The sequence below is a fragment of the Schistocerca cancellata genome, chromosome 8 (assembly GCF_023864275.1).
Source record: "Schistocerca cancellata isolate TAMUIC-IGC-003103 chromosome 8, iqSchCanc2.1, whole genome shotgun sequence".
NCBI classification, from domain to species: Eukaryota; Metazoa; Arthropoda; class Insecta; order Orthoptera; family Acrididae; genus Schistocerca; species Schistocerca cancellata.
The window spans coordinates 561,217,581-561,289,669 of record NC_064633.1 but is presented as its reverse complement, the minus strand read 5'-3'; positions in this window follow the sequence as shown (position 1 = coordinate 561,289,669).

Genomic DNA, 72,089 nt, shown 5'->3' with positions numbered 1-72,089 from the left:
TTAATACGACCTGTTCTTGAGTACTGTTCGAGCGTTTGGGATCCCTATCAGGTCGGATTGAGGGAGGACATAGAAGCAATTCAGAGGCGGGCTGCTAGATTTGTGACTGTTAGGTTTGATCATCACTAGAGTGTTACGGAAATGCTTCAGCAACTCGGGTGGGAGTCTCTAGAGGAAAGGAGGCGCTCTTTTCGTCATTTTTCCCTCGTTCTGTTTGGGAGTGGAACAAGGAGAGAAGATGCTAGTTCTGGTACGAGGTACCCCCCGCCACGCACCGTATGGTGGATTGCAGAGTATGTATGTAGATGTAGATGTGTGACCTAGTGACTGGGAAACCTTTTCATATTGATGACCTGAGTACAAATGACAGGTCCACCAATGCACTGCCCTTTTAAACCTTATGTACGAGATACTACTGCGATCTGTACATGTGCATATCACTATCCCATGTCATTTATCGCTTCGGCGTAGGTTCTGTAAGGAGGCACGGATACGTACTTCGCCATGTACGCTCTGTTGTAGTCTGTGGTTGGTTCACTACGGAGGAAACACTGTCGCTTAAGCGTAGCCCGCCTCCTGTCTGCGCCATTACACCGGAACCGTTTCCCTGGAGACAGAGTCGCGGGGCGGGCGCCGAGATTCGGGCGGCGCGGCGCAGCGACAAACAATTAAGTGTTTATCCGTGTAGTTAGCGGCGCAAGTTCTGGCGTGGCGTAGCGTGCTGAGTGCTGCGGGACGGACATTAGGGGCTCTTCTCCGGGGCGATTAGGCGGTCGCTTAACGGCGATAGTCCGCGGGCAGAGGCGGCGTGAGAGCGCAGCTACCGTGGCAGCCCTGGAAGGCTCACTCTCCACAGCCGGTGCACGTCACTGGTGGGAGCTAAGGGTACGGCGATGGTCTCATGCGTGTGGTGAACTCTTCTACGCTATACGAGGTGCATTCAAGTTCTAAGGCCTCCGACTTTTTTTCTCCAGACTGGAAAGAGATAGAAACATGCTCATTGTTTTGAAAATGAGACCGCGTTCATTGTCAATACGTCCCAGAGATGGCAGCACCGTACGGCAGATGGAATTTTACCGCCAGCGGCGAGAATGAGAACTGTTTTAAATACTTAAAATGGCGACGTTTTCCTTACTTGAAAAGCGTGCAATCATTCGTTTTCTGAATTTGTGTGGTGTGAAACCAATTGAAATTCATCGACAGTTGAAGGAGACATGTGGTGATGGAGTTATGGATGTGTCGAAAGTGCGTTCGTGGGTGCGACAGTTTAATGAAGGCAGAACATCGTGTGACAACAAACCGAAACAACCTCGAGAAAATGGAGAGAATTATTTTGGGGGATCACCGAATGACTGTTGAACTGATCGCCTCCAGAGTTGTCATTTCTGTGGGTTCTGTGCACACAATCCTGCATGACGACCTGAAAATGCGAAAAGTGTCATCCAGGTGGGTGCCACAAATGCTGACGGACGACCACATGGCTGCCTGTGTGGCATGTTGCCAAGCAATGTTGACGCACAACGACAGCACGAATGGGACTTTCTTTTCGTCGGTTGTGAGAATGGATGAGACGTGGATGCCATTTTTCAATCCAGAAACAAAGCGCCAGTCAGCTCAATGGAAGCACACAGATTCACCGCCACCAAAAAAATTTCGGGTAATCGCCAGTGCTGAAAACATGATGGTGTCCATGTTCTGGGACAGCGAGGGCGTAATCCCTACCCATTGCGTTCCAAAGGGCACTACGGTAACAGGTGCATCCTACGAAAATGTTTTGAAGAACAAATTCCTTCCTGCACTGCAACAAAAACGTCCGGGAAGGGCTGCGCGTGTGCTGTTTCACCAAGACAACGCACCCGCACATCGAGCTAACGTTACGCAACAGTTTCTTCGTGATAACAACTTTGAAATGATTCCGCATGCTCCCTACTCACCTGACCTGCCTCCTAGTGACTTTTGGCTTTTTCCAACAATGAAAGGCACTCTCCGTGGCCGCACATTCACCAGCCGTGCTGCTATTGCCTCAGCGATATTCCAGTGGTCAAAACAGACTCCTAAAGAAGCCTTCGCCGCTGCCATGGAATCATGGCGTCAGCGTTGTGAAAAATGTGTACGTCTGCAGGGCAATTACGTCGAAAAATTACGCCAGTTTCATCGATTTCGGGTGAGTAGTTAATTAGAAAAAAAATCGCAGGCCTTAGAACTTGAATCCACCTCGTACTGCTGGTGCTTTTTGTGTTCCATCGTTGTTGATTTCGGAGATTTCCTGTACACAAAAGTTTGTTATCTGTCAAATCCGAGGCTCGTTTGATTGTAGAAAGTGGAGGATCAGCAACTACTGGCTTGCTGGATCTTTCGCAGCGTCACCAGAGCCCCATTGGCCTCCACTTTTCAGGATTTATGTAGGCCCTTCATAGCTACCGTAGTGGTCTCGGGGCACACACGGTCCCCACTGTACTTCAAGCACACGGGCGCTCCACTAGTTCACGCCGTTGCCAGTTTCCCACACGCGGACGGGGGACTCGTGTTGTGATAGACAGCGAAAAATCAGAGTGGTTTATAACGAACTGAGCGGTTCGGCAAGGAGGTTTGCTCTCACCAGTGTCTTGAATGTAGTCATGGACAACACCATACGGGAGGTTCGCCGTGGGTGAACAACTGATGATGTGAATTTCATAGCATATGCAAATGATGTGATGATTTGGGAAGAAAATGAGCACATATTCGAAGAACAACTAAATACCCATCAGACAGTGATTGAAGAAGCAGGATTAGAAATAAGCTTAACAAAAAGCGAAGTAATGAAAATTAGCAAGTAAAACGAATAAATGATGTAGCTTGGAATGGAAAAATTGCTTGTAAGTACCTAGGAAGTAATTTAGCCAAGAAAGGAAACATTAAAGATGATATTTCGGAGAGAATATAAAACTGTTCAACTTCATTATTGTGCATGGGACACAATTAGGAAATACCTGGAAAAACAAAGATCGTCATATACAAGTTGTATTATCTGCCAGTTTGGCCTGTGGATCAGAATGTCGGACTTGAACAACAAAAGATCTCACCGGAATACAAACAATAGGGATGCGCTTACTGCGAGTGATCCTTGTTAAGACGAAACAGTAAGAAACACTCTGCAGATCAAGCAGAGAATGTGGCTGAAATGATTTGGCCACATTAAAGGAATAGTACCAGAAAGACTCTCAAGAACAGCTCTAGAATGGACGAAATCTGGACGAAGACCAATCTGAAGACCACGAACGTGATGCAGAGAGCAGAGACCAGGTGAAGGATGATGTGAACCGAAGAGGACTGCAATATGAGGAGATGCTGAATGATTGACTTTAGGAGAAAAGAGAAGTTTCGAAGAGATTCTGTGAATGGCCTGCATTAGCAGAAACATTTAATGAAGAAGAAGATTTGTCAAAATTTTTAACGGAGCGAAAACAAGACCCTATAAATCACGCAATCATAACATTCTAATTTACTGCTTCTTTAACGCTAACTCTACTCGCAGAACATTTTTCCAGACGCTGAATGTACCTGCAGAGCTATACCGTTTTACGACACGTAGTTCAGAATATATGGCTCATAAACACTGAGATGCATGAAAAACTAAATATTCTTAAAACGTAGTTCAGTTTTACCCAGACTATCGTCAAAGTGTGTTTGATAATGAGAGCGACTTTCTACAAAATTCAAACAATACTGAAGAACTTACTCTAGGTTTCAGCTCGACAGAATAACGACAGGAAAATAATTTATCCATTGTTAAATGTTTCTTGTTCTTGTGGGAAAACTTCATCAGCAAGCTTCGCGTTTTAATTTATTATTTATTTACTACTAACTCTATTCGCTACCAACTGTTCTTTTATAACGCCTTTGCTATACTCAAATCTAAAATAAACTTTTTGGAAGTATCCATTATTTTTCTGTTATGTACATTTGAATGGACTATCACTTTTTCGATTACAAGTTTTGAGTCTGATTAGTCTTTAGGTCAATAATGCGATACCAATAAAATCAGCATAATTAGGAATCTGCATCTTTAGCCATGAAGATGTAATTTGCTTGAAGTAAAATATTTAACACGTTATCATGTTTGTGAAATAATAATTCGTTTGCTGCTGTTTTGTACGTGGGAGTTCGATTCTTTAAAGAATTGGGGGTGTACCGGTTATTGATTTATATATGAAGTATATTTACTTCAAAAAACCAAGCAATACATTACATGTGCAGTCACGTGGAAGAGTACACCCAAATGTATTCAGATAAAATTACGCAACAACACAGCTCTTTCTTAGCTGTAGCCTGTCTCTATCAGTCAGTATTAACCAGAGCTGAAAGCATGACCCTGTAATTGAAAAGAGTACGACACAAAGCTGCCAACACTCACATGTGGCTGCCTAAGTCCAATCTGGGATCCAATGGAAATTTGCTTGATCTATACGCATTTCCTATTTGTTCCTCTGGCTTCCGCATCTTGGTGCGGAGATATATACATGAACCTTTTGTGCCAGATATCATATAAAATCCTCCCTTCACGTTATTGAGTTGAACGAGTCTATGGCCTGGCGTTGAATGGTGTTTACATAAACAGAAATAGAACCAAACCACCGGAGACCACTTGTTCCATATATCAGACTACTCATAAAATATCTCCGAACCCCTTCGAAGTTTTGTCGCTACATTTGGGGTTCTCCCTATGTATTCGGTAATGATGCTATACCTACCTTCACTTAAGGTTATATTAATCGCACAGACGATTGGAATTAAAATTAAGGGTGAAAGGATATTATCAAAATATTGTCTAATGACTTTGCTATCCTCTGTATGTCGACGTATCATCAACATATCGCGTGTTTAAGGTGCGAGCACCATCGATGACCAATATTTGTAGATACTACCAAAAATGTCGCCGACTATGAAACATGAATACGCGATAAAGAACCTAAATAATGGTAAGTAAACGCTATAAACATCAGAAGTAGGTTACGTTGATATTCCACTAGATACTTGCAAACTCAGAGCGCTGTGATGATAGCTCCCTGGTGTGATCAAACTATCCAGCAGTGAGATCAGAAGGTAGACTGTGGTTCAATGGCCCAGCCATATTTCACTACAGACGGACCCTCGGTCCGGGTCCAGGAAACAGCAAAACGCACCTAGCCCACGTCCGTCTCCCACACTCCTGCAAAGGTGAAAAGAAGACCTTGTCCCAGAGTGACTACCGATCGATCATAGAGTTTACCGTGAGTGCAATTGATAGTAGGGGGAGAAACAGAGACCTTCAGCATTTCATGAACCAGGTTACGTTGTATGATTTCTGCTGTATGAAGAAGTGATGGTTTTGTTTGTAATGATTGTCACAGAGAGAGTCTTTGGATACCTGAAGACATTTTTGATATGTAGCTATTTGCTCACCAGAGGTGACTGTTAACAGCGCGTAGCGTTGTGTTAGGGGCAGATGATGTCACTGTCGTTCTGCCGCGAATTATTGTCTGTTGTTGGTGGTTGATGAGAGACCAGCGCGGATGTTGGTGGATAGCAGTTGACTTCTTTGAGACGCTTTCTGGTATGACTTTTTATCTCGAATGAGGTAATTTGGACAAAGTTCTTATTTGCTGCGATGCTAATTGTAAAACAAATGCAAGGTGTCTCGGCTCACATTCAACTTTAGGCGATCTATCGTAATTCAAAAGCTGTGACTTCGATTAACAATCTACACTTTTGTATGCATTCCAGAATTATCAGTCATGTAATCAAGATTCTGGCAACTAGTTTTCACCCTCCTCTTCCGGTTAAAAATACTCCAAAAGAAAAGTTCTTTAGAATCCATGTCAATGACATTCATAGCTTGTGGCAAAGTCATGATGATTACAGTCCTCATCCTAATGCACGCCAAATTTTATGTAGTTAAGATATGCAATATAGCTTCAGTCCGAAACAAGTTTTCTTTAATTTTTTTTTGCCATCAGTTCGTGAAGCTTTCTTTTTACTGTTTAAAGGGAAACATAAAATAGCTTTGCTGTCATGCCATGCATTATTGCAAGGTCAGCAAGAAGCTTTTTTGCGAAGAGCTCTAAAAAGCAATTGCCTTTATTTTAAGCATACTTGCTGAGGCGTGATATCTTACAGGACTATTTAGCTCGAAGTTTTCATTCAGACGTTAAAGCAGAGCACAGCATTGTTTTCCATTGCGCAAGTGCGAAACAAGTGTAGGATCAAGATAAACTTTGTGAGCAGTTTCTGTACACTTGACTCTCTTGTTTCATCTACTGTCGGATTCAATTTCATTTATCGAATTTCCAAATGTACTGCGTGATGATTACGTAAAAGTCCAGTTGGTAGCATGTACCACTGTAGGTTACATACCTAACTCTAAAAGTGCGGCTCTCCCCGTCGGAGGTTCGAGTTTTCCGTTGGGCATGGGTGTTTGTGTTGTCCATAGCGTAAGTTAGTTGAAGTTAGATTAAGTAGTGTGTAGGCTTAGGGACCAATGAGCTCAGCAGTTTGGTCCCATAAGACCTTACCAATAAAATTCCAAATTTTCTAATTTTAAAATTACGTTTCTGGTATAGTTTATTCCATTAACTGCATCTGGTCTTGAAGAAGGGAACTCCTTTTGGGTGGGAGAAAAGAGTAGGAACTTCCGCACGTTCTCGAAGAGCTGTCGGTCACTTGGAATGCAGGGTCTCGCTCTACTGGGTCGCATGGGAGGAGATTTTCCAGGGATTATTTCGTGACTCAGCTTGCGTATACAGTGAGTGGCGGAAAGGAAGACTGGTGTCCTCAACAGCAGAACGAGAAATCACTGGTGGAAGGGATGAGAACTCTGCCTTGTTAGTAAACTTCGGGGGGAGTGCTCAGCTGTCCAGTTTCCGCTACGCTGCTCAATGTTGTCTCCAGAGAAGCTGTAAGTTCTTATATTGGTATTTCTTATATATATATATATATATATATATATATATATATATATATATATATATATTGGTAACGCCACCGCCACGTAGCGCTCTGTATGAAAATCACTGGCTGTGCTGTGTGCAGCCTGTGGGTAGTAGGCATTGTTGTAATACTCGCTATTGTAGTGTTACGCAGTTGGCTGTTAACAGCGCGTAGCGTTCTGCAGTTGGAGGTGAGCCGCCAGCATTGGTGGATGTGGGGAAGTGAGATGGCGGATTTTTGAGAGCGGATGATCTGGACGTGCGTCCATCAGAAACAGTACATTTCTAAGAATGGATGTCATAAACTGCTTATATATTATGACTTTTGAACTCTATTAAGGTAAATACATTGTTTGTTCTCTATCAAAATCTTTCATTTGATAACTGTGCCTATCAGTAGTTAGTGCATTCAGTAGTTTGAATTTTTTTATTTAGCTGGCAGTAGTGGGGCTCGCTGTATTGCAGTAGTTCGAGTAACGAAGATTTTTGTGAGGTAAGTGATTTGTGAAAGGTATAGGTTAATGTCAGTCAGGTCCATTCTTTTGCAGGGATTATTGAAAGTCAGATTGCGTTGCGCTAAAAAAATATTGTGTGTCAGTTTTATCACAGTCATGTATAATTTTTCTAGGGGGACGTTTCATATGGAATCTTCTGATTTTTTCTTGTAGTTTGTGTAATTAGTGTAGCTATTGTTTATTGCTAGCGTGTAATCATAGAGAGAATTTCCTTTGTACTTGTAGTTTTTCAGTGTTGTACAGTAAAACAGTTGTGGCATGCATGTAGATATACACCAAGTATTTCGCAGCTGCGCTTGCAATTAACTAGATATTATTTTCAGTGCTATGTTAATGTGTTTTCTTATTTTTCTCTTCAAATTGTGCTTTTCTGTGTTATCGTGTGAAATATTGTGACAATAATGGCGTGTGAAAAACGTAACACTAGGCTCTAAAGTAAACTGAGAAATAATAGTGACGACGAGCGTAGCTCATCAGCACCACTGTGTAATGAATTAACTGACATTCAAAGTGGTAATTTGGTAATTGTGCATAGGGAAATGGAGCGGGCGGCAAATAATGGTGTAGACAGTGAAACAGGAAAGTATGGAACTAAAGAATATTCCATGTATAATTTTTCTAAGGGGACGTTTCATATGGAATCTTCTGATTTTTTCTTGTAGTTTGTGTAATTAGTGTAGCTATTGTTTATTGCTAGCGTGTAATCATAGAGAGAATTTCCTTTGTACTTGTAGTTTTTCAGTGTTGTACAGTAAAACAGTTGTGGCATGCATGTAGATATACACCAAGTATTTCGCAGCTGCGCTTGCAATTAACTAGATATTATTTTCAGTGCTATGTTAATGTGTTTTCTTATTTTTCTCTTCAAATTGTGCTTTTCTGTGTTATCGTGTGAAATATTGTGACAATAATGGCGTGTGAAAAACGTAACACTAGGCTCTAAAGTAAACTGAGAAATAATAGTGACGACGAGCGTAGCTCATCAGCACCACTGTGTAATGAATTAACTGACATTCAAAGTGGTAATTTGGTAATTGTGCATAGGGAAATGGAGCGGGCGGCAAATAATGGTGTAGACAGTGAAACAGGAAAGTATGGAACTAAAGAATATTCCAGAAAATAGTATTATATGAACCTATCCCCTTCGTTGTAGTTCCAACTGATACCACTGCGTAGCTCAGTTCACAATGCCAGCACGTTTATTGTGTATTTTAGGTAAAAAATTATATCTCCAAAAGTATTAATGTTATTGATTTGAAATTTTAACAACATGGTTGTGTTATCGATAGAATTTGGTATACTAAGTGTGAAAATGATCCACTGATATTTCTTAGTACTTCAGATTCATAGATGCTCTGTGTAACGTATAGAACGCAGCGTTAAAGAAGTACACTACTCGCTCGACGCAGTAGCCTGTCAGCTTGAGAACCGAAAAAACTCTCCTCATGCCTCCAAGGCAAGCTACGCTTTCAGTGCAAGATGACAACTCGTAACAATTTGCTATGTTATGACACCACTCCCTATGAACCGAGAATTACACTACTGGCCATTAAAATTGCTACACCACGAAGATGACGTGCTACAGACGCGAAATTTAGCCGACAGGAAGAAGATGCTGCGATATGCAAATGATTAGCTTTTCAGAGCATTCACAGCAGGTTGGCGCCGGTGGCGACATCTAAAGTGCTGAAAAAAAAATGGTTCAAATGGCTCTGAGCACTAAGGGACTTAACAGCAGAGGTCATCAATCCACTAGAACTTAGAACTACTTAAACCTAACTAAAATAAGGACATCACACACATCCATGCCCCAGGGAGGATTCGAACCTGCGACCGTAGCGGTCCCTCGGTTCCAGACTGATGCGCCTAGAACCGCACGGCCACTAGGGTCGGCCACAACATGCTGACATGAGGAAAAATGGTTCAAATGGCTCTGAGCACTATGGGACTTAACTACTGAGGTCATCAGTCCCCTAGAACTTAGAACTACTTAAACCTAACTAACCTAAGGACATCACACACACCCATGCCCGAGGCAGGATTCGAACCTGCGACCGTAGCGGTCACGCGGTTCCAAACTGACGCGCTTAGAACCGCACGGCCACACCGGCCGGCTGACATGAGGAAAGTTTCCAACCGATTTCTCATACACAAACAGCAGTTGACCGGCGTTGACTGGTGAAACGTTGTTGTGATGCCTCGTGCAAGGAGCAGAAATGCGTTCCATTACGTTTCGGAGTTTGATAAAGGTCGGATTGTAGCCTATCACAATTGCGGTTTATGGTATCGCGACATTGCTGCTCGCGTTGGTCGAGATCCAATGACTGTTAGCAGAATATGGAATCGGTGGGTTCAGGAGGGTAATACGGAACGCCGTGCAGGATCCGAACGGCCTCGTATCACTAGCAGTCGAGACGACAGGCATCTTATCCGCATGCCTGTAACGCATCGTGCAGCCACGTCTCGATCCCTGAGTCAACAGATGGGGACGTTTGCAAGACAACAACCATCTGCACGAACAGTTCGACGACGTTTGCAGCAGCATGGACTATCAGCTCGGAGACCATGGCTGCGGTTAACCTTGACGCTGGACCTGCGATGGTGTGCTCAACAACGAACCTGGGTGCACGAATGGCAAAACGTCATTTTTTCGGATGAATCCAGGTTCTGTTTACAGCATCATGATGGTCGCATCCATGTTTGGCGACATCGCGGTGAACGCAGATTGGAAGCGCGTATTCATCATCACCACACCGGTGTGTCACCCGGCGTAATGGTATGGGGTGCCACTGGTTACTCGTCTGACTCACCTCTTGTTCACATTGACGGCCCTTTCAACAGTGGACGTTACATTTCAGATGTGTTACGATCCGTGACTCTACCTTTCATTCGATCCCTGCGAAACCCTACATTTCATCATGATAATGCAAGACCGGCTGTTGTAGGTCCTTTACGGGCCTTTCTGGAAACAGAAAATGTTTGACTGCTGCCCTGGCCAGCACACTCTCCAGATCTGTCACCAATTGAAAACGTCTGGTCAATGGTGGCCGAGAAACTGGCTCGTCACAATACGCCAGTCACTACTCTTGTTGCTTGACGAAAAATAAAAATTCACGACACATCTAACTGTGTTACAGTAATAAAGAGAACTTTTAAGCCTTGGATTTGATAGCTATTAATCGGAATTATTTATAAAAATTATTAGAAAAAAGTTTTCTGTAAAACTCAATTTTTTTTATTCTTTTCAACAAAATAAATGTCCATTTAAGAAAACTAACACCACTGGATATTTTTTCAATCTCTCTTCACCTTCAAACCTTACTTTATAACTTTCATTGTAAAAAGAAATATTTATAATGAAAAAATCTACGAAATTACGTCACTGAAAAGGCACTTATGTGTGTATTGTGTGTATTTTCCACGCAGTAAGGCGTGCCGGTCGCCAGCACGAATCCACCCTGCGGATCAGCGTCGAGGGTCGGCGTACCGGCCAGCCTGTGGATGGTTTTTAAAGCGGTTTTCCGTCCGCCTCGGCGAATGCTGGTTGGTTCCCCTTATTCCGCCTCATGCTATGTCCGCGATTGCTGCGCAAACATTTTCTACGCGTACGTGTACACCATCATTACTCTACCACGCAAACATTGGGTTACACTCGTCTGACGTCTTGTGTGAGACGTACCAGTGGGTGGTGAGGGGTGATGATGGGGGGAGGAGGTCAACCCAGAGTTCGGTGTGGGTCGGAGGTGGGGTGAGTGGACTGCTGCAGCCTGTTGTGAATGGTTTTTAAAGCGGTTTTCCGTCCGCCTCGGCGAATGCTGGTTGGTTCCCCTTATTCCGCCTCACGCTATGTCTGCGATTGCTGCGCAAACATTTTTCTACGCGTACGTGTACACCATCATTATTGTACCACTCAAACATTGGGTTACACTCGTCTGACGTCTGGTGTGAGACGTACCAGCGGGTGGTGAGGGGTGATGGGGGGGGGGAGGTCAACCCAGAGTTCGGTGTGGGTCGGAGGTGGGGTGAGTGGACTGCTGCAGCCTGTTGTGAATGGTTTTTAAAGCGGTTTTCCGTCCGCCTCGGCGAATGCTGGTTGGTTCCCCTTATTCCGCCTCACGCTATGTCTGCGATTGCTGCGCAAACATTTCCTACGCGTACGTGTACACCATCATTATTGTACCACTCAAACATTGGGTTACACTCGTCTGACGTCTGGTGTGAGACGTACCAGCGGGTGGTGAGGGGTGATGGGGGGGGGGGAGGTCAACCCAGAGTTCGGTGTGGGTCGGAGGTGGGGTGAGTGGACTGCTGCAGCCTGTTGTGAATGGTTTTTAAAGCGGTTTTCCGTCCGCCTCGGCGAATGCTGGTTGGTTCCCCTTATTCCGCCTCACGCTATGTCTGCGATTGCTGCGCAAACATTTTCTACGCGTACGTGTACACCATCATTATTGTACCACGCAAACATTGGGTTACACTCGTCTGACGTCTGGTGTGAGACGTACCAGTGGGTGGTGAGGGGTGATGGGTGGGGGGGAGGTCAACCCAGAGTTCGGTGTGGGTCGGAGGTGGGGTGAGTGGACTGCTGCAGCCTGTTGTGGGGTTGTGAACCACGGATGAGGGCTACGGCGGGGACAAAGCATCTCCGTCGTTTCTAGGACCCCAGTTCCATGCAATACAGTACAATACAATACGTGTGTCCTTCATTACAAATCTAAACTGTTCCCGTAATTCGCTATGGTGAGAGTTCATTAAAAAAAGACTTTTTAAACGTTAAGTATCGTACATTTTGTACCTAAATGAACTTTTCCACTAACTTCTCACAAAAAGCGCTAAGGCGTCCTTAAAATAATATATCCAGCAACAATATGAGTGAGGGAACCGTGTCCTATCTTTCACAATTTTTTTTTGCTTTGATGAACGTCTATAAGAAACTATTTTTACACCTACTTTTCAATGCAGCAGCATGGGAACATCATTACACATTTACTCTTACATCGATTCGAGACCTGGGTATCTCATAAGCATCAATGTCCACTCATCTGCCAGTTACAACTGACTCTCTTAGCTGGTTTACATAATGGTAGTACCTGCAAAATACAGTATGTCTAAGGCAAACAATCATTACATTGCAAATGATAGAGCGTAGCAGACAATCGTCCTTTTGTTTCAGGTTTTATTACGCAAATCTAGATTTCGGATAGTGCCTAGCCATTATCAATGCACTAATTCATGTTATCAATGCATGTCCTAGTACATCAGTCCCCTGTTGTATGGGCTTTTGTCACAGTTCGTTCAGGACTCAATTGCAGGTAACTTGATGAATCACTACACTGCTTCATGCATAGAAGAATATTGTAAACGTTTCTTCAAAATACGTACACTACTTGTTCCTTGTCATGTTGTTGTTGTTGAGGTCTTCAGTCCTGAGACTGGTTTGATGCAGCTCTCCGTGCTACTCTATCCTGTGCAAGCTTCTTCATCTCCCAATACCTACTGCAACCTACATCCCTCTGAATCTACTTAGTGTATTCATCTCTTGGTCTCCCTCTACGATTTTACCCTCCACGCTGCCCTCCAATACTAAATTGGTGATCCCTTGATGCCTGAGAACATGTCCTACCAACCGGACCCTTCTTCTAGTCAAGTTGTGCCACAAACTCCTCTTCTCCCCAATTCTATTCAATACTTCCTCATTAGTTATGTGATCTACCCATCTACTCTTCAGCATTCTTCTGCAGCCCCACATTTCGAAAGCTTCTATTCTCTTCTTGTCCAAACTGTTTATCGTCCATGTTTCACTTTCATTCATGGCTACACTCCATACAAATACGTTCAGAAACGACTTCCTGACATTTAAATCTATACTCGATGTTAACAAATTTCTCTTCTTCAGAAACGCTTTCCTTGCCATTGCCAGTCTACATTTTATATCCTCTCTACTTCGACCATCATCAGTTATTTTGCTCCCCAAATAGCAAAACTCATTTACTATTTTAAGCGTCTCATTTCCTAATCTAATTCCCGCAACATCACTCTATTTAATTCGACTACATTCCGTTATCCTCGTTTTGCTTTTTTGATGTTCATCTTATATCCTCCTTTATAGACACTGTCCATTCCGTTAAACTTCTCTTCCAAGTCCTTTGCTGTCTCTGACAGAATTATAATGTCATCGGCGAACCTTAAAGTTTTTATTTCTTCTCCATGGATTTTTGTACCTACTCCGAATTTTTCTTTTGTTTCCGTTACGGCATGCTCAATATACAGATTGAATAACATCGGGGAGAGGCTCCAACCCTGTCTCACTCCTTTCCCAACCACTGCTTGCCTTTCATGTCCCTCGACTCTTATATCTGCCATCTGCTTTCTGTACAAATTGTAAATAGCCATTCGCTCCCTGCATTTTACCCCTGCCACCTTCATAATTTGAAAGAGAGAACTCCAGTCAACATTGTCAAAAACTTTCTCTAAGTCTACAAATGCTAGAAACGTAGGTTTGCCTTTCCTTAATCTATTTCCTAAGATAAGTCGCAGGCTCAGTATTGCCTCACGTGTTCCAATATTTCTACGAAATTCAAACTGGTCTTCCCCGAGCTCGGCTTCTACCAGTTTTCCATTCGTATGTAAAGAATTCGCGTTAGTATTTTGCAGCCGTGACTTATTAAACTGATAGTTCGGTAATTTTTACATCTTACAACACCTGCTTTCTTTGGGATTGGAATTATTATATTCCTCTTGAGGTCTGAGGTTATTTCGCCTGTCTCATACATCTTGCTCACCAGATGGTAGAGTTCTGTCAGAGCTGGCTCTTCCAAGGCTATCAGTAGTTTCTTGTCATAATCGGTACATTTACAAAGACAGTTTTCTGGATTTCATTATCTTTACATATCCAGTAGTAACATTATTCCACTACAGTATTAATCAGTAAAAATTATTCTTCAGAAAAAATATTTTTCGGTGAAAAGTAAACTAACCTTTGTTAATCAAAAATATGGAATTCTTAGCTGTTCTTATCTTTACCCAACTTAAATTTCAAAACAGCAGCCATTAAAAAGCCCTTCAGCCTCTAATTCACTCAAGAAAGTTAGGGCTGAAGAACATCTCTCTCTGTCATGCAGGTCTTTATATTTTGCATTACCTTATTCTACAAATTTTATCTTATACTGTTCACACATTCCTTACTGATTATTTAGCATGTTAGTACACTTTTAGTACTGAAATTTGTTCAAAAATTGTTAGTCGATAACTCTTATCTCTACAAAACACTGTTTACGCAATATACAAAAGATAGTGAAGAAAGAACACACGACAGCTTAAGTTCTGAATGAAGAAGAGGCAGGCTGAAAGTACGAATGCGGAAAGGAAATTATATTGCCAGTATCTCGGATGCCTGGTGTTCATCGAACACCTAACATTGCAAGGAATGCGCGTTCCCTGAGGCCACTTTGTTACTGCTGTCCATATCATCTTTTTGTACATACGTCTTTAGTTTTTCTTCAGTCTTTTTCTTCAGTTCTGATCCTTATGTTTTATATTTCATTGGAACATTTATTTCTCCATCTTCGTTGTAACCCACAACAGCCACTTCTTTCCTGCAGCAACGTACTAGTGTGTCATTTTGCTCAGCTTCCGAATATCGCTTTCTTCCTGCAAATGGCATAGTCAGGTGCTTTCCATCCACGGTAATGACAGATTCGTTATTCCCTAAATCAACCATCCCCTGATATTTTTGCAAAAAAATCTGCCCCAATCCACATGACCACACTTAATTCCAAAATTATCAGTTCTGGTAAGTTGCTCAATTTGAATCTTTACAGGTAACATATCCTCGCGAGTTATTGTTTTCTTGCTTTTACCTATGCCTGCTACAATATTTATCCTGGAGGCGGGCATGATAAATATTTCTTTCCTAGGAGGAATAGCACTTACAAAATCTTTTGAAACTGCACATACATCTGAACCATTATCAAGTAAGCAAGGAACATTTTCACCAACAACTGCTACCTCTATTGTCAGTTGTCCTGATGATTCTTGAACAGTTTCAGGATCTGGTTCTTCCAATAAATCCTGTACAGCCTCCTGTCGGTCGAATCCTATAACTACTCTGGAAATAACACACATATTTAGGAAGTCTTCTTTGTGTTTAATTGTGGCAGCTTTAAGTAAGCTGTTTATTACTGATAAGCCAAAACACTTCTCCGTAAATTCACTTTCTCTAGCTCTCTCAGATTCTGCAGCACTTCTACGTTGTCAGAATTATCAAAATAACCTCCAGCTTCATCTGCTTCTGTAGCTGCATGACTATCCGCTGAGCTTTCTTCCACTCTACTTATATCTTCTACGACATCTGAAACTGCTCAATCACTATCACACATAATCTCCTCTATTCTACCTAAAACTTCATCTGCCAGTATATCTTCCTCCTCTGCTGCACTTTCCCTAGATGCAGTGCTTTCTTCCAAGTTCCCTGCAGGATCCTCTTTAGTATTGCAGTGATCACTTAGACTAAGATTCTGTTCCACAATATCATCAGATAACCTCCGTTGCTTGCTAACCTGGTCCCTAGATTCTCGAGTTTCGTGTGATCTTTCATAAAATGCTGCCACGTTTCCCTGAAAAGTGAATATTCTCACTTCCTTCCTTTCCTCTGTAATATTTATAGTACCTGTACCACCACTGTGTTGTTCAGTTGATATCTGGCTTACAAAGAGCTTTGCTAGCGGATTTAACTTACGTTCTACCTGTCGGCAAACGCTAGCATCCTTACAGATTGCTACTAGTTTTCCTCACCGCCTATTCTGACATTAGCCGTAGCGTTCCGTTCATACGTCTGCCTGGAATACTGTTCTGCTCTCTCAGCTGATTCCTGATTTAGATAACTGCCATTCCTGTTCCTGTCGTAATTTATGTTTCCAGTAAAACCCCCTCGTCCTCTGGACCATCCACTGATTGTTAGACCTCTGCACACCTATTCTGTTTACTTGCACTTCATGTTGCCTGGTAGGAGCCTTATAATCCCTATTGTTATTTTCCTCTTATTTCAAAAGATTCTCTGCCCTTTCCAAGTAACCAATGGACTACCTAATGTTCTCTCTCTCTGTAGAAACTGTTTTATTTCGCCAATAAAAATGCAACCTGTTTCGTAACCCTATTATAATTTCTTCTGTTTCTAACCTGGTAGTCATGTAAGACAAAGTAGTTATCCACTTCTGCACAAACCGCTTAGTAGTGTCTTTCTTTGGGTTAAACTTTTCAAATGACCAAAAGCTATTTCATATATTCATCTTTTTTCTCTTTCCACAATATTCCTCGAAGAAAGCCTGTTTAAAACTTTCCATGCTGTCATACTTGTCTACAGCTAAATTTCCCCAGACACGAGCTTCTCCCACAAGTTTATATAACGAAAAGCCTATTTTCTGTTTGTCATTCCACGACCTAGGCAACACAACCTCAAAATCACTCCAAATATCTTTAGGATGGACACTGTTATGGGAATCAAATCTCAAAAACAGTCTGTGGTTAACATAGGTAATTTCAGAGGATTATACAACACTATTTATTATTATATGGTCACTACACTTAGTAATTTACTGTTCTGAATTTGTTAGTCTAATTCATGTATTTCTAGTTTACCATTTACTGCTATACTAAACTTTGACAGGTTAGTTTCTGAAACAGTTATTCTTGCACTCACTTGGCTTCCAAACAGTTTACATTGACAAACATGTAGGAGGTAAAATTAAGAAATCCTGTTCAAAATTTTTCATGCTGTTATACTTTTCTACAGCTAAATTTCCCCAAACATGAGCTTCTCCCATAAAATTAGATAACAGCAAGAATTCTGTGATCCTCATTACACTGTTTTCCAACATGATCTACTCGGGCTTGTACTTTAGTCAAGTCAGCACTTAACTGTTCACCAGGCTGTTTACTGCCTTTAACAGCTTGCCTTATGTGGGTAGTTAGCTCACTTTTTACTGTTACAATATTATTCTTACATTCTTGTTTCGCATGATAAATTTGTCCTTTCACGCTTTCCTTAAGTTGTAGTATTTCATTTTGTACAGAATTCTGATCCATTTTACACCGAATTTCCTCTAATTTTTTTCAGTTTATTATCGACAGTTCTGACTGTTTTATGAACCCCTGATTAATTTCAGAAACTAAGCCACTTATTTTACAATCCACTTCACAGCCAATTTCCTTTATTTTTGTATCCATATTGCTATCCGTTTCAAATCCAAGTTCATTTGTTTTACTGTTCAGTTCACAGGTCATAGCAATATATAAAAATACCGGCCAGTTTCACTGACATCGATTTGTTGTAGAATCATAGAACATATTTTGTGTTCAGACCTAATGACCTTTCTAGACTCTAAGAAGCTCATCTGCAGAAACCAGCATGGTTTTAGGAAACAGCCACCATGCTAGACACAGCTGGCCCTGTTTGTGCATGATATACAATAGGCTCTAGATACCGGCTCCCAGGTTGATGCCATATTTCTCGACTTTAGAAAGGCGTTCGACTCAGTTCCGCACTGTCGCTTGCTACAAAAAGTGCGCTCTTACGGTCTATCCGATGACATATGCAGTTGGATACAAAGTTTTCTAACAGACAGGGAGCAGTCTGTCGTCCTATACAGGTTGACTTCAACAGAAACAAGCGTAACTTCAGGTGTGCCCCAGGGCAGCGTAATAGGTCCTCTGCTTTTTACGATTTACATAAGCGATCTGGTTGATGGTATTAACAGCTGCCTTAGACTGTTTGCCGATGATGCTGTAATCTACAGGAAAATAGTATCACACGAAAGTTGTGAACAAATCAATGAGGATTTGCAGAAAATAAACACGTGGTGTAATGACTGGCAGTTATCTCTCAATATTAGCAAGTGTAACCTACTGCATATAACAAGGCGAAAATCCCCATTAATGTACGAGTACAAAATAAACGCCCAGTCTTTGGAAGCGGTAACGTCCGTCAAGTATCTGGGTGTGACTATTCGAAATGATCTCAAATGTGGTGGCCGAGTGGTTCTAGGCGCTACAATCTGGAACCGCGCTAATTCTACGGTCGCAGGCTCGAATCCTGCCTCGGGCATGGATGTGTGTGATGTTCTTAGGTTGGTTAGGTTTAAGTAGTTTTAAGTTCTAGGGGACTGATGACCTCAGAAATTAAGTCCCATAGTGCTCAGAGTCATTTGAACCATTTGGAATGATCAGATTACACAAGTAACGGGTAAGTGGAACTCTAGATTGCGGTATATTGGTAGAATCCTGAAGCGATGCAGTCCTTCAACAAAGAAAATAGCTCACAATACATTAGTTCGTCCAGTCTTGTTGTTGTCTGTATGGGATCCTTACCAGTTGCGTCTAATTCAAGAGATTGAGAAGGTCCAAAGAAGTGCGGCGAGATTCGTGACTAGTACACTTAGCCATCGCGAGAGCGTTACAAATCTCACAGAAAGTTTGAAGTGGGGCACACTTGCAGATAGACGTCGCGCTAAACGGAAGGGGCTGCTCACTAAATTCCGAAATCCGATCTTCACCAAAGATGTAGAGCATATCTTATTACCACCAACTTTCAAATCGCGCAATGATCACCATTCAAAGATAAAGGAAGTAAGAGCTCGTACTGAGGCGTTCAGACAGTCGTTTTTCCCTCGAGCGATCCACGAGTGGAACAGAAGAGGGGAAATATGATTTTCGCGCGAATTGTGCCCTCCGTCACACACCGCTTGGTGGCTAGTCGAGTATATATGTAGATGTAGATGTAGATTATCCAGTCCACTTATTTTACTATCCATTTCATTACCCAGTCCACTTTTCTTACTATTCATCCCAGTCATAATACCAGTATCCAGTGCTGGCTCTATTTTCACTTCTGTGACTGTAAATGGTACTAATTTAACATTGGAATCAGGATTCTGTTCCCTACTTATTTCTGGACTCTCATACACTCCTGGAAATGGAAAAAAGAACACATTGACACCGGTGTGTCACACCTACCATACTTGCTCCGGACACTGCGAGAGGGCTGTACAAGCAATGATCACACGCACGGCACAGCGGACACACCAGGAACCGCGGTGTTGGCCGTCGAATGGCGCTAGCTGCGCAGCATTTGTGCACCGCCGCCGTCAGTGTCAGCCAGTTTGCCGTGGAATACGGAGCTCCATCGCAGTCTTTAACACTGGTAGCATGCCGCGACAGCGTGGACGTGAACCGTATGTGCAGTTGACGGACTTTGAGCGAGGGCGTATAGTGGGCATGCGGGAGGCCGGGTGGACGTACCGCCGAATTGCTCAACACGTGGGGCGTGAGGTCTCCACAGTACATCGACGTTGTCGCCAGTGGTCGGCGGAAGGTGCACGTGCCCGTCGACCTGGGACCGGACCGCAGCGACGCACGGATGCACGCCAAGACCGTAGGATCCTACGCAGTGCCGTAGGGGACCGCACCGCCACTTCCCAGCAAATTAGGGACACTGTTGCTCCTGGGGTATCGGCGAGGACCATTCGCAACCGTCTCCATGAAGCTAGGCTACGGTCCCGCACACCGTTAGGCCGTCTTCCGCTCACGCCCCAACATCGTGCAGCCCGCCTCCAGTGGTGTCGCGACAGGCGTGAATGGAGGGACGAATGGAGACGTGTCGTCTTCAGCGATGAGAGTCGCTTCTGCCTTGGTGCCAATGATGGTCGTATGCGTGTTTGGCGCCGTGCAGGTGAGCGCCACAATCAGGACTGCATACGACCGAGGCACACAGGGCCACCACCCGGCATCATGGTGTGGGGAGCGATCTCCTACACTGGCCGTACACCACTGGTGATCGTCGAGGGGACACTGAATAGTGCACGGTACATCCAAACCGTCATCGAACCCATCGTTCTACCATTCCGAGACCGGCAAGGGAACTTGCTGTTCCAACAGGACAATGTACGTCCGCATGTATCCCGTGCCACCCAACGTGCTCTAGAAGGTGTAAGTCAACTACCCTGGCCAGCAAGATCTCCGGATCTGTCCCCCATTGAGCATGTTTGGGACTGGATGAAGCGTCGTCTCACGCGGTCTGCACGTCCAGCACGAACGCTGGTCCAACTGAGGCGCCAGGTGGAAATGGCATGGCAAGCCGTTCCACAGGACTACGTCCAGCATCTCTACGATCGTCTTCATGGGAGAATAGCAGCCTGCATTGCTGCGAAAGGTGGATATACACTGTACTAGTGCCGACATTGTGCATGCCCTGTTGCCTGTGTCTATGTGCCTGTGGTTCTGTCAGTGTGATCATGTGATGTATCTGACCCCAGGAATGTGTCAATAAAGTTTCCCCTTCCTGGGACAATGAATTCACGGTGTTCTTATTTCAATTTCCAGGAGTGTATATTTTTCTCATCAACTTCAAGACGTGACTTCCTTTTTATTTCCTTCATAAGTCCTTCCATGAGCTTCCACCGTGTCTTGCTTATTAATTGAGCCATAAGTATCAAATACTGATTCTGGATAACCAGTGTCATTAATTCGAGACACAATAAAACTAAAATTTCCTCTCATATTATCATCTGCAAGTACTGAATCATCAAAATCTACACCATCTTCCCTTTCACTTTTCTCCGTGTTTACTAGTTTCTTTCCACACTCACGCACCAAACGAAACGGACCGCGTTGTCAGCAGCGCGAGATGCTACAGCGAGGCTGCCAGCTCCGGTCCATTTTCTGGGGCCCCACAGCACCGTCCACAGCTGCCAACTGCTGCTGCCGGTGGTCTGCTGCGGGTCGCTGTTCCAAGCTGCCTCTGTCCGCGTTCCTGCGGTTCACTGACCTCTCAGCCTGCTGTGTCCTGTCCCTCCGTTTATACACTACTCATCATTAAAATTGCTACACAAAGAAGAAATACAGATGATAAACGGGTATTCATTGGACAAATATATTATACTAGAACTGACATGTGATTACATTTTCACGCAGTTTGGGTCCATAGATCCTAAGAAATCATTACCCAGAACAACCACCTCTGGCCGTAATAACAGCCTTGAAACGCCTGGGCATTCAGTGAAACAGAGCTTCGATGGCGTGTGCAGGTACAGCTGCCCATGCAGCTGCAACACAATACCAAAGTTCATCAAGTGTAGTGACTGCCGTATTGTGACGAGCCATTGGTGAGAGATCTGGAGAATGTGCTGTCCAGGGCAGCAGTCGAACATTTTCTTATCAAAAAAGGCCCGTACACTACCTGAAACATGCGATCGTGCATTATCCTGCTGAAATGTAGGGTTTCGCAGGGATCGAATGAAGAGTAGAGCCACGAGTCGTAACACATCTGAAATGTAATGTCCAGTGTTCAAAGTGCCGTCAATACGAACAAGAGGTGGCCGAGACGTGTATGCAATGGCACCCCATACCATCACGCCGGGTGATACGCCAGTATGGCGGTGACGAGTACATGCTTCCAACGTGCGTTCTCCGCGATGTCTCCAAATACGGATGCGACCATCATGATGCTGTAAACAGAACCTGGATTCATCCGAAAAAATGACATTTTGCCGTTCGTGCACCCAGGTTCGACGTTGAGGACACCATCGCAGGCTCTCCTTTCTGTGAAGCAGCGTCAAGGCTAACCGCAACCATGGTCTCCGAGCTGCAAACGTCGTCGAACTGTTCGTGCAGATGGTTGTTGTCTTGCAAACGTCCCCATCTGTTGTCTCAAGGATCGAGACGTGGCTCCACGATCCGTGACAGCCATGCGGATAAGATACCTGTCATCTCGACTGCTAGTGATACGAGGCCGTTGGGATCCAGCACGGCGTTCCGTATTACCCTCCCGAACCCACCGATTCCATATTCTGCTAACTGTCATTGGATCTCGACCAACTCGAGCAGTAATGTCGTGATGCGATAAACAGGCTACAATCAGACCTTTATCAAAGTCGGAAACGTGGTGGTACGTATTTCACCTCCTTACACGAGGAACTGCAACAACGTTTCACCAGGCAACACCGCCAACTGCTGTTTATGTATGAAAAATAGGTTGGAAACTTTCCTCATGCCAGCACGTTGTAGGTGTCGCCACCGGCGCCAACCTCGTGTGAAAGTTCTGAAAAGCTAATCATTAGCGTATCACAGCATCTTCTTCCTGTCGGTTAAATTTCGCATCTGTAGCATGTCATCTTCGTGGTGTAGCAATTTTAATGGCCAGTAGTGTATTATTCACAGCACCTGCACTGGGTTTAATTACTTCTACTGCCCTAGTCAAACTTTTATCTGCACACGAGTGGTCTTCCAAACAAAAGTTTTACGCTGCTGCTTTTAAAGGTCGTTTGACGGTTAACTTTACTTTTCCCGGCCCTAACTGTACCAAACTGTACAGTTTGTGCTCTCACTGCCTTTTAAATAATCAGTCCACCTTCCTAAATGGGCTTCAGGGCGTCTACCCCTTCACTCTGTGATGGTAGATACTGGCTTAGCCGACAAAAGGTGTCTTGACGAAAGTTAGACTAAATACCTACCTCGCACTCCAGTTCATGGGAGGTAGCTGAAAATTACTTACACAATTAAGCGTTCGGGATTCTTGCATGAGTTGTTTGAAAACATGTAAAATATTTCCTTTTTGTTGATTCATTCTCATTAAAACAAGGAAAATGTCTATGAAGACCGTATGTAATATCGCAACTTCATTATAAAATTTTATGATTACCTCCGTTACACGTTCACACCTGAAAGCAGCCGGAAGATATTTTGTTCATCTTGGTATTTTGGCCGACCGAAGTGGCCGAGCGGTTCTAGGCGCTACAGTCTGGAACCGCGCGACCACTGCGGTCACAGGTTCGAATCCTGCCTCGGGCATGGATGTGTGTGATGTCCTTAGGTTAGTTAGGTTCAAGTAGTCCTAAGTTCTAGGGGACTGAACCTCAGAAATTATGTCCCATAGTGCTCAGAGCCATTTGACCCATTTTTTTCTTTTTTTTTTTTTGTATTTTGAACTTCCTAAACAGTCACTGACTCTCACCATAATGTCTCGTAATCTGCACGAAACGCGCCATGCGGAGTTTATGGAAGACGAGAATATCTGCTAAAATAAACCACTTGCAAACCTCAACTTTCACAAAATACTCAACACTGTAGACACTTTTCGTCAGCGACACGAGGACCAATCAAACGCGAGCATTACTTCGTTTTGGTACAAATGTAATCAGCGAAGTTTAACATAGGCGTTTCCCAGAAGACGGTTCCCTAGCGACTATCTCGACTCACATAGCTGAGGCACAAAGCCCTACTCACACACGCCGGAAATGCTGAGTCCCGAATGGCTAGTACGTTAAGCAGCCAATCAGATCATCTCGAGCACTTCTACATTCGTGGTATTTCTAATGTCGGCCAATCAAATTGGCATAAGTAATTTAGTCCAGAAATCTCATAATTCCCAAACTATGTAAGAGTTAATGAAAACAAAATACGATTCCTTTCCAAAAAATAAATTACTAATAAATATAAAACTCAATGCAGGTTCTGGCTGACTTTTACAACATCAAGGTCACTTGGACATATGTTACAAATTCGCCTATTGCACAACAACTTCCCCACGCATACATTTGCATAGTTCTAATAAAATATCACATTCTCACTTTACGTATGTCCTGCGTTCACTCTCACAGTCTCTCCAAAACACAAACTCCACCAAAACACGATGAAATAATTCTCCAAATCACCTTTAATTACATCAGAAATCTGTGGTAATGAAATTAGAGAAAAATCACAGAAAATTAGATTATATGAACCTATCCTCTTGGTTATACACTCCTGGAAATTGAAATAAGAACACCGTTAATTCATTGTCCCAGGAAGGGGAAAGTTTATTGACACATTCCTGGGGTCAGATACATCACATGATCACACTGACAGAACCACAGGCACATAGACACAGGCAACAGAGCATGCACAATGTCGGCACTAGTACAGTGTATATCAACCTTTCGCAGCAATGCAGGCTGCTATTCTCCCATGGAGACGATCGTAGAGATGCTGGATGTAGTCCTGTGGAACGGCTTGCCATGCCATTTCCACCTGGCGCCTCAGTTGGACCAGCGTTCGTGCTGGACGTGCAGACCGCGTGAGACGACGCTTCATCCAGTCCCAAACATGCTCAATGGGGGACAGATCCGGAGATCTTGCTGGCCAGGGTAGTTGACTTACACCTTCTAGAGCACGTTGGGTGGCACGGGATACACGCGGACGTGCATTGTCCTGTTGGAACAGCAAGTTCCCTTGCCGGTCTCGGAATGGTAGAACGATGGGTTCGATGACGGTTTGGATGTACCGTGCACTATTCAGTGTCCCCTCGACGATCACCAGTGGTGTACGGCCAGTGTAGGAGATCGCTCCCCACACCATGATGCCGGGTGTTGGCCCTGTGTGCCTCGGTCGTATGCAGTCCTGATTGTGGCGCTCACCTGCACGGCGCCAAACACGCATACGACCATCATTGGCACCAAGGCAGAAGCGACTCTCATCGCTGAAGACGACACGTCTCCATTCGTCCCTCCATTCACGCCTGTCGCGACACCACTGGAGGCGGGCTGCACGATGTTGGGGCGTGAGCGGAAGACGGCCTAACGGTGTGCGGGATCGTAGCCCAGCTTCATGGAGACGGTTGCGAATGGTCCTCGCCGATACCCCAGGAGCAACAGTGTCCCTAATTTGCTGGGAAGTGGCGGTGCGGTCCCCTACGCCACTGCGTAGGATCCTACGGTCTTGGCGTGCATCCGTGTGTCGCTGCGGTCCGGTCCCAGGTCGACGGGCACGTGCACCTTCCGCCGACCACTGGCGACAACATCGATGTACTGTGGAGACCTCACGCCCCACGTGTTGAGCAATTCGGCGGTACGTCCACCCGGCCTCCCGCATGCCCACTATACGCCCTCGCTCAAAGTCCGTCAACTGCACATACGGTTCACGTCCACGCTGTCGCGGCATGCTACCAGTGTTAAAGACTGCGATGGAGCTCCGTATTCCACGGCAAACTGGCTGACACTGACGGCGGCCGTGCACAAATGCTGCGCAGCTAGCGCCATTCGACGGCCAACACCGCGGTTCCTGGTGTGTCCGCTGTGCCGTGCGTGTGATCATTGCTTGTACAGCCCTCTCGCAGTGTCCGGAGCAAGTATGGTGGGTCTGACACACCGGCGTCAATGTGTTCTTTTTTCCATTTCCAGGAGTGTAGTTTCAATTGATAATATTGATGAATGCGTTACATTCCCTAACTCTGTTCACAATCCGCGCGGGGTAGCAGCTTGACGTTTTATAGTACTTCTTCAAATTCATAGAGAGTACGTGTAACGTATTGCAGTGTTGAGCAAGTACATGGCTCGGTCGGCACAGTAGCCAGTGTTCAAAAATGGTTCAGGTGGCTCTGAGCACTGCGGGACTTATCAGCTGAGGTCATCAGTCCCCTAGAACAGAACTACTTAAACCTAACTAACCTACGGACATCACACACATCCATGCCCGAGGCAGGTTTAGAAACTGCGACCGTCGCGGTCGCGCGGTTCCAGACTGAAGCGCCTAGAAACGCTCGGCCACAGCGGCCGTAGCCAGTGTCAGCAATAGCTCGAAACGAAAAATCTCCCAGAGCACTCAAAGTACTCAAATATTTGGCTGGACGATTGTAGTATCGACTGGTCATACCACATATAATCGAGCTAAGATGTGTGTCTTGGCATACACAACCAACTGCTGACGACTGAGGGGTCATATCCTGAGTAGTGCTATGGACGCAAGTCCCACAGTGCGCACTGCCGCTGGACGGTGATCAGCGCAAGCTGTGGTCCTACGAAAAACATAGTTCATTTCGGTACGATGTAATACCGGATTCATACCGACAACTGTCTATAATATAACAAAGTGGTATTGGGGAAATGTAGACGAACAATTTGATGTGAGAGACTTGCGGTCTACCAAGCCGGGAAACAAACTCAAATAGAATTGCAAAAGCGCCGTTACCTACAACGCATGCGCGCTGCACGAGATTTTCAGTTAACACTGTTTCCCATACGCCACTGGTTTGCGATACGTCTGTTGCGGAAGGATTTTTAGAATGAGAGATCATCCATGCTGGTGATTCAAAATCTAAATCAATTTATGAATACGTACTTCGTAATATCGTGAGCAATTAACAGAAATTGTAAGGTCCTGAACCTTGAACGAATCAACAGCTGAACCAGCCAGTAGGGAAAATACGATGATGTAAAAGCTGAAACAAAGAAAGCACATGGAAGTTGGCGAGCGGTACTTCCAGAATTGAGGTCTGAGTCATGCGTAGATAGTTCGCTTAGTAAGGTCTTTGCTCGCGAATGGTAAGCTACTGAGCTCGAGTCCGCTCCGAGGCACAGTTTAAACCTTTCAGGAAGTTTCGAAACAGTACCCCCATCACTGCATGGTAACAGATTCATTCCGGTCTTTCAGTTCTTCCCTTTGAATGTCATAGCTGCTACACCATACTGCTAGTCCAGTTCACCTTGAAAGTTGCGACCGGTAATGTGTATACCCAGTAAGTTCCTATGCATGTTGCTTGGTGCAACTGACATTTTGCTCAAATGTCACACATAGTTCATTGTTTGGGGTCACAATACGTACCAACTGTATTTGCTCATGGAGGCTGTGTCAGTGACGACAGAGAGAGTGCGTAATGCAAGCGATACGTCAGTATGATGGCGGGAAATCTGTTACATTTACGAGGACGAGGCAATGATACAATTTGAGAGTATGTGAATGCTCAGTTCAGGACTTGAGTATGTGCGTGAGAATGTGATGGCGGCCATCAGAAATAAAGGGTGTCTCAAACCTTACACTACAACTTCAGTGTGTTATGCAGGGTATATACGCTTCATGAAATCCGGGAAAGACGTGGGAACTTTTTCACCCCGGAAAAACCCGAGAATTTTTTAGACGTTCAGGAATTTTTCATTGTTTTAGTTTTCACTAACATTTATCTAATTTTGACTAGTAAGAACTGATACTGCGACTCTAACAAATAATTTTAGTAAAACTTCAGTTGCAAAGGAGATGCGCCATTTACAACAACAAAACACAGTGCACACACAAGCATATGAAGACAGAAAAATGTGTCACAAACTTTAAAACGAAGACTGCGCAATACTTCAAAGCAACAAACCGCTTTCCATGAGCGTTACGTCACAACTGTTAAAATTTTTAACAGGTCGCAGTAAGGTATTGCGAATGGTGGTTTGAGAAACGTTGCTCTCAAAGTATATTCCCTTTTACGCAAGATGAATTATGTTATATGTGATCATGTACCGTGAAGTTCTTAAGTCACCGAGCATTTGACTCTCATTCAAAACTTATACTCTTAGGGCCCGGCACTTAGAAATTTCAGTGTTTCGGAAACTTACCGTGCTGTATTTGGTGCAATTCGTATTTGTACTTTCGTAATACGGAAAAAAGGCAGTGTAACATGTCACTGTGCAGCAAAGATCTTTCCAAAACACGTACTGTTTTGCTGGCCTTTGTTTCTTAAAGTGCTGGGCAGCTCCTTGCCGGTGTACAAAATCTTTACCATTCAAAGTGCTGATAAGTTTTCCAGCTCCGAGGAGAGGTATATTGTCGCCTCACACGGAACAAGTGTACTTTTACATAGGAAAGGATGTATTTTTAACACGAAGATACAGGAAAATCCGGGATTATTTTCTATTGTCCGCGTATACACCCTGTTATACCAAACAAACTAATTAATACATTCACTCGTGTTTGGCATATATGATAGATAAACTCACAGAGTTTTGTTTGTATGTTTTCCACGTTGTCGTGAGTGAAGCGTAATGACAACGGTTCAAGAAAAGGCTCTGTGTTGGAATGATTTATTCAGACGAATTCTGGCACGCACGATCAAAAGAACTTTCAAACTTGGTGTAGGAAGTCAATACGCTGGTGGTATAGGAATTTTACGCAGACACAAAGCATTACTGTGAGGCATGATATAGGGCGACCTGGAACAAGTGAAGCCGACACAGAACGGATACTGTTGGCGTTTCAACATTCTGTTCGGAGCGTTTCAACGCTCTGTTCGGAGTACACATAGAGTTTGAATACAGGCTGGATGTCGTGCATGCCACCAAAGGCGCACTCGCTGAAATTGATTGAACTGCATAAAAACTCAGTACATAGTGTGTCACATACGCCAAAAGCGTTGTAAACATCTTAATTGCTTCGAACGGTGTAATACATTGAAGTTGGACCGTAACTTTGGAGACACCCTGTACATGCGTCAATGGTGTATTACCAATGCAAATCTGTATTTTGAACCCCTGATGAATAAGGTCGGCTGCTGAGTGAAAAGGAAAGTGGTAGGTTTCCGAATAGTGTTTCATTGACTCATTGAGTCCGCAGCTAGTGGTCTAATGGCTAGCGTTGCTGCCTCTGGATCACGGAGTCCGCCGGCCGTTGGTGGCCGAGCGGTTCTAGGCGCTTCAGTCTGGGACTGCGTGACGGCTACGGTCGCAGGTTCGAATCCTGCCTCGGGCTTGGATGTGTATGATATCCTTATAAGTAGTTCTAAGTGTCGGGGAATGATGACCTCAGATGTTAAGTCCCGTAGTGCTCAGAGCCATTTGAACCATTTTTGATCACGGGGTCCCGGGTTCGATTACAGGCTGGGTTGGGGATTTCTCTCTGCCAGGGGACTGGGTGTTTGTGTTGTCCCCATCATTTCATCGTCATCATTCGTGACAGTGGCTAATTTGGACTGAGTGAACTATTTGGACTGTGTAAGTACTGGGACTTTGTACAGGCGCTGATGACCGCGCAGTTGAGCGCCCCACAAAACCAAACATCATCATCATCATCATTGACTCAATGATCCTCCTGCTTGTCGCAGCCTAAGGACAACCTGTGATAAAAAGTACGTTCCTTCGTCCTTCCATAATTTTGCTCTGGTACTCGAAAATTTTCATCTCTTCCTGTGTCTCAGGCTGTTCCGTTTTGGTCTGAGTGCGTCTTACGAACTAGTTACAGTCATGTGAAAAAACATTATTTCTACGCCGGAAAACTACATTATGGAGCTCCTCCGTGGAATAAATTAGCTGAGCTTACGAGATACGAGAAAGTAAGCAATAAAAGTTTTGAGGGAAACCTAAAAAAAGGAGAACACAAGAGCAAGAGAAGAGGACAAGTTTATTTGGTTACAAAAGTGATTATGGAACATAGGGACGGCTTGTAAACAGGCAACAAAGAATGTTTGTTTTCAGAGAGCACAAAGAAATGTTCTATAGTATCTGCAAGACCATCTGAATTATTCGCTACGGCTGTTACACGTATGAATACACACTTGTATTCAGTCACTTACGAAGACGATATGTAACCTTATTTGTATCCTGTTGCAACAGGAATTGTCTTCTTACTCGTGTTGTACTAGAATTACTATTGTAGCATGTGCTGTTAGTTAGTTTCACGTTCATGGATCATTTTGCACGATAAATCGTAGTGATTGGGACGAGACATTTTACATTCACATCGCAAATCAATTTGTAACTATGGCTAAATGCCATACATACTTAAAGTTTATCTTCTTTCTTTTTTCTTTTTTTTTGAATGTGCAGTTGTGAGTTAGTAATTCCTACCCACCAACTTTTACTATGACAATAACATTCTTCCGTGAAATATGAGTTGTGAAGGAGAAACATTTTCCGTTTTTTTCAGATTTTACTTTCTACATTTACATCTACATGGATACTCTGCAAATCCCATTTAAGTGCTTGGCATACGGTTCATCGAAATACCTTCACAATTCTCTATTATTGCAATCTCATACAGCGCGCGGAAAGAACCCGAGCTCTTATTTCCCTTATTTTATCGTGGTGATCGTTTCTCCCTATGTAGGTTGGTTTCAACAAAATATTTCCGCATTCGGAGGAGAAAGTTGGTGATTCGAATTTCGTGAGAAGTTTCCGTCGCAACGAAAAATGCCTTTGTTTCAACGATGTCCATCTCAAATCCTGTATCATTTCAATGACACTCTCTCCCATATTTCGCGATAATGCAAAACGTGCTGCCCTTCTTTGAAATTTTTTGATGTAATTCGTCAATCCTACCTGGTAAATATCCCACTCCACGCGGAAGTATTCCAAAAAGGACGGACAAGCGTAGTGTAGGCAGTCTCCTCAGTAAATCTGTTATATTTTCTAAGCGTCCTACCAATAAAACGCAGTCTTTGGTTAGCCTTCCCCAAAACATTTTCTATGTGTTCCTTCCAAATTAAGTTGTTCGTAATTGTAATTCCTAGGTATTTAGTTGAATTTACGACCTTTACATTTGACTGATTTATCGTGTAATCGACATTTAACGGATTCCTTTCAGTACTCATGTGGCTGACCTTACACTTTTCGTTATTTAGGGTCAACTGCCAATTTCCGCACCATTCAGATATCTTTTCTAAATCGTTTTTCAATTTTTTTTGATCTTCTGATGACTTTATTTGTCGATAAACGACAGCGTCATCTGCAAACAACCTAAGACGGCTGCTCAAATTGTCTCTCAGATGGTTTGTATAGATAAAGAACAGCAAATGGCCTGCAACACTGCCTTGGGGAACGCCAGAAATCAGTTTTACTCGATGACTTTCCGTCAATCACTACGAACTATGAACTCCCTGTCAGTAAATCACAAATCCAGTCACGTAACTTAGACGATATTCCATAAGCACGCAATATCACTACAAGCCGCTTGTGCGGTACGGTTTCATAAGCCTTCCTGAAATCGAGAAATACGAAATCGATCTGAAATCCCTTGTCAATAGCACTCAACACATCATGCGAATAAAGAGCTAGTTGTGTTTCTCAAGAACGATTTTTTCCAAATCCATGTCGACTGTCTGTCAATAGTCCGTTTTCTTCGAGGTAAATCATAATGTTCGAACACAATATATGTTCCAAAATCCTGCTGCATATCGACGTTAATGATATGTACCTGTAATTCAGTGGATTACACCTCTTCAGAGATATCATTGGGCAACTGGTCAAAAGTTTATAGTTAGAGATTGTGCACCCCTTTTTGTGCTGGAGACAACCTTAAAAGTCAAGTACTGAATCGCGTTTTTCTTTCTGCTATTATAGTTATATACATCACTGTTTCTTTTGAACTGTTGTGGATTATTACCAGCAAGCATCATGTGGGAATAAATGTATTGTGAATCAGTAGTCAGAATACCCAACTTGCAAAATATGTCAACTTACAGATGTCTCTCTCCTCAAGATTTGCAATGATTCTGAGTACAACTGGAACTGAATCAAGTTGCTTTTGGAGTTCCAAAATGTGTTTAAATTCCAAAAGATACGGACAACTTTTAAATTTTCTACACTATTTATTATTTCCCCGCCCTGTATTATACTTACCAGTAGTGCAGCACCTATAGATGTGCAGAAATGAGTATGTTGTGTCTTTTTAAACTTGTGGGTGAGACCATTTGCAAAAAACCAGTCAATGATATTTTGATAAACATTGTTTATCATTTATTCTGTTTGTTTATGTATGCTTGGACTGATTACAATACTACTATCACCTGCAAAAATAACTGATTCTACTTTTTGTGTATTAGAAGATCATTTAGATATGTGAGGAAAAATAGTGTATTTAAGATTGAGTCTTTGGGAATCCCATACGCGATTTCCCTCCCAGTCAAAATTAAGTCCTCGGAATATACTGGTTGAATTACTAAGTACAGCTTCCAGCATTCTTTCTGCATATGATATTATCCATTGGTTGGCTATACCATCAAACCCGTAATACTTCAATTACTCTCGAGGAATACCGTGGAAGAAAGGAAGATACACAGTCAGATGCCTAGATAGGTCACAAAAAATACCAGCCGGTGCTATTTTATTGTTTAAAGCTTGTAAAATTTGGTGGGTGAACAGGTAAATGGTATAATCAGTAGAGCAACTCTTCTGAAACCCAAACAGTTATTTGTTGAGGATGTTATTCTAACTAATGTGAGATACTGTTCTAGAATACATCATCTTCCCAAAGATGTTAGATGTTAAAGTCAACAGTGAAACAGATCGGTAGTTACTGCCATCTCTCTTACCATCTTTCATAAAGAGGATTTTAACAGTGACGTATTTCAGCTGTAGTTTCGTTCCCATAGAATGGTTTGAAAACGGACGCAAGTCCCAAACTAGTCACCATCAAAATCTAAAGAAGACTTCCTAATGCAACTTACGACTGTATTCTAATCATTTGCTTCATAAAATATTGTTAAAACGAACTGATTGTAATACGACTTCCACCGAGAAAATTAATTACAGAAAGTAGCCACAACTGATTGTGTTTTGCGACAGTTGGTAGAATACGTTCAATTCTAAAACTTTACACTGATGAAAAGAAGCTATAGGAATAATAACGTTTGGGGTCAAGTTCTATCTTTCAGCTCGACATTGTAGATCAACTCACTTCGGGTCATAACACCAACATTTTATGATGTACGTAATATGTTACTGGGAAAAAAACACATGTGACTTTTCGTAATGAAGATTAGTTTTTGTTAGTATAATCTCAGCTACGATCTACTCTCTTCTGCGAGAAGGAAGTCAGTACCAAGACTGTGCACCGTTCAATCTTTCGACCAACTTTGTTGTATGGGAGCGAAAGCTGGGTGGATTCAGGTTACCTTATCAATAAGGTTGAGGTTACGGATATGAAAGTAGCTAGGATGATTGTAGGTACTAGTAGATGGGAACAATGGCAGGAGGGTGTCCACAATGAGGAAATCAAAGAAAAACTGGGAATGAACTCTATTGATGTAGCAGTCAGGGCGAACAGGCTTAGATGGTGGGGTCATGTTACACGCATGGGAGAAGCAAGGGTACCCAAGAGACTCATGGGTTCAGCAGTAGAGGGTAGGAGGAGTCGGGGTAGACCAAGGAGAAGATACCAGGATTCGGTTAAGAATGATTTTGAAGTAATAGGCTTACCATCAGAAGAGGCACCAATGTTAGCAATGAATAGGGGATCATGAAGGAATTTTATAAGGGGGACTCCAAGCTGAGCGCTGAAAGGCATAATTAGTCTTAAATGATGATGATGATGATTATGAACCTTTTATAGTACCATAACATATAACACACTGTGATGGTCGACATAACTTTGAACTGTGTGAATGAACGTGTAATCGAGTGGTGACCTAATTTCATTGTGTTACATTTGTAAGTAGGCTGTTTAGGTTTTTATATTGGTAACGCCACGTAGTGCTCTGTATGAAAATCACTGGCTGTGCTGTGTGCAGTCTGTGGCTGGTTACCATTGTTGTAATATTCGCTATTGTAGTGTTGGACAGATGGCTGTTAACAGCGCGTAGCGTTGCGCAGTTGGAGGTGAGCCGCCAGCAGTGGTTGATGTGGGGAGAGAGATGGCGGAGTTTTGAGAGCGGATGATCTGGACGTGTGTCCATCAGAGACGTTAAATTTGTAAGACTGGATGTCATGAACTGATATATATTATGACTTTTGAACACTATTAAGGTAAATACATTGTTTGTTCTCTATCAAAAACCTTCATTTGCTGACTATGCCTATCAGTAGTTAGTGCCTTCAGTAGTTAGAATCTCTTATTTAGCTGGCAGTATTGGCGCTCGCTGTATTCCAGTAGTTCGAGTAATGAAGATTTTTGTGAGGTAAGTGATTCATGAAAGGTATAGGTTATTGTTAGTCAGGGCCATTCTTTTATAGGGATTATTAAAAGTCAGATTGCGTTGCGCTAAAAATATTGTGTGTCAGTTTAAGCACAGTCATTCATAAATTTTTCTAAGGGAACGTTTAACATTGAATGAAGTGAAGAGCATTTGTCGACAGTGGTTAATTTTACACGTGCCATTTCGAGATGAAAATAATTAAATTGAATTTACTCTGCAACTCAGAAGCACTGAAAGCTGCACTCAGTTCTTCGTCTGTACCTTTCCTCAAATATACAAAAACCAGTATCAAGAGCATCAAATATCATCTTTCCCCGGCAATATACACAATTTCCGAAAGTATATAGTGCCAATGTTGTTGAATAATTAGTATTCATGGGCTCAGAAATTCAAACAGTTACTCGAAGTACAGTGACACACCCAACCCATTCAACTCACGAAAACTGTAAACAAACCAACAATAAGCACTGTATACCAGCTGTCAAATTCGAATATCGTGCGGGCTGTGGTTCTCGGCCAATCAGAAAAACACATTTATTACAGGTTCACATGGATGCTGCATAACACAGGTTTGAAAATCTGCTCACTTCAGAAAGTTACTTACTTCTGACATGAGAAATCGGAATCTACAAAACATGGCAAATGCATTGTATGAATGAGGGCATGTGTCCTACTCGGTGCACCCACGAAATACAGGGTGTACATAAAGTCCGGGAACACTTTCAATTATTTATTGCACAAGAGTCAAGCATTGTATGTATATGTATATATGTCATTTTGAAGAGAAACCTCCGAGGGTTTCTTTTTCTTTTTTCATGTATACCGCCACAGCGTAGTTTGGTAATTTACCGATAGTCAGCGCTAGTCGCAAATATGGCGAGTTCAGGTGCGAACCGAGGATTCTGTGTGTTGGAGTTCGACAAAAACAAGTGTGTCACAGCTGTTCAACGGATGTTTAGAACCAAGTACGGTAAGAAGCAACCAACAAGAAAGGCCATTTACCACTGGCACAACAAATTCGTTACGACGGTAGAGAATAAGGGAAGCGACTGCCACAGTCGACGATGCCATGCTGGTACGGGTATGGCAAGAATTCGATTCCAGTATTGACGTCTGCCGGGTCACTCATGGTTCGCATATCGAATGAAAAAAAAGAACTTTCAGAGTTTCTCTTCAAAATGCGATATGTACGACATCTGTACAATGTTTAGTTCTTGTGCGACAAATAACTGAAAGTGTTCCCGTAATTTATGTACACCCTGTAATTTCAGTTCTATGTTTAATCCGACGCAGTTACACGGTTATACACGTCAAAGCACAGTCTCTGACATTTTTAAACCTGATATATTGTTTCATTAGTAAGCAACCGATTTGCGCTGATTGCACACACGAAAACTCTACTGGTTCATCCACGAATAAAAGTGCAGCGCACATTTCGCGTATCAGCCAATATTAAACACCGATTTATATATGTTTATTGCAATATAGACAACCATTTTCCTTGACTCCAAAATGCAATAACGAAATATCTGTGTATATCGTATCACTGCTTAAGCCGTACGTATGTTTCGCGATATACAATGGCAATATGACAACGGTTCTTCCGAGCAGTCTTTCTCAGCTTCTGTTTACAATATGTTTTCATAACAGCGCTCCAGCTTTTGTGTACGATATTTGCTCCCGACGCGGTCTTCTGTGGATTTTTCATTTCTTATAGGCCTACACGAGAGGAGATGTATGAAAACGAATGAATCCCTTTGTCGCGTTCTCTATAGAGATCTTTCAAGATCCTTTTTCAGCTCTGAGTCGGAGATCCAGTTGATTTAATAAGAAGCGATACATACATGGAACGAAACCATAGCCATTATGGTTCCATTTTGATAGCACGCATTTCCATATGACTTGGTAGAAATGTTCAGTTCACAAGCACCGTGGAAAGACTACAAAAATAGTACATATGCAAGTAAAGTAAGAAAATAAGTTCATGAAACTGGTATTATGTATGTCAAAACAATGTTTCTACAAAGTGCAGTCACATGCACTTACTCGTCGTGAAAAATAACCCGGATGATATTGTTTATTCACCTTTAAAATGGATTGGTGCTCTCAAGTTTGTAGATAGACACTACCCATTCAATTTGGTTTTTGGTCTCACCCTGCTTTTGTTCCTCAACATGTTTGAAAGCATAGTACGGCATCAAGGCACAGACCCCTCTATTGAATGTTGCACTCTAACGGTAGGTGAGGCAAATGCTTGGGGTATATTAAACCATATCATCCTTAGAGATGAACAATGTATGCTTAACTGCCTTATCTCACTCAGCGATAAATCTGTTTTGCAAACCTTCGTAAGGAAAACAGTCACCTAGGTTTCCGTCTAACAAGCTTGGTAGCACATTCAGTTTGATTTCAGTGGCAGGCAGACTATGGTTTGTAAATCAGTGCTCATCCTTCTGTGACCGACATCCGATCCATCGCAGCCAACTAGGATATGTCAAGATCTACCAGGAAAAAGAAACAGAACTCTGAAAGAGCTCTTCGCTGTTGACACGAAGACGGATAAAATTATCTACTCTCTGTCTTCCTCGCTGGTAAACGACTTATCTCTTACTATTTGCGTCTTCCAGTCAACATTACGGAGTTTGTTGCGGATTATGTGTGTAAAACCACGTCTCTTTCAAATCTGACGTCTTCAACAATACCTCAACCACGAATGTCAGACCTTTATCTCGTCGACTTCATGCTTGTATTTCTTCATTGGGAATAATTTTTCCTACCGTTAGACAGTCTTGTGTATTACTAGATTTTTATTGTGTTTTTATATTTGATTACGCACGCTGTCTGCACTGAGGTGACAAAAGCCATGGGATATGCATATACACAGATGATGACGGTATCGCGTACACAACGTATAAAAGAGCTTCGCATTGGCAGAGCTCTCATTCGTACTCAGGTGATTCGTGTTAAGGGTGGTAGGACGTCAAACGGGCCATCTTGGAGCAGAAGAGACACTACAGGACATTTTAATTTCCACTGTCTATACATTTACGAATAAATTCATAAAACTTTATAAGCATGACCAGAAAGGATCAAGGATTCACAATCATAGCAGTGGAAGTTCAAAAAAATAACAAAATATTTTTTTTACACGTGAAAGTTCATCATTTTTTCACGTCTATTGGCTGCGTTTGTTGCTATAGGCACACGTTTCTTCATAAGTAAGAGAGATTCTTCGATGAATTTTGTGCAGCATATAAACCATACTTACAGGTGTATGAAACTCTAGAAATTATTTAATTTATGAAAAAATGAATGTGCTGTTACATTTTAAACTTCAAGATTAGAAAAAACTCTAATTTTATAGTTAATTATCTCAATTTTTACCACAGTTTTAATAGATTTGGAAAATTCTAGAGTTTCATACACCTGTACGTATGATTTGTATGCTGTGCAAAATTCATAGAAGAATCTCCCTTACTTACGAAGAAAAGTGTACCTATAGCAACAAATGCAGCCAATGGTAAGTGAAAAAAAGGTGAAATACAAATGTAAAAAAAAAAATTCTTATATTTTTGAAATTCCACCACTGCAAGTGTAAATCCTGAATCCTTTCTGGCCATTCTGACAAAGTTTTATGAATTTATTTTTAAAAGTATAGACAGTGGAAATTAAAAATTCCTGTGGTGTCTCTCCTGCTCCAAGTCGTCCCGTTTGATGTCCTACCCCCCTTAAAAATTTTCCAATATGATTATGGCCGCATTATGGGAATTAACAGACTTCGAATGAGGAATGGTTGTTGAAGCTAGATGCATGGGACCTTCCATTCCGGAAATCATTAGGAATTCAGTTTTCCGAATCCACAGCGTCAAGGGCGTTCCGAGAACTAATCTCAGGAATTACCTCTGACCACGGATGACGCAATGGCCGATGGCCTTCACTTAACGACCGAGAGCAGCAGCGTTTGTGTAGAGTTGTCAGTGCTGACAGACAAGCACCAATGCGTGAAATAACAGCAGAAATCAATGTGGACGTACGACTAATGTCAGGACCGTGTGGCTGAAGTTGGCGTTAATGGGCTGTAGAAGCAACGACCGACGCGAATGCCTTTGCTGCCAGCACGATATCTCCTGCAGCGCATCTTCTGGACTAGTGACCACATCGGTTGGACCCTAGACGAATGAAAAACCATAGCCTGGTCAGATGGGTTCCGATTTAAGTTGGTAAAATCTGATGGGTGGTGCAGAGCCTGTGATACCATGCACCCAAGTTTATCTACAAGGCACTGTGCAAGCTGGTGGAGGTTCCATAATCCTGTGGACAGTGTTTACATGGAATGGACTGAGGCCTCTGGTCCAGCTGAACCGACTATTGACCACTTGGAGATCATTTTGAGCCATTCATGGACTTCATGTTCCCAAACAACGATGTACACTCCTGGAAATTGAAATAAGAACACCGTGAATTCATTTTCCCAGGAAGGGGAAACTTTATTGACACATTCCTGGGGTCAGATACATCACATGATCACACTGACAGAACCACAGGCACATAGACACAGGCAACAGAGCATGCACAATGTCGGCACTAGTACAGTGTATATCCACCTTTCGCAGCAATGCAGGCTGCTATTCTCCCATCGAGACGATCGTAGAGATGCTGGATGTAGTCCTGTGGAACGGCTTGCCATGCCATTTCCACCTGGCGCCTCAGTTGGACCAGCGTTCGTGCTGGACGTGCAGACCGCGTGAGACGACGCTTCATCCAGTCCCAAACATGCTCAATGGGGGACAGATCCGGAGATCTTGCTGGCCAGGGTAGTTGACTTACACCTTCTAGAGCACGTTGGGTGGCACGGGATACATGCGGACGTGCATTGTCCTGTTGGAACAGCAAGTTCCCTTGCCGGTCTCGGAATGGTAGAACGATGGGTTCGATGACGGTTTGGATGTACCGTGCACTATTCAGTGTCCCCTCGACGATCACCAGTGGTGTACGGCCAGTGTAGGAGATCGCTCCCCACACCATGATGCCGGGTGTTGGCCCTGTGTGCCTCGGTCGTATGCAGTCCTGATTGTGGCGCTCACCTGCACGGCGCCAAACACGCATACGACCATCATTGGCACCAAGGCAGAAGCGACTCTCATCGCTGAAGACGACACGTCTCCATTCGTCCCTCCATTCACGCCTGTCGCGACACCACTGGAGGCGGGCTGCACGATGCTGGGGCGTGAGCGGAAGACGGCCTAACGGTGTGCGGGATCGTAGCCCAGCTTCATGGAGACGGTTGCGAATGGTCCTCGCCGATACCCCAGGAGCAACAGTGTCCCTAATTTGCTGGGAAGTGGCGGTGCGGTCCCCTACGGCACTGCGTAGGATCCTACGGTCTTGGCGTGCATCCGTGCGTCGCTGCGGTCCGGTCCCAGGTCGACGGGCACGTGCACCTTCCGCCGACCACTGGCGACAACATCGATGTACTGTGGAGACCTCACGCCCCCGTGTTGAGCAATTCGGCGGTACGTCCACCCGGCCTCCCGCATGCCCACTATACGCCCTCGCTCAAAGTCCGTCAACTGCACATACGGTTCACGTCCACGCTGTCGCGGCATGCTACCAGTGTTAAAGACTGCGATGGAGCTCCGTATGCCACGGCAAACTGGCTGACACTGACGGCGGCGGTGCACAAATGCTGCGCAGCTAGCGCCATTCGACGGCCAACACCGCGGTTCCTGGTGTGTCCGCTGTGCCGTGCGTGTGATCATTGCTTGTACAGCCCTCTCGCAGTGTCCGGAGCAAGTATGGTGGGTCTGACACACCGGTGTCAATGTGTTCTTTTTTCCATTTCCAGGAGTGTATTTTTGATGTATAACACGGGCCGCAATTGTTCGCTATTCGTTTGAAGACTCGGGTTGGATCACCCGACATGAATCCCAATGAACATTTATGGGACCTAATCGAGAGGTCAGTTAGTGCACAACATCCAGCACCAGCAACACTATCACAGTTATGGACAGGTATCGAGACAAAATAGTTGAATATTTTTGCAGGGGACTTCCAGTGACCTGATTCGGGTTGTTGCACTACGCCGGGCACAAGAAGGTCCGATACGATATCAGGAGATTTCCATGACCTTTGTCACTTCAAAGTAATTATAACGGTACATCAAATGTGGCTGGTATATTTCATTAACTCCTTTAACTTTTTATTTAGTACAACCAACCAAGGGAGACATCAGACGCAATTATGGTAGATGGAGAAGAAATCTTTACAGAGAGCTACAATAGTATCAGTTATTAGCTTAGACATGAGAAGCTGGCCTCTCAAATTGCTAGTATGGGAGCATTTGATTGCTGTCTTTGCGGCCGTCTTCAGTCCGAAGGCTGGATTGATTCGGCTGTCCTAGCTAGACCGTCATGTACAAAGCTCTTCATCTTTCAATAATTACTACAAAGTTTTCCACGTAAACTTGATCTCCTCCTTCGATTTTAAGACCCTCCCTCCTTCCTCATACACACACACACACACACATACATGCACACACGAACAGACACACACACAATTGCCCCAATTACCAAATTAACTATTCGTAAATATTTAGGACGTCTCCTATCAACCAACACCCTCTATTAGTCAAGTCATGAAATAAGTATATTTTTCCTCAGTTTGATTGAATGTCGTTTCGTTAGTTATTCGATTTATTCGTCACACATTCCACATTCTTCTGCAACATCACATTTCAAACGCTGCTACTCATTTGTCTGTGCTGTCCATCGCTTAAGTTTCACTTCCATAAAATGCCAAACTCTGAGAAATAATTGTCAGAAACGACTTCTTAATAGTGAAATTCATTTTCAATGTTACTAAAGTATTATTCTTTTCAGGGGAGGTTTCCTTGCTATTGCCAGTCTATGTGGCGTGTTACATTTATGACTAAATAACAAAACTCGTCCACAACTTTTAATGCCTCATTTCTTCATGTAATTTCCCTCAGCATCTCTTAATTCTAATCGACTGGACTCCATTACACTGTTCTTTCTTTTACTTTAGTTGATGTTCAATTAATCTTCCAAGTCCTTTGACGTCTATGACGGAATTATGGTGTTTTCAGTCAACCTTATAGCTTTTATTTCTTGATCCTGAATTTCACTTTCTTTTCCAAATTTCTCCTTTGCTTTGCTGTTTGCTGTATGTAAAGACTGACTAACTTAGCGAATAGAGTAAGAATTTGTCGCACTTATGTCCCAATTACTACATACCTTTCATGTATTTCGACTGTTGTAACTGCAGTTTGGTGTCTGTAAAATTTGTTGATAACGGTCCCCTCAGCATACTTTTTTTCTGAAGGCTTCAGAATTCCAAAACTACATTCCGATTTGTGCAGGTGAACTTTTCGCTCTGGTACCTGTAGAAGAAAATACTGACAATATCTGGAATGGTATGGATAAGTGGCTCATGTGCTGATGTATTCTGATGTAGTTTTTGCAGAGATGATTAAATACATAGAACAATATATCGGAGGTGTTTATTTATGTGTATTACGAATACACAATGAAAAGTTGTGTACGACCTCTTAAGAGGCGATGGAAATACCAGGCAACTCATAAACTGATGACTTGACGAAAAGGAAACAATGAAGTGCTTAACAGAACCACACAAATCGCCTTCACGATAAACATCTAATGTTGCGGCATATACAAAGCACAGTTTACTCGTATAGCTTTATATACTCAAATCTGTACCTAATCCAGCTAACAACCTAAATTTGGTGAAACCGATGCATTGTACTTCTCTTGAAACCTTCCCGTCAAATAAATAAAAGAAATAATAATTGGACTTAATGCGTTTAGACGATAACCTCCCCGTGTAGAATTTAATAATATAACTTACTTTCCATCTAACGAAAGAAAGAAAGAGAATTGAATTTTTTGTGACTCACAGCTTTCCTCTCTGGACTTGCTTTTGACAACATGTCTGATCTGATTGTCTTTAGTGTACACAGTGTTGTACGCCTTGTGCCTTTATTGGTAACAATATTAATGTGACTGATCAAAAGAAGATTATTTCGACGTGAACACATAAGCTTCGCCATGACCCTTAGTACTGGTTGTCTATGCAGTGCATCTGAAAACATACATACACATTTTCCTTAGCTTTTATTTTACTGGGTCGCCTCTGGATAACGTCATCTGCCTGCATGTCTGAATATACACACTCTGCTCTATTGTTGATAATGATTCGGGTTGGCATTTTTACTGCAATTGCAAATATTTGAGCTAAAACTGTACTTATTATTGGTTTGCTTTTTTGATTGAAGTTACTGGTGAAAAATTCAATGTCATATTAAATAAACAAAAGTTAAATCTTGTGGTTACTGGGTTCAATGAAAAATAATACGATATTGACTGAGATAAACTGATCTATTCTGAAAATGATTGAGTATAAATTTTTAACTCTTTATAATAATTCAATTTATAACGTCGATTTTTAATAATTCATGAAAAATTACCAATTATGTAATTAAAGCATGCTTCAAGTAATATGTAGCTGGTGGCGATCAGGTACACTGCTCTGTCTCTACACACAACTTCACTGCACAAAGGTTGACTCAAGACTGTTCTATCGACAATGCTGCGCGCTTCTGGCCGCGCTCCCTATGTATCAATGTGCGGGCGCTTCCGCCAACAAAGAGCCTGGTGTGGATACTTCACTGTCACCATTGATATCTAAAGAACTTAATTAAATTTTACAAAACATTTTTCTTACACACTGTAATTGTTATTACGTATTTCTTAGGTTATAAATATTTTTCATCAGTTTATTACTTTGATTTATTTATGTTTTGGCCTGGTTGATTTTCTGTTGTCATATTTCATAACCTTCCACTGGTTTTCTTTTTAAATTTTGATTTGTCGTTAAGTCAGTTGGACTTGACATGAGAAGAAAAATTTATCTATTGAAAGCATACTGAAAAAGAGTATCAAATGAACTAGTAATAAGAAAATTATAAGGATTTGTATACACAGTAACGTTCGAAAGTATCTCTTATATCTAAACAAAGATGAGTATTTATTAAAAGTAGTAATCAATTTCAATATATCTCTTATATCTAAGCAAAGATGATAATTTATGAAAAGTAGTCATCAGTAATACAAATTTCAGGGTAGATGTATAATAACATGTGGAAGTAAAAATTGAGTATTAATAATATAATAAAAAATTGTCAACTGAGCTAGTAATAATTTCAGATTTTGAGATGCATTATGCAAATTAGCTTTGATTTATTCAAAATTTGCGTTTTTAATTTGACAGTTGCAAAAATTATTTCTTATATATACACAAATTATTAATGAGAATATTTTTAATGTCCCAATTGGTGACAGTTAGTACCGTCATAAAGGAGGGTAGTAAAACGATTGGATAACATGGTCATAGCACTGGTGATTGTCTGTGACTGCACTCGAAAGTCCATCTCTTTCACTCGCATAGTACGACACCAGGTTTAGCCATATAGTTCAGTCGTCTGGTTAAAAAAAATTTTTGTAAACAGACACTAAGCATAACGTCGAATAACCTGAGTTGCCATCGCTGCACCAGGTATTGGTTCCATTTTGATAGGTCCATTATGCATCTTGGTATGCATGTGCCCATTGAAGTAAAGCAGAATTTGTGGTATGCATCTTGGTATGCAAACACTCATTGTAGTAAACCAGTAATTTTGGTGTGCATCTTGGTATGCAGACACACCCATTGTAGAAAAATATTGTAGGCAGAAGTAGCCTGGTCCACAATTGAATATGCCGTAGTTCGGTTGTGCTCCATAACCATGTGGATGCACAGGATTCAAGGTATGGGTAAAATTATTTTGGCAAAGGGTACACGGACATGGATGGTACCGTAATTTGACTACCAAACAAAATTTTTAAATTATCTTTACTCTATGTTTACAAAAAATATGACGTTCCATGAATGTGACACAAAATTCAAAGTCATAATACACTCATTATATGGTTGCAAATTACGTGATTTCATAACCATAATTTTTCTCACATATTACATATTTTATATATAAGACTCAAAAGTCTCTACTTGTTACATTCTTAGGTTGGTTGGTTGGTTGGTTTGGGGAAGGAGACCAGACAGCGAGGTCATAGGTCTCATCGGATGAGGGAAGGATGGGGAAGGAAGTCGGCCATGCCCTTTTGAAAGGAACCATCCCAGCATTTGCCTGGAGCAATTTAGGGAAATCACGGAAAACCTAAATCAGGATGGCCGGACACGGGATTGAACCGTCATCCTCCTGAGTGCGAGTCCAGTGTCTAACCACTGCGCCACCTCGCTCGGTGTTACATTCTTACTTAGTCATAATCGTTGTATGACATTGTCCAAATAAAATTGATTCTCATTTAAAAAAAAATTACTGAAATACTGTTTCTCACTATGCGATTGTCTTATACATCTTTTCATTGAACATTAGTAATTACATTATTTTCTTTTAAACAAAAAATTTTTCTGTACGTTAACATACTCACATCCAAATTCACAAATACATGAAAAAAATGTTATCCATAGTTTGGCCATTACATCCCTTTTTATTCCTCTGCAATGCATTTCTTGTTTTACTTTCATAAAGTTTCCCATTGCCCTTTATTTTCCATTCAGTGATGTAGTCGTCAGTTGTGAGTCGTCTATTGTCAGTCATAATATAAATTTTGTTTAAAATTGTGTATCAAACATCGTCAAGTAGATGGTAGAATATATATATATATATATATATATAGCTACAAAGCAACGTAAACATTGACTAAGGTAAACATTGTAAACATCCATAGTGCTGCGATGTGTCACATGCCAGCAAAATTATTCATTAACATTATATATTTCTTATGTACTAACATATACATTCTCCTCCAGCATCTGTAACTTGCGTCAGGTCTCTGCGTGACCTATTATAATGCATTCAGGATTTAATATCGTCAGCACACGTCATAACTTCAATAAACACCTTCTGATAATTCTTGTCAGCTCTCTGTATGACCTATAAAACATTTTATCACAATATTATTTTCTGGAAAATCTCGTCGGCTCCCGGCATGACCTATAAAAATGGTTCAAATGCCTCTGTGCACTATGGGACTTAACATCTGAGGTCATCAGTCCCCTAGAACTTAGAACTACTTAAACCTAACTAACCTAAGGACATCACACACATCCATGCCCAAGACAGGATTCGAACCTGCGACCGTAGTAGTAGCGCGGTTCCGGACTGAAGCGCCTAGAACCGCTCGGCCACAACGGCCGGCCAATAAAACATGGTGGAACAACAACTTATGTCAGCTCTCTGCGTGACTTAAGTATTCAACATCCTTATTCTAAGTAAAACTACGATTCTTTCGGTAGTTTGTGACCACAATGCTGCATTTGGGACTAAAGAAGACATGTTAATGTTACTAATGCACAAAAAAATTTTTATACAATCTGCATTATCAGTTTATTTATTGCTGTAAAAAGTCAACGTTTTTATTAAGCTATCATGACAGTTTATGTAACAAAGGTAATTTTATTTATATGCTATCAGTGCACAAATTCAAAAGACGTTTCATTATCTGTATCTTGTCTTTAAGTTAAGAAATGTTTCACATGTTTCTCTTGCCTTGGCGTAGTGTAATTAAGCACAGTTCTGTTACATAGAATGTGGGGCGAAATATACTGTGAGTCCGCTTTCAGGAACTGTTATTTTCTGTCTGAGATACAATGTAACTAGCCACAGTTGAATCGTTTGACCAGGGCAGCCGTTGTGAACATATTTTATACCTGGAAAATACCATTATTGGTTTATTGTGTTATGCGGTTTTGTTTGTTGCTCAAGCGCGCTGAAACTACCATTGTTGCATATTTGCGTTTCATTCTGTACCTCTATGTGGTCTGGAATAAAGTTTTCTAAGTTAAGAAATGTTTCACATTGGAGACATAATTGTTTCCTTTGGATTTATTGCACGTATCGTTCCCATATGCACCAGATTGATGTGAGGAATATTGGAAATCCTGTATGGGCCTGCATACAGAAGTTCTAATTTACTGCAACTGTGTTTACCTTTGTAGGAAAGATGTTATTGCTATTGTGGTCTTCAGTCCTGAGACTGGTTTGACGCAGCTCTCCATGCTACTCTATCCTGTGCAAGCTTCTTCATCTCCCAGTACTTACTGCAACCTACATCCTTCTGAATCTGCTTTGTGCATTCATCTTTTGGTCTCCTTCTACGATTTTTACCCTCCACACTGCCCTCCAATGCTAAATTTGTGATCCCCTGATGCCTCACAACATGTCCTACCAACCGGTCCCTTCTTCTTGTCAAGTTGTGCTACAAGCTCCTCTCCTCCCCAGTTCTATTCAATACCTCCTCATTAGTTATGTGATCTACCCATCTAATCTTCAGCATTCTTCTGTAGCACCGCATTTCGAAAGCTTCTATTCTCTTCTTGTCCAAACTATTTGTCGTCCATGTTTCACTTCCATACATGGCTACACTCCATAAAAATACTTTCAGAAACGACTTCCTGACACTTAAATCTGTACTCGACGTTAAGAAATTTCTCTTCTTCAGAAACGCTTTCCTTGCCATTGCCAGTCTACCTTTTATATCCTCTCTACTTCGACCATCATCAGTTATTTTGCTCCCCAAATAGCAAAACTCCTTCACTACTTTAAGTGTCTCCCTCAGCATCACCCGACTTAATTCGACTACATTCCATTATCCTCGTTTTGCTTTTGTTGATGTTGATCTTATATCCTCCCTTCAAGACACCATCCATTCCGTTCAACTGCTCTTCCAAGTCCTTTGCTGTCTCTGACAGAATTACAATGTCATCGGCGAACCTCAAAGTTTTTATTTCTTCTCCATGGATTTTTATACCTACTCCGAATTTTTCTTTTGTTTCCTTTACCACTTGCTCAATACACAGATTGAATAACGTCGGGGAGAGGCTACAACTCTGTCTCACTCCTTTCCCAACCACTGCTTCCCTTTCATGCCCCTCAACTATTATAACTGCCATTTGGTTTCTGTACAAATTGTAAATAGCCTTTCGCTCCCTGTATGTTTCCCTGCCACCTTTAGAATTTGAAAGAGAGTATTCCAGTCAACATTGTCAAAAGCTTTCTCTAAGTCTACAAATGCTAGAAACTTAGGTTTGCCTTTCTTTAATCTATCTTCTAAGGTACGTCGTAGGGTCAGTATTGCCTCACGTGTTCCAGTATTTCTACGGAATCCAAACTGATCTTCCCCGAGTCGGATTCTACTAGTTTTTCCATTCGTCTGTAAAGAATTTGGGTAAGTATTTTGCAGCCGTGGCTTATTAAACTGATAGTTCGGTAATTTTCACACCTGTCAACACCTGCCTTTTTTGGGTTCGGAATTATTATATTCTTCTTGAAGTCTGAGGGTATTTTGCCTGTCTCATACATCTTGTTCACCAGATGGTAGAGTTTTGTCAGGACTGGCTCTTCAAAGGCCGTCAGTAGTTCTAATGGAATGTTGTCTACTCCCGGGGCCTTGTTTCAACTTAGGTCTTTCAGTGCTCTGACAAACTCTTCACGCAGTATCATATCACCCATTTCATCTTCATCTACATTCTCTTCCATTTCTATAATATTGTCTTTAAGAACATCGCCCTTGTATAGACCCTCTATATACTCCTTCCACCTGTCTGCTTTCCCTTCATTGCTTAGAACTGGGTTTCCGTCTGCACTCTCGATATTCATACAAGTGGCCCTCTTTTCTCCAAAGGTCTCCTTAATTTTCCTGAAGGCAGAAGCTATCTTGCCCCTAGTGAGATAAGCCTCTACATCCTTCCATTTGTCCTCTAGCCATCCCTACTTAGCCATTTTGCACTTCCTGTCGATCTCATTTTTGAGACGTTTGTATTCCTTTTTGCCTGCTTCATTTAATGCATTTTTATATTTTCTCCTTTCATCAATTAAATTCAATATTTCCTTTGTTACCCAAGGATTTCTACTATCCCTCGTCTTTTTTACCTAATTGATCCTCTGCTGCCTTCACTATTTCATCCCTCAGAGCTACCCATTCTTCTTCTGCTGTATTTCTTTCCCCCATACCTGTCAATTGTTCCCATATACTCTCCCTGAAACTCTGTACAACTTCTGGTTTAGTCAGTTTTTCCAGGTCCCATATCCTTAAATTCCCACCTTTTTGCAGTTTCTTTAGTTTTAATCTACAGTTAATAACCAATAGATTGTGGTCAGAGTCCTCATCTGCCCCTGGAAATGTCTTATAATTTAAAACCTGTTTCCTAAATCTCTGTCTTACCATTACATAATCTATCTCATACCTTGGAAAGAGCCGGCCGCGGTGGTCTAGCGGTTCTGGCGCTGCAGTCCGGAACCGTGGGACTGCTACGGTCGCAGGTTCGAATCCTGCCTCGGGCATGGGTGTGTGTGATGTCCTTAGGTTAGTTAGGTTTAAGTAGTTCTAAGTTCTAGGGGACTTATGACCTAAGATGTTGAGTCCCATAGTGCTCAGAGCCATTTGAACCATTTGAACCTTGGAAAGATAATGAGTACGAACTAATACTTTGTCACCAATCTCATAATTTTTAAGTTTACTTACCTGCCTATGTTATTTCTTTCGACGCTTTGCAGCTCGTTTGATGTTGTCAAGTGTAGTATCTATTATTTCGTGGTGATGAAGTCTGCACTTCTTCGGAAACGTAATCATCTTACTGATTTTATTAGGTGGTTCTCTGTTCTTTAGAATTACTGTCCTTGAAAACATTGTTGATTTATTTGGGATTCCGTTTATTATCTCTTGTAATTGTGAAATGTATTTGTCCCAGGTGGTATGCTTCCTGTGGCAATAGTTTCTGCATAGTTTCCCTATTTCTTTCATCATTTTTGCGAAGGGATTGGATGAACTGTGGTATCTAGATGTATATACTGGTGATATGATTTTACCTTCTAACATTCGCGTCGATTTTTTCTTATCTGAATTGTGGCCCATTATCTGAAATGACCTTTTCTACATAGCCTACAGCTGATCTTTTACAATTGCTGTTGCTACTGTTTTGGCAGTGACTTTTATATCGTTGAGAAAATGTATCAAATTTTGATGTTAATTCTACGGCTACAAAAATATAACTGAACCCTTTGTTTGCCGTGGGGATTTGACCAAAAAGATCCACCGCTGCCATTAGTCAGCCTAGCAGGTATTATGGGGTACAGTGGTGGAATGTGAGATACTGTCGATGATTTTGCTTTTTGGCATATATTACAGGATGCTATAACCCTGCGAATGCGTTTGTCCATGTTGTTAAACTGACAATTTTGTCTAAGAACCAGAAAACATTTCCTGACTCCGTAGTGTGCATAACTTAAGTGGGTATACCATATCAATTAATTTATTAGTTCTTCTGGAATTCACAGTAGCCAATTGTTGCTGAAACTTCCTGGCAGATTAAAACTGTGTGCCCGACCGAGACTCGAACTCGGGACCTTTGCCTTTCGCGGGCAAGTGCTCTACCAACTGAGCTACCGAAGCACGACTCACGCCCGATACTCACAGCTTTACTTCTGCCAGTATCTCGTCTCCTATCTTCCAAACTTTACAGAAACTCTCCTGCGAACCTTGCAGAACTAGCACTCCTGAAAGAAAGGATATAGCGGAGACATGGCTTAGCCACAGCCTGGGGGATGTTTCCAGAATGAGATTTTCACTCTGCAGCGGAGTGTGCGCTGATATGAAACTACCTGGCAGATTAAAACTGTGTGCCCGACCGAGACTCGAACTCGGGACCTTTGCCTTTCGCGGGCAAGTGCTCTAACAACTGAGCTACCGAAGCACGACTCACGCCCGGTACTCACAGCTTTACTTCTGCCAGTATCTCGTCTCCTACCTTCCAAACTTTACAGAAGCTCTCCTGCGAACCTTGCAGAACTAGCACTCCTGAAAGAAAGGATATAGCGGAGACATGGCTTAGCCACAGCCTGGGGGATGTTTCCAGAATGAGATTTTCATTCTGCAGCGGAGTGTGCACTGATATGAAACTTCCTGGCAGATTAAAACAGTGTGCCCGACCGAGACTCGAACTCGGGACCTTTGCCTTTCGCGGGCAAGTGCTCTAACAACTGAGCTACCGAAGCACGACTCACGCCCGGTACTCACAGCTTTACTTCTGCCAGTATCTCGTCTCCTACCTTCCAAACTTTACAGAAGCTCTCCTGCGAACCTTGCATAACTAGCACTCCTGAAAGAAAGGATATAGCGGAGACATGGCTTAGCCACAGCCTGGGGAATGTTTCCAGAATGAGAGGAGTGCTAGTTCTGCAAGGTTCGCAGGAGAGATTCTGTAAAGTTTGAAAGGTAGGAGACGAGATACTGGCAGAAGTAAAGCTGTGAGTACCGAGCGTGAGTCGTGCTTCAGTAGCTCAGTTGGTAGAGCACTTGCCCGCGAAAGGCAAAGGTCCTGAGTTCGAGTCTCGGTCGGGCACACGGTTTTAATCCGCCAGGAAGTTTCATATCAGCGCACACTCCGCTGCAGAGTGTGGCGTGTGACACGCATTATTCAGGAACTGCGGTTTTTGTATGTATTGGTTTCTTTGCTGTAGCGCCGTAGAATGAGTCACAGCTGGTGTGTTTGTTGGAGGCTCAGCCATGTGAAAATGAGCTCTATTGGGAAAGTTGTGATGTATCTCTGCCGTGCTAGGCTGCTGGCTACATTGCTGCTGTGTATTCAAACTCGTATTGTTGCTGTACTGCGTTTCATTATAGCCCTGTGTGTAATCTGAAACAAAATTTTCCTCTTCACTGCGAAAGCGTTTCTGACGATTGTTATTCACAAACCGTGACAGCGCCCGAGTTCCCGGGTTCGATTCCCGGCGGGGTCAGGGATTTTCTCTGCCTCGTGATGGCTGGGTGTTGTGTGCTGTCCTTAGGTTAGTTAGGTTTAAGTAGTTCTAAGTGCTAGGGGACTGATGACCATAGATGTTAAGTCCCATAGTGCTCAGAGCCATTTGAATCAAACCGTGACAGTTCAAAATTACCTTTCTTTGGCTGAATTGCGTTTTGTCTTGAAAAATTTTTATTGACAAAAGCATAATCAGACTGCCGTATTTCTAGTAGTTGTAATAGTTCCCAAAATGCGGATATGTCTTTCAGTTGTTCTGTTAGTAATGAAGCCTCTAATGATTTTGGAAGCTCTGAAATGTACAATTTTATTAGTGCGGATTGGCTGTACGGTTCATTTAAATACTGGTTTTTCTCTACCATGTATTCAAAGAATTGTGTTATTATGGTGTGAAAGTTGGAATTCTCAAAGTTTGGCAGACAAAAATGCTTCTTCAAATGTTTCTAGTGAATAACATTGCCTTGCAATTGGTCTCATTCTCCTTGCTTGTTCACCTTCAAGGAAACTGCTAATGAATTCCAATTTGTGTTGTTTTGGCCATGTCGGTGGGAATGCAACGTTAAATTGTTGTATCCAGTCTAAGGTATGTCTTTGTGTTCTGTAGTTCTTGAACGTTTTGAATTTCCTAAGTGATAGAAAATGTTTGTGGTCGAAACCATCATTTCTGTATGTGTAACTGTTATCCGAATGGTGTGAGCATGGGTTTGTGTACCTTTGTTCGTGATCTAGATCCCTTACTCTCTGTAGTCGACCTACGTGGTATGGGTTGTGCACCTGTGACATATCATGATAATGTGCGTTTTATTGGTATGTAGTGTTTGGAACCGCTTCATGTGTTTCAGCTATTACTTGCTGTAAAGAATCAAATTTTTTTGCTGTAACAAGTTGTTACATGATTATAAATCTAAAATTGTTTGTTGCACATTCCGACTTTGCATACTCATTGAGAAATCTGTTGAAGTGGGACTGTTGGAATATCATTTGGTGTAGTGTTATCTGATTTGGCATCGTTGTTAGTGTCTAACATCCATTCTCGTAGTGAGCTCGTCGATTTTCTCAAATGGTCCAAATGGGTCTGAGCACTATGGGATTTAACTTCTGAGGTCATCAGTCTCCTAGAACTTAGAACTACTTCAACTTAACTAACCTAAGGACATCACGCAAATCGATGCCCGAGGCAGGATTCGAACCTACGACCGTAGCGGTCAGGTGGTTCCAGACTGTAGCGCCTAGAACCACTCGGCCACTCCGGCCGGCAAAGATTTTCTCTGTGCGTTCTTTTTGTAACTCACGATTTCTTTTAATCACTTTCTTTAAGACTGCTTTAAAAATTTCTGGATCTTGTACAATTTCTATCTGCTCTATTCTGTCAGTATGTTTTTGGATGTCATCTGAAAGTTTGTCCTTGACATTCTACATTTCAGCGTCTGTGTTTGTTTTCGCCGCTTTTGTGTTCACTTGTATCTCAGTGAGAGTTTCTTGTATTTCAGTAGTGCTTTCTTTAACAGTTTCAATTTCTTCCGATATTGATGCATTGTTATTGTCTACATACGTTCTTCCTGGGCAAACACTTTTCTTTTGTCTTCCTGTCGCTGTTTAGTGATTGTGTGTAATAATTCTTTCCTTTCTTTGCCTTGTCATCTCACAAATTTGCGGTGATTATTAAAACGTTCGTCAGTCTGACCGTTTTGTTTGGCAAAATTTCCTACCACCGTCTTACGTAGACTAAGTGCGAGTTCATCATGTTTTTTATAGTTCCTTCAACTTCTCATGTAATTCTTTTGTCTGTGAGCATTTTTTAGCGACTGCTTCAATTACTTTTTTTGAGGCTTTTGATTCTTGTGACATTTTTTCTACTATTTGATTCGTGTCTTGTGACTGCTTGTCTAGTTTTTGTGGCTGGTTTTCTTGTTTGTCCATTTGTAGTTTGAGTTGTAGTGAAATTTCCATCACTGGATCCGTTTTGGACTGATCTGTGTTTGTTTCTATGTTGGTTGTTGAAAGTTGTGCATCTGTGTTCATTTGAACATTTTCTGATCAATGTAACTGTATTTGTTGGTGAGATACCGTATGTTGCTACATTGGTATCCGATTCATGAATCACGTCTTCCATGATTTCGGAATTTTCGTCATAGTAACTATCGTACCTGCTACACCGATTCAGTAGCTGTGAACCATCTGTTGTACAGACGTACCTTCCGTTATATTTGAAATTATATCGTTTTGTATTGTTGTCTCATTGTCTGATGGCATAGCTATACGCATATGTTCGTCACTGGATTGCAAATTATTTACACTCCCTGGCATCTGATTCTCTGACATTTCACTGCTGGGATCATTACGTGTAGGATTATTAACTACTGCTGAAAATAAATTTTTGGTCAGTATTTTCTATCGTCCTGTCGAGCAAGGTACGAGTTTTGGTTCTGTGTGTCATGGTCGGTCATTAACACTGTGCACCACAATAAATCACTTTACAAAGCGGAGTCAACAAAAAGGCAAACAGTATTGATGATGCGCTGTAAATAAATGCATACACATTAGTAAATGCGTTGCGCCAGTTAATATTAGCTTAACAAGAAAATATTTCAGAGTCAGTATATCGACACTTTCACAGTAGATTCTCTAAGTATTCGTACCGTTCGGATATCGCCAATTGCAACCTTCCCGTCGAGTAAATAAAAGAAATAATGACTGAACTGACGCGTTTAGACGATAACCTTCCCCTATAGAATAAAATAATTTAAGTTACTTTCCGTCTAATGAAAGGAATTGGACTTTTTGTGACTTGCAGCTTTCCTGTCTGGACTTGGTTTTGACAATGTGTCTGGTATGATAGTCTTTAGCTCACACAATATTGTACACCTTGTGCCTTTATTCTTAACAATGTTAATGTGACTGATCAAAAGAAGATTATTTAGACGTGAACACATAAGCTTACATCGTGGCCGTTAGTACTGGTTGTCTATGCAGTGAACCTGAAAACATACATATATATTTTCCTTACCTTTTATTTTACTGGGTCGCCTGTGGATAACGTCATCTGACTGCATGTCTGAATATACTCAATCTGATCTATTGTTGATAATTATTTGGGTTGGCATTCATTTACTGTGATTGCAAATATGTGAGCTAAAACTGTACTTATTATTCATTTGCTTTATTAATAGAGGTTACTGGTGAAAAATTCAATGGTATTAATAAAAAAAATTGAGAAAACTCAACAAAAGTTAAATCTTGTGGTTACTGGGTTCAATGAAAAATAATACGATATTGACTGAGAAAAACTGATCTATTCTGAAAATGATTGAATATAAATTTTTAACTCTTTATAATGATTCAATTTATAAAACTCTACTTTGGTGATCGTTTGCATAAAACAGATTAAAAACGTAACAACAAACTTACAATATGCAGTAAGCGCTTAAATACCTTTGATGTCTTCATGACGTCGATTTTTAATAATTCATGAATAATTACCAATTATGTAATTATAGCATTCTTCAAGTAATATATAGCTGGTGACGAACAGGCACACTGCTCTGTCTCCACACACAACTTCACTGCACAAAGGTTCGCCCCCTATATATCAATGCGGATGATCTCTCGCCAACAAAGAGCTTGGTGCAGATACTTCACTGTCACCATCGATATGCAAAGAACTTAAATAAATTTTACAAAACACTTTTCTTAACATTTTTCTTACACACTGTAATTGTTATTTACATATTTCTTAGCTTATAAATATTTTTGATCAGTTTATTACTTTGATTTATTTATGTTTTCGCCTGGTTTATTTTCTATTGACATATTTCAGTCTAAACGCTTTAAGGGTCTTTATTCCCTGTTTTTAAAATAGTAGTGAAAATTATAACATGTAATGCTGAATAATATACGTGTTTTAACATTTCTGGCACTTATCAACTACCTTATTGAATACACAATTTCGTTTTCTAAATGAAACCGAACCGTTAGAAATGTTCCTTGACCTCTTGTCTTATGATTCAGTTAGGTAACCATGGAAATTATTCGGCACACTCGTTCTCCAACTAACAAATAAATGTTGCTTTCCCGGTAAAGTAACGAAAAGGCATCACATATAAATTCAAGTGTGCACACCTTCTGTTTAAAGAGCTGCACTCACAATGAATTTACGACGAGGGTCACGTTTCGTTCGTTTGTTGGGGAACTGTTTTCCCGGTTCGATCATCCGGTTGCGAGCTGGCAAACACATCGATTATGTAGGCATGCTGTGCGCCTGCCCCTACCCATCTGCACTTGGTCACCTACGGACGACAGGAGGCAGTGGAGAGCACTGCTGTGTAGCTACGGACATCTACAAATGCGGCATGTATTCTTGACAACGTTCGCAAGCTTTCAAAGCTACCGAAAAGTAGGAAAAGTTCTGTAATAAAAAAGAGAAATCAAACAAGATCCGCCATAGTCATAAGTTGTAGCCCAACGTTACTGTTGGAAGTTGTGATGTAAGTAGTCCCTATTAAACAGGGGAAGTAAGGAATACACACTTTACAATCACATTAATGTTACCACCTGTCAGAAGCCTGAATAATCAACTATTGCTACGGTAATCGCTGCGAGACGTGTAGAAATAGTCAGTGAGGTTCTGGAAGTGACGGACAGGGATACGGAGCCATGACGACTCCAGTGCCACGGCCGACCGGTATGGCCAAGGGGTTCTAGGTGCTTCAGTCTGGAACAGCGTGACCGCTACGGTCGAAGGTTCAAACCCTGACTTGGGTGTAGGGATGTGTGTGATGTCCTTGGGTTAGTTAGGTTTAAGTAGTTCTAAGTTCTAGGGGACTGATGACCTCAGATGTTAAGTCCCATAGTGCTCAGAGCCATTTGAACCATTTTTTTCCAGTGCCACAGCTAGGTTTCTCGGTTGAGGATCCACGACGTGAAGAGCCCGGCAGAAGTCGTCTCACAGATTTCTCTGTTGGGTTTACACCCAGGTAGTAACGTGACCAGGGGATTAGGATAAACTCATCCTGGTTCTCTTCTAACCATGCACGTACATTGCGAGCTGCATAAGACATTGCATTGTCCTGCTGGTAGATGCCGTCGTGTTGAGGGACAACAAATTGCGTGTAGCGGGTTGGGTGGGCATGGTCCCCAAACGATAGATGCGTACTTATGTCGCTCCATTGTGCCTTCCAGAACGACAAGATAACACAGCGAGTGCCCTCCGGACTGGACCCTTCCGACGATTGTTGCAGGGTGTTTGCTTTCAGACGTCTCATGGCATACCTGTCAGAAATGAGAACACCGAGAAACTTAACATCAGGATTGATGGTCACAAAGTAGATGGAGTTAAGAAATTCTGCTACCTAGGCAGTAAACTAATCAAAGACGTACGAAGCAAGGATGACGTCAAAAGCAGACTAGCAATGGCAAAAAGGTATTCCGGTCCAAGGGAAGTCTACTAGTATCAAATGTTGGACTTCACTTGAGGAAGAAATTTCTGAGAATGTGCGTTTGTAGTCTACCATTGTGTGGCAGTGAAACATGGACTGGGAAAACCGGACCAGAAGAGGATCGCAGCATTTGAGATTTGGTGCTACAGGCGTATGTTGAAAATTTGGTGGACTGATAAGGTAAGTAATCGGAGAGGATAGGAATATGTGGGGAGAAGGGACAGGATGATAGGACATCCATTAAGACATGAGGGAATGACTTCCATGGTACAAGAGGGAGCTGTAGAAGGGATGACAGAGACTGCAGTACATCCAACAAACAATTGAGGACCTAAGTTGCAAATGCTACTCTGAGATGAAGAGGTTGGCGCAGGAGAAGAATTCGTGGTGGCCCGTATAAAACCAGTCAGAAGACTGACGATACCCCCTAAAAAAATTAAAAAAATAAAAAGAACTTCGCTTCGTCGAATCGTTATTAAACCAAAGATATTCTTCTGACTTTCACTGCTTCCGAAAATTAAATAGCTTTCTCATACGCATCCAACCAGTCAATTAAATTCCTCGAAATATACAACTGAAATAATTGGATTCTTTCGTAAGTAAGTAACTGACAATTACCAGTTCACAGTACAAAATAGTTGGCCAAGTAATAAAATATCTCAACTAATTTAATGAAAACGATCTTTACTTGGGAGCTTCAAGTAAGAGATTGACTGCATTTTAAAGACATACAAGACACTAAATATTCATTAATTAATCTAATGAATTAATTATAATGTGTTACAATGAAATAAATTATGTGCAGCACATCGTGTAGGCGATAAGATTCCCTGTGGCCACTTATGTATCACTGCCACGTTCAAAGACTCCTCTACCAACCAACACGAGATTAGGCTGCAAGTATATCTAACATGGGTATGTCACTAATGGTTCACCCTAACATAACTATAGTTTCAGACACGCTGCCAGTTAGGGACTGCACGGATCTCTGTAACCCATTGATCTCTCGTCGCCAGTTTGATGATGAATCCGCTGTAGGGACCAACCGAAATTAGCCTTCAATGCGCACCTCATTTAAAAAGCACGGTTATCAGTTTTGAATGTGCAAAATTCATCTGCAGAGATATTACATTAGAAAGGCGTGGTTGTTTTACAAGCGTCCTGCTCTAGAACACACATAAATTAAACGTGCTACCGACAACTGAAATCATGGCTGCGTTTCAAAACTCGTGGCAAAGCTCAACTTCCGTTAGACGGCTTCTTGGAATATTTGTATTAATCGTACTTCGCCGACAAATAGCTTCACGTAGTTCTAGAAACAATGAAGGAATGTTGCGATTTAAAGTCCAGTTGGTAACGAGGCCATTAGAGCTCTGGTTATGGAAGAATTTGCAGGGAAACTCGATCGTGCCCTTTCAGAGGAATCATCCCGGAATCCGACTTACGGGACGTAGGGAAACCACGGAATAAGGATGGTCGGAAGTAATTTGAACCGCTCTGTCATTGAATACGAGTACGTTATTGTCGCTGCACCGCTGTATCCGGTAAACCTTGTTCTTGACATATCCACAGTCACAGCGGTGCTCATTGGTAAATCATTGAGCCCCAATGATTTCTGCCACACAATCCATCATTTTATTCGTTTTGTTTTTAAGGACCAGTGCCTTCAGTAGGAAAGCACCGATGCTACGAAATCCCTAATTGACAGCTTTCCTAGCATGCTAAAGGCGCTACAGTCAGTTGTCAACACAGAAGACACGAACGTGGGCGAAATCGGCGCGCTATTGAAACTTCCGCTATGTAAAGCGCAAAATAAAATATATGAATTAACTTACCGCAGATGTGAAATTTAAAACGTGAACGTGAAATTTAAAACTTAAGCTTTCGTTTTGCTGTCTTCAACTGCCACTGGTCAACAATGGACTGATGGAAACCTTACTCCCGTTTAGCGATTATACTTACGGCCAGATAGTCTGTTTAGGGAACAAACGAGCAATAACTTACAAGGAGACTGTAGACAACATGCTGTAATCTTATGAGAAACTTGGTTGCAACATGTCATTGAAAATTTCGTCACCTCTGTGTTCGGGCAAGAACAGGGCAGTAGCTAGAATACGTCCGAAGTAAATAGTACACAACGCAAGGAGAACGTCCGGATTGAATACCAGTTCGATTTTACAAAGAGCACTCTACTGCATTGGCCCATTGTCTAACTTGCACAAGTCCCAAGCGATTGGAAAAAAGCGCAGGTGTCTCTAGTATATGAGAACGGTAAAAGACCGTAGCCGCAAAATTAAAGACCAATATCCCCCATTTATGACTGCTGCTCAGTTCGAATATAATAAACTTCCTTGAGGCTAAGAAGTTTATGTCCACGAATCCGCATGGTGTTAGAAAGCATCCCTCGTGCAAAACTCAGTTCGCCTTTTTCTCACATGATATACTGAGGACTATGGATGAAGGACAAGAGGCAGATTGCATACTTCTACATTTCCGGAAAGCATTTGACACGGTACCCCACTGTAGGCTGTACGAGCATATGCAACAGGTTCACAGATATGTAAATGGCTCGAAGACTTCTCAAGTAATAGAACCCACTATGTTGTCCGAGACGGTGAGAGTTCATCAGAGACAAGTGTATCCTCAGGAGTGCCCCAGGCGAGTATGATAGGACCACTGTTGTTCTCTGCACACGTAAATGATTTGGCGGGCAGGGTGGGAATGAAACTGCGATTGTTTGCTGATGGTCCCGTGGTGTACGGTAAGATGTCGAAGTTGGGTGACTGTAGGAGGATACAAGACGACTTGGACAAAATTTCCATTTGGTGTGATGAATGGCAGATAACCCAAACTGTGGAAAAATGTAAGTTAATGCAGATTAGTAGGAAGAACTGATAGCCATTATCACAAAGAAAATTCAAAATTAGATCTAATTTTCGTTTTGTACCTTTTTATTACGGTGAGATAATTACATACGGATTTTTATGTTAAGTTTAAAATCAAATATAATGGTTTGTGAAAGTCATAATAACTAGTAACAAGAGATTATATTACTGTCCCTGGCCTTACTTTTGTGAAATATTTTGTATATAAACGTTTTGATACAAAATTTAGTCATCTTTTTGTCTCTCTCAACTTCAGCGACTCTATTAATGCATCTAATAATTGTTTCCAGATTAACTACTACTTGTTCAAGTTGACTACTATTTAAGTGAACAAAAATGCCACGAGTTTGTGTTAACAGTGGTGACACATTTTGCTAGGTGAGTACAGAAGTGACATTTGCTTCACAAAAGCAGCAAATAACTCCACTGATTAAAAAAGCTTACCGTTGTTATTTTGGGTGCAAATTAGGTGATCACGATAAACCCTGGGCTCCACTTGTGATCTGCAACACTTGTGCGAGCAACTTCAGGGAATGGATTCATGAGAAAGGACGTTGAAGGGCCTTCGCAGTGCCCACGATCTGACGTGAGCCAACTAACCATGTCAGTGACTGATACTTTTGTAAGGTTCCTCCTATCAAGAATGGAATATCTAAGAGGAAGAAGATGACGGCGGTTCATCCTAACATTCCATCTTCCATAGGTCCAGTTCTACATGGGGAGGGATTGTCAGTACCAGAACCACCGACAGAGTACGAGGTTACTTCTGATGGGGATTCTGAATGTCCTGAACCATGTACATCACAAGATCCAGAGCTTCTTCCAAATATACACTCCTGGAAATGGAAAAAAGAACACATTGACACCGGTGTGTCAGACCAAGCACCCCCCTCCGGACACTGCGGGAGGGCTGTACAAGCAACGATCACACGCACGGCACAGCGGACACACCAGGAACCGCGGTGTTGGCCGTCGAATGGCGCTAGCTGCGCAGCATTTGTGCACCGCCGCCGTCAGTGTCAGCCAGTTTGCCGTGGCATACGGAGCTCCATCGCAGTCTTTAACACTGGTAGCATGCCGCGACAGCGTGGACATGAACCGTATGTGCAGTTGACGGACTTTGAGCGAGGGCGTATAGTGGGCATGCGGGAGGCCGGGTGGACGTACCGCCGAATTGCTCAACACGTGGGGCGTGAGGTCTCCACAGTACATCGATGTTGTCGCCAGTGGTCGGCGGAAGGTGCACGTGCCCGTCGACCTGCGACCGGACCGCAGCGACGCACGGATGCACGCCAAGACCGTAGGATCCTACGCAGTGCCGTAGGGGAACGCACCGCCACTTCCCAGCAAATTAGGGACACTGTTGCTCCTGGGGTATCGGCGAGGACCATTCGCAACCGTCTCCATGAAGCTGGGCTACGGTCCCGCACACTGTTAGGCCGTCTTCCGCTCACGCCCCAACATCGTGCAGCCCGCCTCCAGTGGTGTCGCGACAGGCGTGAATGGAGGGACGAATGGAGACGTGTCGTCTTCAGCGATGAGAGTCGCTTCTGCCTTGGTGCCAGTGATGGTCGTATGCGTGTTTGGCGCCGTGCAGGTGAGCGCCACAATCAGGACTGCATACGACCGAGGCACACAGGGCCAACACCCGGCATCATGGTGTGGGGAGCGACCTCCTACACTGGCCGTACACCACTGGTGATCGTCGAGGGGACACTGAATAGTGCACGGTACATCCAAACCGTCATCGAACCCATCGTTCTACCATTCCGAGACCGGCAAGGGAACTTGCTGTTCCAACAGGACAATGCACGTCCGCATGTATCCCGTGCCACCCAACGTGCTCTAGAAGGTGTAAGTCAACTACCCTGGCCAGCAAGATCTCCGGATCTGTCCCCCATTGAGCATGTTTGGGACTGGATGAAGCGTCGTCTCACGCGGTCTGCACGTCCAGCACGAACGCTGGTCCAACTGAGGCGCCAGGTGGAAATGGCATGGCAAGCCGTTCCACAGGACTACATCCAGCATCTGTATGATCGTCTCCATGGGAGAATAGTAGCCTGCATTGCTGCGAAAGGTGGATATACACTGTACTAGTGCCGACATTGTGCATGCTCTGTTGCCTGTGTCTATGTGCCTGTGGTTCTGTCAGTGTGATCATGTGATGTATCTGACTCCAGGAATGTGTCAATAAAGTTTCCCCTTCCTGGGACAATGAATTCACGGTGTTCTTATTTCAATTTCCAGGAGTGTATCAATAACTGATGATCCGCAAAAATTGTCTCAAAATGAGTTAAATGATCTCATTAGAGATTTGGAGCTCTCTAAAGGTAAGGCTGAGATTTTAGCATCAGGACTGCAGCAGGGCAATAATATTCTGCAATGCAATGTAAATGTTTCATTCTACTACAGAACAGAGCAATAATTCACTCCTTTTTCTAACATGCAATATATTCTTGTGGCATGTGTAGACATAAATGATCTAATGAAGGCTCTCAGAATTAATTGAAACCCTAATGAGTGAAGACTCTTTATTGATTCGTCAAAGTTGAACTTATAAGCAATGCTTTTACATATTGGTAACGAGCTTCCTTCTATTCCAGTTTGGCATAATGTGCATATGAATGTGTCATACCAAAACACGAAAATTTTACTAGAAGCCATCAAGTATAATTGTGGTGTCACCGCCAGACACCACACTTGCTAAGTGGTAGCCTTTAAATCGGCCGCGGTCCGCTAGTATACGTCAGACCCGGGTGTCGCCACTATCAGTGATTGCAGACCGAGCGCCGCCACACGGCAGGTCTAGAGAGACTTCTTAGCACTCGCCCCAGTTGTACAGCCGACTTTGCTAACGATGGTTCACTGACAAAATACGCTCTCATTTGCCGAGACGATAGTTAGCATAGCCTTCAGCTACGTCATTTGCTACGACCTAGCAAGGCGCCATTACCAGTTACTATTGATGCTGTAAAACATGTACCGTCAAGAGCGATGTTCACCATTTATGGATTAAAGTTAAGTATTCCACAGCTACGTCCTCTTTTGCTCGTCTCTTTTCCTTGACCTGTTCCATACCTCACGCCAGCCTGCGTGAGCTAAAACGTGTGCCTTTCGGCTTCCTCTCATAGTGGGTTGGCTCTCTTGCCAATCCACAACAATAATGACTCTCAATGACAGATTTGTGGTGATATGTACTGCTATTAGGTATGCAGTTGGGGTATAGTAAGTATCGCTGCTGTCTCTGTGAGTGGGATAGCCTAGCTCGTGCATCTCATTACAGTAAACATGAATGGCCCAACAGAAAATATTTTCAACCAGGTATACACAACATTATGAGTGAACCTCTGGTAGACCCCAAAAAGATTGTCCTCCCGCCCTTGCACATCAAGTTGGGTCTCAAAGAAAACTTTGTTAATAGAATGAACAAAGATGGTGATGCGCTTAAGTACTTAAGGCAAAAATTCCCTTACTTAAGTGATGCCATAGTAAAGGACGGCATCTCTGTAGGTCCACAGATTCCAGAGCATTTTTGAGGCCATACTTTTGATGGAATCATACAAGGTGATGAGAAGCGTGCATGGGAATGTTTTAAGATAGTCTGTTTACAATTCTGGGGGAACAAACGAGCAATAAATTACAAGGAGATTGTAGACAACATGTTGTCATTGAAAATGCATTTCTTACATAGTCATCCTGACTTCTTCCCCAAATATTATGGTGCAGTAAGTGATGAACATCGGGATCGATTTCATCAAGATATTGTCACATTTGAGAAGAGCCATGCCGGAAAGCCCTACTATTTTTGCAGATTACTGCTTGACTGTCATAAGGTATATTTCCGAGTATGGGTATAAACGGTCGTCTTCTGCATTTCTCTCTAAACGAAATATGTAATTGTAGATACTGTACATATCGACATTTACTATTTGTAATGCCTATATACATTTGTGACCAGTTAATTTATATATTTTCTCTTGTGCTTCACATAGTTCTGGTACAAAGTAGACTTACAAAGTATTTTCATTCAAGTAATATTATCTTCACTTTTTCTTAATATTTTACTTTTCTACGTCCAGAACGGTGCTGAAATTTATCAATACATAACGCATAACATAAATTAAGTAATTATCCACTTAAAATTTGTTGTTCTTAATCTTGGAACATGATTGCTATTTAGTTAGCTATTTATACAAAAATGTAGATTACTTTTTTAAAAAAAAACTAGAGATAAATATTTATGAAGATTTATGGTGATTTTGTATCAGTTTATAGTGAAATAAACATAAGTAACTCAAAACCATGCAGTTTATAGAGTTTCACTTTAAATTTGTTGTTCAGTGTTGTCACTAATTGCAACACCAAATACACACCAAAGAACTTGGTCTCTTCAAAACCAAATAATGTGCACACAAACAAATCCACAGCGCTCCAGAGCTGCAATAGCCAACTTAATGCAACTTACAGGGCATATCAGATTGACATTGCTTTCAAACAAGAACCGTATTTTTATCAATAAAATGAAGGTGGAATCATTAGAGGCTAAAGGATATTTAGCGTAGGTGACTCAAAGAAAGAGGAAGAAATATGGATACCGAACAAAGATATTAATTTCCTAATGACCAGCCAATTTTCCGACGAAGATTCTGTATTTGTGGAAATAGTAAAAGAAAATTTCTGATATTCGTATCTAGCATGTAGTCATACATCGAAAGCCATTAAAGACGACATTAGAATAATTGACGACATGGTAGCCTACAGTAAAGGAGTTGATTTAGTAATTGCTATGGACACCAACGCAACATCTACACTCCTGGAAATTGAAATAAGAACACCGTGAATTAATTGTCCCAGGAAGGGGAAACTTTATTGACACATTCCTGGGGTCAGATACATCACATGATCACACTGACAGAACCACAGGCACATAGACACAGGCAACAGAGCATGCACAATGTCGGCACTAGTACAGTGTATATCCACCTTTCGCAGCAATGCAGGCTGCTATTCTCCCATGGAGACGATCATACAGATGCTGGATGTAGTCCTGTGGAACGGCTTGCCATGCCATTTCCACCTGGCGCCTCAGTTGGACCAGCGTTCGTGCTGGACGTGCAGACCGCGTGAGACGACGCTTCATCCAGTCCCAAACATGCTCAATGGGGGACAGATCCGGAGATCTTGCTGGCCAGGGTAGTTGACTTACACCTTCTAGAGCACGTTGGGTGGCACGGGATACATGCGGACGTGCATTGTCCTGTTGGAACAGCAAGTTCCCTTGCCGGTCTAGGAATGGTAGAACGATGGGTTCGATGACGGTTTGGATGTACCGTGCACTATTCAGTGTCCCCTCGACGATCACCAGTGGTGTACGGCCAGTGTAGGAGATCGCTCCCCACACCATGATGCCGGGTGTTGGCCCTGTGTGCCTCGGTCGTATGCAGTCCTGATTGTGGCGCTCACCTGCACGGCGCCAAACACGCATACGACCATCATTGGCACCAAGGCAGAAGCCACTCTCATCGCTGAAGACGACACGTCTCCATTCGTCCCTCCATTCACGCCTGTCGCGACACCACTGGAGGCGGGCTGCACGATGTTGGGGCGTGAGCGGAAGACGGCCTAACGGTGTGCGGGACCGTAGCCCAGCTTCATGGAGACGGTTGCGAATGGTCCTCGCCGATACCCCAGGAGCAACAGTGTCCCTAATTTGCTGGGAAGTGGCGGTACGGTCCCCTACGGCACTGCGTAGGATCCTACGGTCTTGGCGTGCATCCGTGCGTCGCTGCGGTCCGGTCCCAGGTCGACGGGCACGTGCACCTTCCGCCGACCACTGGCGACAACATCGATGTACTGTGGAGACCTCACGCCCCACGTGTTGAGCAATTCGGCGGTACGTCCACCCGGCCTCCCGCATGCCCACTATACGCCCTCGCTCAAAGTCCGTCAACTGCACATACGGTTCACGTCCACGCTGTCGCGGCATGCTACCAGTGTTAAAGACTGCGATGGAGCTCCGTATGCCACGGCAAACTGGCTGACACTGACGGCGGCGGTGCACAAATGCTGCGCAGCTAGCGCCATTCGACGGCCAACACCGCTGTTCCTGGTGTGTCCGCTGTGCCGTGCGTGTGATCATTGCTTGTACAGCCCTCTCGCAGTGTCCGGAGAAAGTATGGTGGGTCTGACACACCGGTGTCAATGTGTTCTTTTTTCCATTTCCAGGAGTGTAGCTTGTGGCACGGTACAGTAACAAACTCCAGAGAAAAGGAGATGGAAGAATTTCTAGCTTCCATCAATCTGAACCATCTGAACGAGACGAATCATGGACCAACTTCTGAGAACATTAAACAGAGGAGCAATATTGATTTAACTATGACCATTTCTCATCTAGTGCCGATGCTATGCCAACTGACGTGTGGTGAAGAAATGTAATGCTCTAACCGTAAGATTATTACTTTTAGCATAGAGGTGTACCCGATAGTATATGGTGGAAGCGTAATTCAAACTAAAAAAAAAATACTGTTAGAGACAAAAACCCGAGAAGCCTTGACGGGTACTTGTTTCAAGAACTTAACTATAAATATTAACCAAAAACACACTTAAACAACTTAAAAGAAATACAGTGATAAGCCAAAACATTATGATCACTGCCCACCGTGACGTTGGATACCACCTGGTTGCGTTGCGGGCACGTGACGCGGCAATAAAGGTATGTAACGTGAGCAGACACGGCCAGAGTATCAACCTTGCGAAGGCTTAAACGGAGGAATGACTTTCACAAAGAGAAGATTATTATTACGCGGAACCTGTGAACGAACGTCTCGAAAACGGCCAAGCTGGCCGACTGTTCACATTCTACTGTTGTGAGCATCTACGGAAAGAGGTAGAAGCACAGCGAAACTGCCAATAGGCACTAAATGGTTGGACGACCACGACTCTTCACAGAACGTGGGGTCCGCAGGCTTGTCTGCTCTGATTACGTAAATAATGAAAGGCTATGAAGGATATTGTTTATGATATATGCTAAAATTATGAAAAAGACTACAGGCTATACGTTAAACAATCCTTTTAGAAGGTCAGACTGAATTGAAGCAGAGAAGTTCGTCCACAAGAGACACGTGTAACTTTTAAAGATTACGTAAAAGCATTCGATCGTATAAGAAGGCAAATTCTATGGAGGATATTGTTTATCCCACACATATTATAAAGGTCCTAAGAGATCCATACAGATTAAAACCGTGCAAGAATTTCAGATATGATACCAGTGAATCATGGTGTCAGACAACAGTGCAGTTTATCACCACCATAACTTAATATATACATTGACGACATCTTAAGGCGATGGAAACAAGAAATATATTCTGGCTTACAGATGCCACCAAATGGAAACATGAACACATTCCATATTTTGAGGAGTGACAGTACGTACCAAAATCGGACAAGAATGTCCAATAAAGATGGGCTCTAAAATGCATGTCGTAAGTGCTATAAGCACTTACTCATCTTCGCTACTGTGAAACACACATCTTCTATTGCAAGCTCATTCCTGTTACGAACGACCTGAAAAATTCGGTAAACAAATGAGGAGACATTTCTCTGTTATTGAAGAGATATATTTCTTCCTTCCTCGTGGCCATGGTCGCGTATCAGTGTCGGCCTTGTTACTATTGATTTAGGAGAGTTAGTTGCAGAGGGTGGTCGGATGCTCTTCCTGCCACCACTCTGAATCCCCCCCCCCTTCGGGATGGAATGATTGTACCCCAGCTGTCTGCGTCTAGTGTAAGCCATGTAATAGTGCAAACGTTTTCAAATTTCTGCGAGTCGTGTAACTGACGCGTGTAACCTCCCCCTCACTTATCGACCTTAATGACAGTGAAAAATGAAACCGCGTGTACCTAATGGGAATTTTGGAAAAGCAATCGTCACCGAAGTTAATCTGTCGGTAAAGAGGGAGGAAAGGGTTACATCTAAATGAAAGGAAAAATGCAAATTAAACTGGTGGAAATTAATTTTGAAAAAGGGGTAAAGTTGATAAAGAAAGTAAATGTGCGGCCGTTACGTTAACAATCAACTAGCGGTAATTAGATATTTGAGATTTGGGGGAAATTACGGTCGCCAGTCCTAAGGACAATTACTATAGTAACTGAAAAAGAAAGGTTATTACACATATAATTAGCACTAGAAGCGTGGCAACTGAAGGTTGACACGTGCAGTCTGAAAACTGAAAGTTTGTCAGAAGTAATAAATTTCGCTACACTCTGACTTAATTTAGCTAAAGAATTAATAAAACAGGAAAATCGAAAGTTAATTTAGTGACTGAAGTTAATAGTGAGCTTTCTTTCTGAAGCACATCGAAATTCAGTAAAATACGGTTAGTCTTGGGCTACCTCAACAATCATTTCAAAAGCTACTTGAATCTACGCAATTTAGAAATAAGAGATTTAACTCTGAACTTGAATTAAATGATTCTGAACAATTAACAGTAGTAAAATTTAGTACGTACCAAGCTGAGCTGCAGTCACAGGTAAGCTAAAATACGGTAACAAAACTCGCACTCTTAATTTGTGCTTGTGTAATGTGAATATTGTAGCCAGCTATGAAAACTTTAACTGAACTTTGAAATTAAAGCAGTGAAATGCTATATTATTATTTTAATGCTGGCGTTTGAATTTCAGCGACACTCGGGTTCATTCCAGAAAAGGAAGGGACCCTGCTTGGTAATGCAATCGGGACAATGAGCAACAAAGGTTCATGCTACGTTGCTGTAATTTTGTGATTTGAACAGTTTGAAAAGCTGAGGTCTGCCATGCAGTTCTAAAACTTTACGTGCTTCCAGTCTTCCTTGTTGGTTGATTGAAGGTTTGAAGCCGTCGATCGAGGAGGTGGCGACAGTCACTCATTGTCGGCCGTCGCTGTTGCAGAAACTGGATGTTGGCGCGCTTTCTTCTCGACACGGTCACCAGACGAAACGGGCTCTTGATGTGCGCTAGCTAATGTTTCCCGTCCGCGACACCATGTCAGAAACTATCATCGCAAGTCGAGCGCAATTACATGCAGCCAAACCCCGAAAGCGCGGCAACTCGCGGGAGCTTCACACAACACACCTCCACTCGCTACTCGAGCCAGACTCTCTCTGCCCGCGCTCCACGCATCAGAGTTAGCACTACCAAAGATCCTACACACTTTGATTCTTCACACGACCAATCGATGTAATCGTTCGGTAGCAGTTTCCCCTAGGCAAGACCCAGCGTAAAAATACAAATAATATTTACGAAACAAACCAATTACACATCAACATAAATGCATAAATATATATATATATACAAATAGTAAAACAATTACAATATACGAAGACACAGAAATGTTATATATTCAGGTAACAAAAATAAGGAAAACAAATTTATAGTACAATAAATGGAAATAGGAGGATATGCATTTCCGGCGTTACACGCGGAACGAGGGGACCGGCCGGATATTCACCTAGAGGGATATGGAAAACCGCTAAAAACCACATCCAGTCCAGCCCTCGTCGTTAATCCGCCCAGCAAATTCGATCCAGGGTCGGCGCGCCTACCTGAGTTCAGGACGCAGTACATTAGCGCTCTCGGCTACCCTGGCGTTTCGTTGAACGGATATATATAGTATGCAATAAACATCTGTAAATGTAGTTACTGTAAACAGTATTCACAGACCTGAGTGCATATATTACTTCTAATGAAACCAATTTGTGCCTTCACGAACAAGTTAAACGTTTTTACATTGTAGTTTTATCTGTGAAGGACTATCGTTCCCCACAGGAAATGACAGCACGACCGACTGTTATTGTCTGGCAAACGAAAGCAATCTTTGAGACTTTTTCCTGTATACTGAAAAATATCCAGACGCTCTGCTGTTTCACAGCAACACAATAAATCTTAATTAGTTTATTACGTGTTCCATAGATCACTGGAATGATAGTCTTTCATCGAAATTAATTGGAACGAGTCAGTTTACAGGTATGCATGATACATGGTTGGTGGTAAAATAATGGAATAGATTTTTTAGTCTTACTCAGGACACTACACTATAAAAACTGCTCCATGTGCATCAACGACCATCCAGCAATTGCCAACCCCACTGGTGGAGAAAGGAACGCCCTACCTCAAAAACTTACATTGCATGTGACCAGCTGTAGCTTGATTCTGACTACATCTAACATTTTTATATAATTCCCACTGGGTTCTACACGATACCCTTACCCGACTAGTCAGCCACCCACGCTGCCTTTTACTGCTACAACCCTGTTTAGAACGTTCTGATGGGAAGCAACTCTCAAAGAGCAGCAGTGATGTGTTAAGGAAAGCATTATATTTGCCATCTATGGTATCGTCACTATAAACATCCTGCCCTCTTGTTCCTTAACAAGGCTTAAAAAACTCTACTGCCATTGGATTAGTTTTCCTGCATGGTTTAAAATTATATGTGACGTTTGTTTGAGTACAAAAGCGTTTTCATGTTAAAATTTGTGCATATGGTCTGAAAGGACATTCGCCCATTTCATAACAGAATGGCCATCTACACTCCTGGAAATGGAAAAAAGAACACATTGACACCGGTGTGTCAGACCCACCACACTTGCTCCGGACACTGCGAGAGGGCTGTACAAGCAATGATCACACGCACGGCACAGCGGACACACCAGGAACCGCGGTGTTGGCCGTCGAATGGCGCTAGCTGCGCAGCATTTGTGCACCGCCGCCGTCAGTGTCAGCCAGTTTGCCGTGGCATACGGAGCTCCATCGCAGTCTTTAACACTGGTAGCATGCCGCGACAGCGTGGACGTGAACCGTATGTGCAGTTGACGGACTTTGAGCGAGGTGGACGTACCGCCGAATTGCTCAACACGTGGGGCGTGAGGTCTCCACAGTACATCGATGTTGTCGCCAGTGGTCGGCGGAAGGTGCACGTGCCCGTCGACCTGGGACCGGACCGCAGCGACGCACGGATGCACGCCAAGACCGTAGGATCCTACGCAGTGCCGTAAGGGACCGCACCGCCACTTCCCAGCAAATTAGGGACACTGTTGCTCCTGGGGTATCGGCGAGGACCATTCGCAACCGTCTCCATGAAGCTGGGCTACGGTCCCGCACACCGTTAGGCCGTCTTCCGCTCACGCCCTAACATCGTGCAGCCCGCCTCCAGTGGTGTCGCGACAGGCGTGAATGGAGGGGCGAATGGAGACGTGTCGTCTTCAGCGATGAGAGTCGCTTCTGCCTTGGTGCCAATGATGGTCGTATGCGTGTTTGGCGCCGTGCAGGTGAGCGCCACAATCAGGACTGCATACGACCGAGGCACACAGGGCCAACACCCGGCATCATGGTGTGGGGAGCGATCTCCTACACTGGCCGTACACCACTGGTGATCGTCGAGGGGACACTGAATAGTGCACGGTACATCCAAACCGTCATCGAACCCATCGTTCTACCATTCCTATACCGGCAAGGGAACTTGATGTTCCAACAGGACAATGCACGTCCGCATGTATCCCGTGCCACCCAACGTGCTCTAGAAGGTGTAAGTCAACTACCCTGGCCAGCAAGATCTCCGGATCTGTCCCCCATTGAGCATGTTTGGGACTGGATGAAGCGTCGTCTCACGCGGTCTGCACGTCCAGCACGAACGCTGGTCCAACTGAGGCGCCAGGTGGAAATGGCATGGCAAGCCGTTCCACAGGACTACATCCAGCATCTGTATGATCGTCTCCATGGGAGAATAGTAGCCTGCATTGCTGCGAAAGGTGGATATACACTGTACTAGTGCCGACATTGTGCATGCTCTGTTGCCTGTGTCTATGTGCCTGTGGTTCTGTCAGTGTGATCATGTGATGTATCTGACCCCAGGAATGTGTCAATAAAGTTTCCCCTTCCTGGGACAATGAATTCACGGTGTTCTTATTTCAATTTCCAGGAGTGTAGTAGCACAAATAATTTTTAAAATAAGTAAGTGAAGACTAAAACGTCATAAAATGTTGGCGAGCAACTTCAAGAGCAGTCCATCACATGTGACGTCCATGAAAGACTCCAAAACTCCTGTTTTATTAAAATTACGGCCGTGTTCTGTTCTAAATTCTTTCAATAATGCCTGTGTATAATTTGATTCTAATCTAAAAACTGAGACTGTGGTTCCAGTAACCACAAGAGATTTTTATTTTGTGCTTGTGGTCCCCCTTACCCTTTCCGCAAAATGCTCAGCTGATCTGTCATTCTGCATCCTATCCAGGTTGTAGCCCATGATTTGTGTATCCACATCTCCTAACTACAGCAACAGGTACAACACAGATATGATATTTCGTTTCAGTCAAAAGCAATCTACTCAGCTCTTTGTTTAAGCAGCTGTGTTTAACCAGGGCCGGTCATGACACTGGAAAACCTCCTGTTTTTGCCACATGTATATTCTCCACGTCACATTTAATACTATACTATACTACTTGGTTTTCCTGCCGATCTAACACTAAAGTTGTCCCTGCAAGGCTGCTGCTCTCTACTTTACTGAAAAAATAGTTGAGGCGTTTCTCTAGTATTCTCATGTATTTACTTCATTCTGCTGGCCGTTCGAAACAGCAGAGAGTGCGCAATAGAAGGGATTACTTTCACACTAGCGAAGATGAACAAGCGGTAATAGGTCTTATAATATTGATTTCAGACTCTATGTTCACCGGACATTGC